Here is a 72,089-nt window from a genome sequence, read left to right as displayed (position 1 = left end):
ACCTCCTCCACCCAACCAACAAGACAACGGCAAAACAGCCATGAATAATGTGTGGCTGCCGTGGAAACCAAATGAGATTATGGCAATTTTGTTGAGAGTGCCTAATAAGAATCAGAATCCACAAGCTTTCATTGAACAACGATATCCGTATATCTCGTTGATACCTGATATTTATGGGTACTAGTTCAGCAAGTCTTAACAGCGATTGAGTATACCAGATTCTTAGTTAATTTAACCTATAACAACCACACAGCCCTAGAGGCGGCGCACCCAGGGGCAGGTAACAATGAGGATCGATTACAGCTTATGTTGCTAGCCGTGGGCCTCACTCTCCAGCAGCCAATTGATATATCAAAGGTTTTGGATATGAAACCAGAGGAAGGAGAGGCTGCAGAAGATTTTCTGGAAAGGTTTAAAACCATCTACGGCAACCACTCATTATCAGGAAGGAAATGACTCGCCACAGTTTTGTGCCATGGTTATGAACTGTTTGCCTTCCAGCGTCGCAATGGCTATTAAAACCAATAATATGGACGGGTCAGTCTTCACCGGCCCGCATGTCATGAGCTGTGAAAGCCTTTTGGAAAAAACTGTCCTATTGGAGACAGGGAAGCCCAGGTAAAGGTTAAAAAAAAAAAACGAATGTGTGAGAACTAACTGGCGCCTGCACCCTGGCCCAAGGACTAGCTGCAAATATTTACACAGACTCCCAATATGCTGTTATAGTGGTTCATGATATGGACAATTATGTAAGAATGGGGGATTTTCTAACCTCTTCAGGGACAGTGATATCTCACAAAAATTGGTTTCTAATTTGCTACAGGCCATTCAATTACCCGGTTAGCATGCTGTTGTCAAATTTAGAGCCCATACTATAGGTTAAAGCCCCAGAAACATAGGAAATCGCCTTGCCGACAAGGCAGCTAAGAAAGCTTTTTGGTGTCACCAAATTGTTGTTCCCCACATGATGAGGCAGACTAAAAATTATACTAGGAATAAGTCTCCCTCGGAAAAAAGGAATGCCAACCATCCAAGAAGTACTTCAAATACAGGAGGACGATCCTGTACAGGTAAAACAGCTGTGGCAAGACCAGGGTTGTATGTACGATCCTGTCACAAGCTTATGGGTTATGCCTACCGGACAGACTTGCATGTCTGACGAGCTTGCGTTGTGGGTTATTGAATGTGTACATTTTGCAACGCATTGTGGGGCCAAGGCCATAAGTGATATGCTTTTAGAGACATGGTGGCAACCGAAACTTCTGACTTGTCCCACCGTATCAGCCAGCAATGTCTGATAGTGCTTATCCAGGTACGGGCTTGCCCCGTGAACCAGCAAGACCCCTTTACCAGCAGGTCCCTTTGAGACCTTGCAAATGGACAACATTGAGTTGGAAAGATGTCAGTGTTATAAGTATGTTCTTGTAATTATTTATGGTTTTTTAGTAAATTAATAGTTAGCGTAAATGTCTCTCATGTGTATGGTAGCATTATGTTTTTGAATGAATGCTGAAGTTCATTTATGTGATAAGTCTTTTGTTTGTTTTAAACCACATGTTATAAGTGTAGGTGTGTGTGTCCCTTTAAGAAACTGTAAGCGGGGGGGGTGAAGTTTTTTACAGCTACCCTTGGCTGTAAGGTAACGCTTAATGCTTTCTTTCCTCTCAGTTTAAAAGGGGAAAGTTTGAAAATGTAGGTTGCTGGGTTTTTCTGATGTTTCTTTTATATTTCTTTTCAGTAAGTTAATTTAGAAAATTGTTACTAGTATGTATTTATATCAGGAATTGGAAATTGGGAATAGTAGGGAGAATGGATTGAAATAATTGGAAATAAGTTAATTGCTGAAACACGACCAACGATTATGGTTTGTTTAGATAAACATTCTGGTTGAAGACGGGTAATAAATCAATGGAGCCCGGGAATAAGGGATCTGACTGATAATGGGTTAGTCATGAGTTAAAGTTGCTAAACTACTGGATTATAACATCTTTGATCACTCAGGTTTGACATAAAAAGTGAAAGTTTGTAAGGTTTATTTTAATTTGTTGTATTTTGCCTGTTTTTAAGATGCAAACAGTATCATGTGACAATCCAGCTGAGATTTCGAAGTGGATTGATTTGATTGTTTGCTGAAATTTTCAGAAACTGACAGTGTGTAGGATAGTATGGAGAACTATAGAAGGGGGGCAGAATAAGAATATGGACCACTCCTTCTGGTACAGCACAAATAACACCTGCAGAAATCATAGTGTCGACCTTTACAAACGCTATGGAATGACCATGCTTCCATGGTGGTCCATTTCCACCAGAGGACTGAGGAAATGACATCCTATGTATTAACTTTAACCTGTGCTTTGCGAACCTCTCATTCACAGGTCAGGGCTGCATATGGTGAGACGCCAGCGCTCAAAGTTCCATCTAATATTGAGCCAGGTTGCTATGTGCTGGTCAGGAACTGGAAGTGTAAGCACCTCGACCCACATTGGGATGGTCCTTTCCAGGTTCTTTTCACCACTCTGACCGCTGCCAAAGTTGAGGGTCGCGCTGCATGGGTTCACCTGAAACACTGCAAATTGATTGGGGAGCCCAATCAAAAGGGGAGAGAAGAGTAATTTGTATTTTTAATTCAGAGTTTTTTTTCTTTTTACATTTCTGCTTTGCTTGGGGGTTGTATCCTTATAAATTTAATTTTGTATCCTTATAAGTTTAGTTTTGAATCTTAATAAGTTTAGTTTTTGAATCCTTATTTTGCTATATGGTTAAGAATATGCGACTGATTACTGGACTGACTGACTGGACGGTTAAATTGAGTGAATAGTTGTTTAAGCTAATTTTGTGAGCCTTTGCATATTCCAGATAAATTAAAATGAGGCGATTCATCCTGCTATGCATCCTGATGCTACAACAGATGGAGGGAAATGAAGGAAAGATTTGACGACCAATCAGAATCTTTCACCTCTGCAAAGGAGATGTGGTACAGTGCAATGGTCCGGATGCCTTTGGAATCTGGAACGTCTCCAAGATTGACTATGGGATCCTGTGTCAGCCCAATCGGCAGGTAGACTTAGATAACTGACACCTGTGGGAATTACCCTGTTGGTTTCGGGAGTGCAAGTTTGACTTTTTCTGCAGGTGGTATCCCTTGCAAGACAACTCGGCAAAGGGACATTTGTATGATGGACTATGCTATCGAGAAGCATTAAAGGTATAACCTTGGTTACAGAAGAAAGTACATGAACAAAAGAGATGGGAAATACAGGCATTGGAAGAAAGAGACTCTAACATGTTTGTACAAGCCCATAATTAATTATTTGGTAAAGGACAAATTGTGTGTTACCCTGCTATGAAATCAGTCAGTAGCCTATTTGAGGTGTCTTCAGAATGGGGGAGGACTGAACGGTTAGTAATATGTCAAGGTGAGAAGCCAGTTCCGGTCAAAACTGTCACCATGTTTTATGATGAGACCTTAGCCCCGCCGGCTAACTGTCTGCCACTACCTCGTGACAATGAGCATTCTTACCCGGGTTGTGAGGATAAGACTGACAAGGCTTATGTGGTGTACGGCCAAGGCAACCTCCTGCCATGCAATTTTACCATGAACACAGACAATAAACAATATGGGAGTTGCTTTACAAACCAAGGGGTAGGGTGTATAGTTATCAATATCCCATTCAACATCTCATGTTTAGTACAGATCCCACATCAGCCTAGCTGCAATAGTACCTCAGAAGGGATCAAATGTCCTTCTCCCAAGGAATGCATTCTCAATTATGCAGGATTACAGTTGGTTTGTGGATGGGCAAATGGGACACATCTTACGATAGGATCCCATCACATCCCTATTCCGAGTGACTGCCACTGGATCTCGAAAAGCTGGATGGGAAGGGCAAAGGGGGGTTTCGTAATAAACTCATATAGACACTGTAATGGGTCAATATACACGGAAAAGGGTTACTACTTTTTTAATCGCACGGCGACCAATGTCTTAAGACCTCCCTTTCCAAGGAACGTAGCCATTGGTGCCCTTGTCCCTACCACCGTTCCTTGCCCAGCAAGTTGGTTCGAAAGCAATAAAGATCAGAAATGCGTATGTTCTCGTTGCAGAATAGATCTGCCTTGGACTATCTGTTGGCCCGTGAGTGAGGGACGTGTACTATTGTGAAAGACAGATGTATGATGGGAATTCAGGACAGAACTAGTAACATCACCAAACATCACAATTACATTATAACCCTGCTTGATGGGATGAAAGAGGGTATTGAATGGGGAGACTGGGGTTTTGGAGGATTATATAATTGGATTATTAGTATGGCCATATATGCAGCAATAGTGGTTTTGTGTGTGTTTGTGGGAATTGCTCTTGTTAAATGTATTATTGCTAGACTAATGACACCCTTGGGTAATGTGGAAACTGGTGAGAAGATATTATTGCAATATCTAGAAGAAGAAGAAATTCCAATGTTGAAAGAATGGTAAATGCGCAGATTGAAAAATAATTGTTAAAAGATGAATGTATTAGAATGAATAAAATGGAGATAGACCAGTGGTATGAAGCCCAGAATATTTGAGCACCCCAAGGGCTCGGGTTTGAAGCACAGCAGACAAGTAGGGAGCAGCATTGGTGTCAACAAGCCAACCTGCTGACCTATGTGGACCGGGTTTTGGAGGCTATAAACCATCTTGAGGTTAGGAATAAACTTGGATGACTAATAAGCCAATGCTGATGAATTTCTGCTGTGTTATTATCCTATTAGTGGTCATGATGTGACCAGAAGAGAGAATGAGGAAATATTATACAATAAAATTGCTCAAATGATAACTTCTGTGTGAGGAACATGTTAAGTTGCGTGAGAAGGACTTGGAGCTGAGGTTTTCAGAAATACATAGCCCACAAAGAAATAAAGAACACACACACACATAGGAGAACAGATTACTTATTATAACATGGAGATGTTGATGTAAATGGGCATCTTTGTTTGCTTTGAAACAGCTATAACTCTGTCAGAAGTTGTATTTGGTTTAGTTTGGTGTTTAGAGTATAAGTTATTGATGGGGTTCTTCTCAAGACATGAGCATCATGCGTCCTTTCTTTATGGCACATCTTTGATTTGTGCCATCAAGGGGATTCATGGTTGTCTATACTGGGTTGTGGACACCAAGGCTAGATAATAGTCTGTGATCTGGTCTGTGCTGTTTAAATGTATTTGTATTGAGATAAGAGATAAGGCACAGGTGATGGTTGTGTGACCTATGTATGAGGGTGGTTTCCTATGTTTATAGAAAACTGAGAAAGTAACTCTGTTTTGATCATCTTCCATTTGCTGTGTGGAATGCTATTAGTGAGGAGACCTTGCATTCCTTTCATCCAGAGATAGAAGGGGGAGGTTGTAATTAAACTAGACCAGAGCTTGGGAAGATGCAATCAAGTCTGACAATTAGTGGCCTTTGTGTGGTTGGGGATTATAGAAATAACTTAAGTCCTTACCACTTTGTAAGAATGGGACAACACTCATATTTAATCCATAAATAACTGTATGTTAACTATGAAGGGTAAATATTTGTGAAGTACATTGTGTTTTAATTAGGATTGTAAGTGTTAGACTTTGTTTAAATCTGTTAATTATATGAAAATATATGTTTTGTGTGTATTTATTGTGTGATTGCTGTATGATGTGTATTTTATATTCTGAGAGGTGGTCTCTGAGAATTAGTTTTATATTTCTGTGGTTTTACTTTATTGAAATAAAATGATTTTGAGCAAAGAGGTTAAAGAAAACCACAGAGGGAAAAAGGTTGTAAAGGAGCCAGAAAAGGGAAAATCATGTGACTATACGTGTTGTCAATCACTGGAAATTATTTAGTTGATTGGTTAATGCAAATAAGCTAAATGTATGGTAAACCATAATGATTGGTTAATAGTTTGCCACTCTTTTTGTATCATAATTGTCCAATGCCTATATAATGTGTTACGTTTATATCAAAGCAGTAGTTCTTTCGATCTGCCCCAGAGTTTCTAGCTCTGTGGTGGACGTTTTAAAGAATTATCCAGTGCTGTCAGAATAAAGAATTGATTTTAGCAGCAATGGATTGAATCAAGGTTTCTTGAATTGGACTTACAAAAGAACTCAGTTTAAAACCGCTACTTCCACAAGGACCATCGTTCCAGAATGCGATAACTGCCCTGCTCATCCTGCTTGGTGTGGTCTCGGCCCAATCCATATTATTAGTCTTAATGCTCTGAGCAAGAGCCAGGGGCAAACAATTCATCAGCATAGCACAAAATTGTGGTGACGCGTTTCCACCTACATAATTTAGGTCTCCAGTCTGATTGCCATATACTTCTTTAAATTGGTCTAGAAATTCTTCAGCTGTCGCCCTTTTTGGGTTTCATGTCTAAGATTTTGGTTAAATCCACTGATTTTTGTAAAGTCGGGGTGGCAGCTGTTAACAGCTGTCTTTGATCGTCCTGATTGTGTGCAGCCTGCAATGCAGCATGGTCATCAAATGTCAAATGATCCGTGAACTTGGCATGCTCTAGGGGAGTCGTCTTGACTCTGTTCTATCAGGGACCATAAATCTTTAGAATTAGCTTGGAACACAGACATAGTTGTCCTGAGGGAATTGACAAAGGCAATCGGACTCTTATTTTTGTCGGGCACCCCTAATAAGATTTTAAAAAAAATGAAATGAAATGAAATGATTCAATTTATTGTCATTGTCAGTGTACAGTACAGAGACAACGAAATGCATCATCTCGTTAGGTTTCCATGGTGTGTACACTGGGATTAAAGCCGGCCGCGCCGGTTGTCCAGCAGCGACTGGTGCATTGCCATTGGGTTAGGAACCATACGGACTGGATTCTGCCATGGTAATCTTTCCCTAAACGGACTTTGGTCACTATCAGTATCCAGTGATCTTTCATGTTTTTTGGCAGGCCCATCCTCTAACCCCCATTCAACTAGAGCACCATCTTCCTCTGAAGTTTCATCAGATGAATAATCTCTTTTGGCTACTAACAATACTCCTCGTTGGTAATTTTTTTAATTTGCCGTTTTTCTTTCCTAGGGTTTTTGGGATCCCTCCGTCGGTTGGTGAGGGAGTTGGGACTGGGAAACTCTCGGGGTGACCTCCTGTCTGGGACCTAGTTCGTCCGGAGACGTGGTCGGTAAACAGCCTTTTTTCCATTTTTTTCTCTTCGCTCCGGGAGGGGATGCACTACTGGCTCCTGGTCTTGTTCCTTGTAATTTGGGGTAAAGGCCTAATATGCCTGCATGGGCAACAGGTTGGGGTGCTGGTGGAGCTTGAACCGGGGGTGCACTAGGGATCATATTCCTATCTTTTTCCCCATCCCTCATCGTCTCCCCCTGTTAACTGAACACCAACCATTGAACTGCACAGTTCTGTTTTACATTTCTTAGATTCTCCTGCCTGTTTGTTTTTGGTCTTATCTTTCTCCTTTTCTTTCTCTCTCTCTCTCTCTCTCTATCTCTCTCTCTCTCTCTCTCTCTCTCTCTCTGTTGCTTATTCTTTTCGTGTGCACACTCGCGTTTCAATACCTCAATGGTTTTTGGGATCACTCCGTCGGTTAGTGTAATATCAAATTTAACCGCATTATCTTGCCAACTGGCCAGAATAGTTTTATCATGTTCCTCCTCCTCACACCACTTTTACCATAATTCAATCAATTTCTTACTCTCATTTCTTTTCCATATTAATTCTTGGGCTTCTTTTACCAGATCTGGATTTCTAGGACCGCCCAGGGGCCATTGTTTGTTACCCAATTTCTGATTTAATGCCCCTGATAATTCTCGGAATTGCTGAGAACTTTTGGGATACTTGTTACATAAAATCTACAATGGGGTGCTATGACTCTTGGTGTTATCTGAGTGATTACCCATCTTAATTCACTCATCACAGTTAATATATTTATCACACTTATCACTACTATATTCACAACCAATTTATTCCATACGCATTCTTACTTATCCCGTACTAGATGACTGCTCGCAAACTTATCATTCTTACAACAGGATAATAATGACTTTAACATTTTACTATTTTTTATTGAGCCACCGTGACTTGTCACTGGATCCGACTTCAATTGTTTTTAACTACGTCCCGCCATTCCAAATGGTCGAGATTAATTTTGCACTGTCGGTGTTTAGCCAATCCTGTTTCCAAATATCTAATTATTACTGGCATTCCAAATGACCAGTATGTTTTAGTATTGCCGGTGTTTAATCGACAGGATCCAGTTCAATCATCAGTTACCATTGGTCATTCCCAATGACCAAGTCTCGCCATTCCAAATGGCCGAGTCTTTCTAAAAGTCTATCTTACCAATCAACAAGGTTCGTTAGGCAGACCTGATTCAGTCAGGATCCCGTTCAACACAAGAACGAAGGGTCGACTACGCGGAGATATACGGAGAAGAGGAAAACAGAGTGGTGTTTAACTACTCACTCTGCTTGGCCAATTCCTCTGGTCTGATCAGTGCGCAGTTTGACTCTTATTTTCGTTCCTCGCGTTGTCGGTGAACCGTATGAATCCTCATCCTCGTCGCCAAATGTTAAACTAAGTTCTTTTGTCAGTCCAATTCAAGAAAACTTGATTCAAACTCTTGTTGCTGTTGAAATCGATTCTTTATTCTGACAGCGCTGGATAATTCTTTAAACCTTCCAACACAGAGACTCCGGGACAGGTCCAAAGAGCTAATAACTTTGGTACAATTTAACACATTAGGTATTAGACAATTATAATAATAATAATAATAATAATAATAATACATTTATTTATATAGCACATTTATAGTCAATTTTCATTGACCCCAAAGTGCTTTACATAATTTAAAAATCAGTTCCATACAAAGCATAAAGATGGGTTAACAAAATAATAAAATGCATAAACAGGACACAACATGTAACATAAACATCCACCACAGCATTCATCACTGTGGTGGAAGGCACAAAAAATGTTGGCCGTCCTCCTCCATTCCCCCCCCCCCCCCCCGTGGACAAGACCAGCGTCCAGAGTCCAGTCCAGGATCGGTCTTTCCTCACCGGAGACCGCGGCTTCAAGATTGTGTAGGCCGCAGGCCGGCGGTTGAGATTTAAAGTCCCCGCCGCAGCCAGAAGCACCGTAGACTGCAGGGCCGGCGGTCGAAACTCCCCTCCAGGGGTGATGGTAAGTCCATGCCGGGCCCGCGGTAGAAATGATCCGCGGGCCGGCAATGGCGGCTTCTTCTTCCCACGAGGGATCCCGGGCTGTAGACGCCGCAGCAGCTGGAACTCTGCAGACTGCGGCTTCAGGCTGCGACTTCAGGCTGCCGGCTGCCCCGGGCCAGTGAAACGGAGCACTCCCCTCCGGCGAGCCCCAGCGAGGGCTCACCTGCTCCACGCCGAGTCCACGCTGCGCCTGCCGCTGAAGCCCCAGGCACGTCTCCGGGAAAGACCTCGCCGATCCTTGATGGTAGGCCACGGGGGAGGCAACCTGGAAAAAGTCGCCTCTCCATGGAGGAGGCGACCGAAGCGGTTTCCGCCTTACACCACCCACACCACCCCCCACACAAAACACAAAAAACCCCACTAAATACACACTTTAAAACATACTAAAAATAAAAAATAAAATTGAAAGGCTGTCGCGCTGTTGCCATGGCTGCCGCCAGAACAGTGCCCCCTTCAGACCTATGGTACAGAAGGTGTGGCAAACTATTAACCAATCATTATGGTTTACCATACATTAGCTTATTTGCATTAACAAATCAACTAAATCCTTCCAGTGATTGACATAGAAACATAGAAACATAGAAATTAGGTGCAGGAGTAGGCCATTCGGCCCTTCGAGCCTGCACCGCCATTCAATATGATCATGGCTGATCATCCAACTCAGTATCCCGTACCTGCCTTCTCTCCATACCCCCTGATCCCCTTAACCACAGGGGCCACAAAATTGACAACACGTGTAGTCACATGATTTTCCCTTTTCTGGCCTCTTTACAGCCCTTGCTCTCTCTGTGGTTTTCTTTACCCTCTTTGCTCAAAATCATTTTATTTCAATGAAGTAAAATCACTGAAATATTAAAACTAGTTCTCAGAGACCTCTCAGAATATAAAATACACATCCTACAGCAATCACACAAAACATATATTTTAACTTTTGGAAAAGAAAGTTATTTTTAAAACTTCAGATTTAAACAAATTCTAATACTTACAATCCTAATTAAAACACAACACACTTCACAAATAATTTCCCTACAACTACATAGTTAAAATACAGTTACTTATGGATTAGAAAGAATAAATATGAGTTTTGCCCCATTCTTACAAAGTGGTAAAGACTTAAGTTATTTCTAATCACAAAATTCCCAACTCCAAGCACACAAAGGCCATATACTTGTTACACTGGATAAATTATAATTGCTTCTTACCAAGCTCGGGTCTAGTTTCATTCTGAATTACAACCTCTCCCCTGTATCTCTGGATGAAAGGAATGCAAGGCCTCTTAACAACCCTCACTAATAGCATTCCACACAGCAAATGGAAGATTATCAAACAGTTACTTTCTCAGTTTTCTATAAACATAAGAAATCACCCTTATACAAAGGTCACACAACCATCACCTATGCCTTATCTCTTATCTCAACATTAGTACATTTAAACAGCACAAACCAAATTATCTATTATCTAGCATTGCTGTCTAAGACCCAACATAAACAACCATAAACCCTCTTTGTGACACACCAGAGCCCAAAGATGTGTCACAAAGAAAGAACAAATGGTGCCCATGTCCTGGGAAGAGACCCCATTAACAACCTATATTCTCAACACCAAACTGAACCAAATACAACTTCTGACAGCGTTATAGCTGCTTCAAAGCAAACAAACCTATGCCTATTCAGATCAACATTTCCATGCTATGAAAAGCCATCTGTTCTCTTGTGTGTGTGTTCTTTGTACTTTATTTCTATGTGGGGGCATGTATTTCTGAAAACGCCAAACCCTCTCTTACAACTCAGCATATGTTCATCACACGAAAGTTATTATTAGAACAATTCTATTATATAATACTTCCTCACATTTGGGTCGGCTTCGGCACTCCCTGGAGGCAATGAATCCTTCCCACGTGGGGGGGTCAAAAATCTCACTCTCCTTAGTCGACGTTTCCTGGAGCCAATGAAAGGACTCGACTTGTGGGTCTCCTTTTCCCTACCCTCAGTGACTACCTCCCTCACCTCTACCTTTTCACACTACCCCACTAAAGACAACTTTTAAATAGCATTTCTTCTCCTCCCATCCCCCACACCGTCAACTCTAATAGCTTGTGTATTGGCAGCAGTGATCACATTGTGATGTCATTTTTGGTTGTTGGAATGTTCACGGCAGCTTGTGTAAATGAGATCCCATTGTGATTGGAGGAGTGTGAGATGCCATTGTGACATCATCATGAAGCTGCTAGAAAAATCTCACTCTCACAGTCAGTTATTATTCTCGAAGTTGCCTTTTTTTAAACTTTAAATATCAATAACGTGAAATATAATATCAAATGTGAAGAAAGTCAATACGAAAGACCACGGGAAATAGCTGAGTAAGATTGTGCAAAAACATTTTGCGCTATTGAGTACTGTTTTGGCGTAGCTCCTGAAATCACAGACAGACAAACAATTTGAGACTTTTAATAGGGGGAGGGAAGAGGAGAGAGGGAGAGAGGGAGAGAGGGAGAGAGGGAGAGAGGGAGAGAGGGAGAGATTCACAGTTGCAATAACAAAGTTACTTCTCTGCAGGAGTTTCACAAATAGAGGGTTTTTTAAAATAGGTATATGTTTATTTATTGCAAGGTTAAAATACAAAAGGCTGTATGTTACATTGTTTGGAGTCATAGAGCTCATTTGGCTCATTGCCCTCCAAACCCTTCCCATCAATATGTCTGTCCAAATGTATTTCAAACGTGATTAAATAGAGTATCATTGCACAAGTGTCAATTGAAGCAATTGCTTGTAACTTTCCAATGACCACCCCTAGTTAAAGTGGCAGATGTGTTTTTAAGAGATGACAGTATCCAATTGCTGTATAGAGGTTACAATAAACTGATTTTTTATTTCATAGACTTCTTTTCAAGAAAGCTTTTTTCTTGTTTGTCAACTTCCAAAGTAATTTTTATTTGATTCCCTAGTTCCAAAAATCACATTATAACCAATTCAGGCATGTAATGCTAATATTTTATAGATGGTATTGTATCCACGTTATGGAAACATGGGTTATAACAGAAGAACAGAGAAAAGGAAATTGGCACGGAAGCAGGTCTATTGGGTGCCTGGTTAAAAATCATAACTATTCAAGGGCAAGACTGTTGAGTGATTCTAAAATTAAGATAAGATTTAAAATTGGATTCTTAAAGAAGAATGAATTATTAAAGAAGTAATAACATAGAAACATAGAAAATAGGTGCAGGAGTAGGCCATTCGGCCCTTCGAGCCTGCACCGCCATTCAATATGATCATGGCTGATCATCCAACTCAGTATCCTGTAGCTGCCTTCTCTCCATACCCCCTGATCCCTTTAGCCACAAGGGCCACATCTAACAAGGGTCACATCTAACAGTGCATTTTGGAAAGCAGTGACAGGATCAGACAAAGTCAGCATAGATTTATGAAGGGGGTATCATGCTTGACTAATCTTCTAGAAATTTTTGAGGATTTAACAAGTTAAAAGGATAAGGGAGAGCCAGTGGATGTGGTGTATGTGGACTTTCAAAAAGCCTTTGACAAGGTCCCACACAAGAGATTAATGTACAAAATTAGAGCACATGGTATTGGGGGTAAGGTATTGACATGGATAGACAACTGGTTGGCAGACAGGAAACAAAGAGTAGGAATGAACGCATCCTTTTCAGAATGGCAAGAAGTGACTAGTGGGGTGCCGCAAGGCTCAGTGCTGGGACCCCAGTTATTTACATTATATATATAACAATTTAGACGGAGGAATTAAATGTGACATCTCCGAATTTGCAGATGACACAAAGCTGGGTGGCAGTGTGAGCTGCGATGAGGATGCTATGAGGCTGCAGGGTGACTTGGATAGGTTGGGGAAGTGGGCAGATGAAGTATAATGTGGATACATGTGAGGTTATCCACTTTGGTGGTAAGAACAGATTATTATCTGAATGGTGTAGGAAAGAACTGCAGATGCTGGTTTAAATCAAAGGTAGACACAAAATGTTTGAGTAACTCAACGGGACAGGCAGCATCTCTGGAGAGAAGGAATAGTGACATTTCAGATCAAGACCCTTCTTCAGACTGATGGTATCTGAATGGTGTCAGATTAGTAAAAGGGAAGGTGCAACGAGATCTGGGTGTTCTTGTACATCAGCCACTGAAAGTCAGCATGCAGGTGCAGCAGGCAGTGAAGAAAGCTAATGTTGGCCTTCATGGTGAGAGGATTTGAGTTTAGGACCCAGGAGATCCTACTGCAGTTGTACAGGGCCCTGGTGAGACCGCACCTGGAGTATTGTGTGCAATTTTGGTCTCTTAATTTGAGGAAGGACATTATTGCTATTGAGGGAGTGCAGCGTAGGTTCACCAGGTTAATTTCCAGGATGGCAGGACTGACATATGATGAAAGAAGGGGTCGACTGGGCTCGTATTCACTGGAATTTAGAAGGATGAGATGGAATCTTATATGTAAATTTCTTATCAAATTCTTAAAGGATTGGACAGGCTTGAGGCAGGAATAATGTTCCCGATTTTGGGGGAGTCCATAACCAGGGGTCACAGTTTAAGAATAAGGACTGAGATGAGGAAAAACGTTTTCACCCAGATAGATGTGAATCTATGCAAGGATTTTGTTTGTTAATTTTAGCTCTGCATTCAACACCATTGTGCCAGAGCTACTACACTCCAAACTTTCCAAGATGACTGTGCTGAACCCCTCTGTCGGTGGATCACCAGCTTCCTGACGAGGGGTAAGATCATCTCTGACCCCTCTCACTCTGGTCACAAACTCTTTGAATCACTTCCCTCTGGAAGGCGACTCCAGACTGTCAAAGCTGCCACAGCCAGGCGTAAAAACAGCTTTTTTTCCATGAGTAGTAGCTCTACTCAACAACCAAAAATCTGTAGCCTCCTTTTGCTCTGGTATTTTATTTAATTCACATGTTTAATCAATAATGTTTTATTATTAATGTATAATGTTTTATGTGCATTCCTGCCACTGTATGTCATGCTGTCACTTGCGGGCGGAGCACCATCCCAAATTCCTTGTATGTGAATACTTGACCAATAAACTTATTCATTCATTCATCTGTGGAATTCTTTGCCACAGTGGAGGCCAATTCACTGGATGGTTTCAGGAGAAAGTTAGATTTAGCTCTTAGGGCTAAAGGAATCAGGGGATATGGGGGAAAAGCAGGAACGGGGTACTGATTTGAGATGATCAGCCATGATCATATTGAATGGCAGTGTTGGCTCGAATAGCCTATTCCCGCACCAAATTTTCTATGTTTTTAACCCCCAGACCAATGCTGTTCAGCAAGGAAATAGGTAAGAATACGACTGTGCTTTAGTAGGCATTCGGTGAGCAGAAGCATAATGGAAAATTCAAGTCAGTTGGTAACAAAGGCACGGACTAGTCTTTCAGCAGCATTGAAGCTGAGATACACTCAGCAAAACACAACGCGTGTCCTTTCTGTAATATAACCCTCGGTCACTGTGGTACCTCCCTGACAGGAACAGAGGTACTGTGTGCGGACTTTTCTAGCCTGAGGCATCCATCCCCTTTATCCTGAGCTGAGGCGGACCTGACCCCGCCCTGTCTGCCGGCTCCTCCCGCCGCCGTCTCTCCCCCCTTTCTCTCAGTGCGTGAAGATGGCGCCGATCGAGGCTAGCAAGTCCCGGAGACGAGCCGCTTACCTCCCAGCGTCGACTCCGCCGCAAAGCAAATGTGCAGGCGCCGGGCAGGGAGATCAGCAGCGGAGGCGGCGGGGGGCAGCTGGAGAGGGCGAGGAGGATGAGGAAGAAAACAACTTGTGGTAAGCAGCCGATGGCGGGGTTGGCCTGACCCGGCCCGCTCTCTGTACCCCCCACCCCCGCTCTGTCCTGTCCGGCCCGACCGACTGACTGACCGACCATCCCTTGTCTTTCAGGTCCTCCATCCTGAGCGAAGTGTCCACCCGCTCTCGCTCCAAGCTGCCGGCCGGGAAAGCCGTGCTGGTGACGGGTGAGTCATGAGCCCCGCTCCCCTCCGTTTCTTGCGGCCCTTTTGTCGGCGGTGACTTCCCCAGGGAGGGAGGGAGGGAGGGAGCGGCGACCCATCTCCAACATTGGGCCTGTCCGTCTGTTCCCTCCTTGCCGGCTCCCGGACACCGCCTCCACCGCTTCATGGTCACTGGAGCCCGCCGCTCCCGTTTTATCCCGGGCTGGGGCTCCTTGAACCGCCAACTAATGGGCGGCTGAAGCTGTTGTCCACCCGGCACCGGTTTCACCGTCTACCCCCCCGGGAAAATAAGACGCCTTTGGCCGGAGTCACGACCGGGAATGAACCCGGTGACTGCAGGCCCAGCGTTGCCCCGGTAACCAACCTGATGGGCAAAGAGCCGGGACATCCTTTGCTTATTTCGGCTTTTGTGGTTGTGTGTGTGTGTGACTAAAGAGATAAATAAATCACATTTTCGTTTTTCTGTACGACTTGGGCTTTGTTCGATTTGAAGTCAATTAACGGTAATGTTGTGACTGGTATCCCTGCACATGGATCAGAATATTTGTTGAAATAGGATACTGTATCCACAACTAAATGGTCAACAACCCGTGCCTGGTCTTTCAAGCTTCCGTGGGGAGTGTTGGGAATGAGCAGAAGGATCTAATAAAATAGGGAAACTGCAATCTTCAAGTTATTTTGAAAGAGTCGTTTCAAACATTTTTTAAATAACAAGTATGGATAATGGTAAATGGCATTTTCAACAGAGTATAGGGTGATTTCACAAAAGGTCACTGGAGCGTGGATCCGCACCCACGTGACCAAAATTCTCAGGTGGAGGGCATGCTATCCATCCGGTACATGTTAGTGGATGGGAAAAATCGCATTTTCCCACCCGTTAAAAACATAGAAAACGGCGAGGTTGAGAGCTGCAATTTACTGTGCCAGTCGGGGTGACTGTGAGGCACAGCTACCTAGATTTACAGGGGAAAAAAAAGATAGCAAGTAAGGTAAATTCAAGAGGGAACTGAAGGTGCCTATCCACCGGACGTCAGGAGCCGACAATTGCCGAGGATATTTAAAGGTCCAAAATATCGGGAAATATCGCGTTTTCCCGCTGAATTTCATCAAAAGTAAAGCATTATATACTTTTTTATCTTTATTCATTTGTTAGATGAGAATTTTTTAAAGTGAAAAATCACTCAGTAAAAGTTCAAAATCGGCCATGGTTCTCAGGTTGGTTTTGACATGCAAAATCAAAACGCCTCTGAAGTTGCATTTACCATTTAAATAATGATAAACTATCAATGCATTTTTAAATAAATTTCACTCAGATGCAAGCTAAGGAATGTGATAATTATCAGCTGTCAGTTGGACAAAATTAGGACATTTTATTATTTGCCAAAATATATTTCTCAATGTTTCTTGTTTAAAGCCTGCACAGGATTGTAGACATCATTCCATGCTGCAGGCTTGTCTGTTATTAGATGATAAAGAAATTAATACATAAGTTGTTTGGGAGAATGTGCAGGCTTTAAACAAGAAACATTGAGAAATATATTTTGGCAAATAATAAAATGTCCTAATTTTGTCCAACTGACAGCTGATAATTATCACATTCCTTAGCTTGCATCTGAGTGAAATTTATTTAAAAATGCATTGATAGTTTATCATTATTTAAATGGTAAATGCAGCTTCAGAGGCGTTTTCATTTTGCATGTCAAAACCAACCTGAGAACCATGGCCGATTTTGAACTTTTACTGAGTGATTTTTCACTTTAAAAAATTCTCATCTAACAAATGAATAAAGATAAAAAAGTATATAATGCTTTACTTTTGATGAAATTCAGCGGGAAAACGCGATATTTCCCGATATTTTGGACCTTTAAATATCCTCGGCAATTGTCGGCTCCTGACGTCCGGTGGATAGGCACCTTCAGTTCCCTCTTGAATTTACCTTACTTGCTATCTTTTTTTTCCCCTGTAAATCTAGGTAGCTGTGCCTCACAGTCACCCCGACTGGCACAGTAAATTGCAGCTCTCAACCTCGCCGTTTTCTATGTTTTTAACGGGTGGGAAAATGCGATTTTTCCCATCCACTAACATGTACCGGATGGATAGCATGCCCTCCACCTGAGAATTTTGGTCACGTGGGTGCGGATCCACGCTCCAGTGACCTTTTGTGAAATCACCCTATTTGTTGCCTCCAAATTTGATCTAGTTAATCCCACTATTTTCAATCTTACTATTACCTTTTTAAATTCATTTTAATATCTATTTCGCTTTTGAATAATTAATACTCTACTGGGCAGATTATTCCAAAGCGTAAACATAGGTTTACATAGAAGAAGAAACATGTTCCTTGTGATTATTTTGATGCTGATCCCAAAACCTGTGGCCTTTTGATTTATTGCTCTTTCAGCTATTGTACATTTCAGTTAATTCACTATCTAAACTATTCATAATTAAAAATAATATGTTTTCAGCCTATCCAGGATATCTAAACTGCCATCCCCATAATTTGGGGTTATGCTTTGTTATTTTATTGATACAGGTGAAGTTGTCATAATGGGACCTTGTTACAAAATGAGGCAAATGTTGTGAATGTATCAGGTTTTTTTATTATATTGATGAGAATACATCAAATACTTTAAAATGTTTTTATGCGGGCAATAATGCATGTCTTTTCCACATAATTCTGCTATTAAAGTGTACTTTTATTGGAATGTGTATTAAGAAGTTAGGCTTCTATCTTTATTTTTACCAACAAAGTCATGTTGATCACAAACTTGGGTGATTTTAAAATTGTGGACTATTTTATATATACTCATGGGAAAAGTTCCTATAAATCCTATAGTTGCCCACAAATACTTTATATTATAGTGGGGGGGATTCAGTTAAATGTTATTAACATTGGCAGAGGAGGGGTGGGGGAAGTGAAGAATTGGAGAACATAGCAACTGCAGAAAAACATTCTAGGGTGTTCACAGAAGGGATTCAATTTTGCATCAAGCCATGACGGATGTCGGAAAGTCTTGTCAGAGAGTGAGAGAGTGGCAGACCGGTGAAGCTGATGGAAGGACACACATAGCTGGGTAATATTGAACTAAGTGCACCATAGTCATAACGTGATACAGTGTGGAAACAGGCTCTTCGGCCCAACTTGCCCACATCGGCCAACCTGTCCTGGCTACACTCGTCCCACCTGCCCACGTTTGGTCCATATCCCTCCAAACCTGTCCTATCCATATACCCGTTTAACTGTTTCTTAAATGTTGGGATAGTCCCTGCCTCAACTACCTCCTTTGGCAGCTTGTTCCATGCGCCCGTCACCCTTTGTGTGGAAAATGTGACCCCTCAGATTCCTATCAAATCTTTTGAAACCCATATCGTCTGGTCCTCGATTCACCTCCTCTGGGCAAGAGACACTAGGTGTCTACCCGATCTATTCCTGTCATGGATTTTATACACCTCTATAAGATCACCCCCTCATCCTCCTGAGCTCCAAGGAATAGAGTCCCAGCCTCTCCCTCGAGGTCAACCCTCTAGTCCTGGCAGCATCCTCGTAACCAAGCAAAGGTTTGAAAGCTGTGTGAATTTTAAATAGACATTTAGCTTTAAGGTGAGGGGGGCAGGTTTAAAAGAGATGTGCAGGCCATGCTTATTTTTTTGGGAGAGAGTGGGATGTGCCTGGAGTGAGCTGCCTGAGGTGGTGGCATTTAAGAAGCATTTAGATAGGCACATGGATATGGAGGGATATGGATCATGTGCAGGCAAAGGAGATTAGTTTAACTTGGCATCATGTTCGGCGTCAGACGTTGTGTGGCAAAAGGCCTGTTCCTGTGCTGTACTGTCTTTGTTCTCTGTTTATGTATAATAACACAGGAGCAGCATTGACAACCATGCCTCCTGGCCTTTACTAAATCTGCAAAGGCCCTTGATGCTGCCAATGAAAGGGGATTGTGGAGAATAATTTGTAAATTTGGCTCCCTTCGGAAATTTGCATCCATTCCCTTTCATCTACTTGAACGTATGCACGCCTTGATGAACCAATATGTTCATCATATATCCAACTCTTGTGCAAACTGGGGTCAAGCAAATGTATATTATTTCCTCAACCTCTTCTCAATATTGTACCATGCCCACAAGTCTTTACTGGAGTTCAGCTAATTAATGGAAAAAAGAAAACTGTTTGATGTTGAACTAAGAACTACTCCAACCTCTCGTAAAATTGCAGTATGCAAGTGAAAGCTTTCTATGTGCACATTTGGTGATTGAGCACTGTCATCCCATTTATTAAATGGTACGACAGGATGTGCTTTGTATTATATGATCAAGAAACAATGGTATGCTACCATTGAAGTTGAGCTTTATGCTAGGTTTGAGTTTCTAATTGTCTAGTGAGCAGCAGTGATTTCTGAGAAAGAAAAACAAATTGCTAGAGAAACTCAGCAGGCCAGGCAGCATCTCTATAGGGAAATTGGCACAAGACCTTGTGTGCACTATGGACGCTACCAACATCATACATCTCAGAGCACTAGAGAGGTGCTTTCTCTATAAAATCCTTTACATCCTAACATCCTCTGGCAGGATAAGCGAGCCAACATCTGTGTCACGTCTCAGGCTAGCATGCCCAACCTAGGGCTTTCATTATACGGCCAACTGAGGAGTAAACCATCGTATTCCAAGACAGACACCAAAACTCTGAAACTGACATAATAAGCAATGTAATTGTAAGAAAGAAAACAATTCACGAATCTTCACTAATTGTCCCTGATAAAAATGTTACATTCTTAATGACGTAGGAATCTCTGCCATATGACTGACCAATGTAAGGAGTGAGCATTCAGGAAAACACTGAGAACCTTGTAATTTCAGGAGCATGCAGAAGCCCATTGAAAGGAGTGCACTACCTGCCCCCCCTAGGGCAGAGTCTGGGGTCCCCGAATGGTTTCATCAACCACCTCAGAAGCCACGGAACTGTAGTGAAAGCAGATCGTTCTTGGTCCTGAAGAACTGCCTAATAAATAAAACTCAAATGGCTTTGTATTAACATTAAAGATGATGTATAAATGGAGACTGACTAAACTAAGAGTAATGTGTCATGAGGTAACAGCTGATGTGAAGTAAATAAACAAATACCTAGGCAGGAAAGTTAGACTTGCGCTGTTGATTGGATGAGGATTGAGCAAGACTGAAAAAAAATTGTAATTCATAAGTTATCGAAGCAGAATTAGGCCAATTGGCCCATCGAGTCTTCTCCACCATTTAATTAAAGCTGATGTATCTTTCCCTCTCAACCCCATTCTCCTGCCTTCTCCCCGTAACCTTTGTCATCCTTACTAATCAAGAACCTCTGCTTTAAAAATATCAAAAGACGGCCACCACAGCTATCTGTGGCAATAAATTCCACAAATTCACCATCCACTGGCTATAGAAATTCCTCCTCTTTTATTTTGAGGATGTGCTCTCTGGTCCTAGACTCTTCCACTAGTGGAAACGACCCCCCACCTCACACATACACTCTATCTAGGCCTTTCACTATTCGGTAAGTTTAAATGAGGTGTTCCCCTCATCCTTCTAAACTCCAGCATGTACATGCCCAGAGCCTTTAAATGTTCGTCATATGTTAATCCAACCATCCTCATCATTCTCGTGAACCTTCTCTAGACCCTCTCCAAGGCCAGCATATTCCTCCTCAGATATGGGGTACAAAACTGCTCTCAAAGCTCCAAATGCAGTCTGACCGGGGCCTTATAAAGCGTCAGCATTACATCCTTGCATTTATATTCTAGAGTTCTCAAAATGAATGCCAACATTGCATTTGCCTTCCTTACTACTGATTCAACTTGCAAATTAACCTTTTGGGAATCCTGCATCAGCACCAAATCCCTTTGCACCTCCAGTTTCTGAATCCTCTCCCCATTTGGTAAAATGCCTTTATACCTACTACAGGTGCACAACCTTTTATCCGAAAGCCTTGGGACCAGACACTTGTCGGATTTCGGACATTTTCGGATTTCAGAATGGAAGATTTTTAGCGTAGATTAGGTAGGTAGCGCGGGCGGCTTGAAAAGTCTGGAGCAGCTGCCTCCTCCCCGGAGACCGGGAGAATCATTGCATAAATGTTAGTCAGTTAGTTTGGAGGGATTTTATGTGGTGGTGGTGGTGTAGGGGTGAAGGGGGAAACTTTAATTCTTAGTCCCCTACCTACCTGGTCGGTGACTCCCAACCTCGCGGAGCTGGGGGCTCCGTCCGGCCGCGGGCGGCGCCGGTTGGAGCTCCGACCCCGGCAACTCTACCCCTGGCTGCGAGGCGCTCCAAATCCAGCGCAGCCCGCGGCCGGACGTCCCAGCTCCGCAAATGTCGGGAGTCGGCGGCGTCGCGAGCAATGCCTTACCGGGTCGCCGTGCGGCAAGCTCCGGAGCGCTGTGGCCGCCTTCTTCCAACATTCGCGGAGCGTCGCTGGATTTGGAGCCGCGGAGCTGGGGGCTCCGTCCGGCCGCGGGCGGCGCCGGTTGGAGCTCCGACCCCGGCAACTCTACCCCTGGCTGCGCGGCTCCAAATCCAGCGACGCTCCGCGATGTTGTGTGTCGGCGGCCACAGCGCTCCGGAGCTTGCCGCACGGCGACCCGGTAAGGCATTGCCTGCACCCCGCTGGTATCCCAGCGCTGCGACGCCGCCGACTCCCGACATTCTCGGAGCTGGGACGTCCGGCCGCGGGCTGCGCTGGATTTGGAGCGCCTCGCAGCCAGGGGTAGAGTTGCCGGGGTCGGAGCTACAACCGGCGACGCCCGCGGCCGGACCGGCCACAGCGCTGCGGAGCTTACTGCACAGCGACCCGGTAAGGCATTGACCGCTCCCCGCCTCTCCGACCAGGTAGGGGACTAAGAATTAAAGTTTACCCCCTTCACCCCCTTCACATAAAAGCCCTCCAAACTAACTGACTAACATTTAAGCAATGATTTACAAATGTTTAAGCGTCTCCCGGTCTCCAGGGAGGAGGCAGCCGCTACAGTAGTACAGACCTGGGTTGACCGTGGGTCATTTTGGGTCAAGTTTGGCGCCAAACGCGAGCTTTGGTGCGCAGACGACATCTGGAAAAAATGGCCGGTTTTCGGAGCTTTTCGGTTTCTGGAACACCGGATAAAAGGTTGTGCACCTGTACCAAAATTCAGGTCCACACTATGCTACGATGTATTCCATCTGCCTCTTATTTGACCACTCTCACAAGCTGTCCAAGTCCCTCTGCGAGGTTCATGCTTCCTGTAGGCTATCTGCCCCGTCAGCTACCTTTGTATCATCTGCAAACTTGGCCACAAATCTATCAGTTTCATTATCCAAATCATTGCTGTGCAGCATGAAAATTAGCAGACCCAGTACCAACCCCTCAAGATCAACATTGGTCACTGGCAGCCAACCAGAAAAAGCCCCCTTTATTCCCACTCTTTGCCATTCAGCCAATCTCCTATCCATGCTAGTATCTTCCCTCTACTACCGTGGGCTCTCATTTTTCAGTCGTGCGTGCTGCACTTTATGAAAGGCCTTCTTAAAATCCATGTAAACATCATCCACTTACTCTCCTTTGTCTATTCTGGCTATTTACTTTCTCAAAGAATTCCAACACATTTGTTAGACAAGATCTCCCCTTCACGAGACTGCATTGACTTTGGCCCATATTATCATGTGCCTCTAAGGAAACTTCATTAATAATGAACTCTCAAATCTTAGCAACCACAGAAGTCAGGCTAAGCAGCCTATAGTTTCCCCTCTTTTGCTTTACTCTCTTTGAGTAATATTTGCAATTTTCCAGTGCTCTGGGACCACTCCTGATTCGTGTTTCTTGAAAGATCACCATTAATGCCTTCGTAATCTCTAAAGCTTCAATTTCAGCACCCTGTGTGTAGTCCATCTGGTCCAGGTGACATCCACCTTCAGACCTTTCAGCTTCTCAATCATCTTCTCTTAGTAAAAGTAACTCCACTAACGTCTGCCCCCTGACTCTCTTGAATTCCTGGCACATTGCTGATGTCGTCCACCATGAAGGCTGATGCAAAAATATATTAAATTCATCCAGCATTTCTTTATTCCCCATTACTACTTCTCTATCGTCATTTTTCTGTGGTCCAATGTCCATGCTTGCCTCTCTTTTTATATTTCTGAAGAAACTTTTGGTATCCTCGTTTTTTAATTTTGGCTGGCTTGTCGTCTTATTTTCGATCGAATTATGTCATCGAATTCTGATTTTTTTTTTTTTTCCTAGCAAATTAGTCTGATTTTTTTTATTATTATTATTATTATTATTCTCTGACGTGAGGCGAGTGAAGGCTTCTCATCTAGAGACTGCGGCGGGGAGCCAGGCAGCGCGGTGCTTGGGGCGAATGCAACGGGCGGGGCATTGGGGGCGCGGATTGGGACTACAGCTCCCAGCAGCGCTTGCAGCAGCGCCCGGCCAACGGCCGTGGCCAGTCCCATATACAAGAGTAGAGGAGAGGAGAAGACCCCGCTCTCTCCCGGTGCTGATGTGAGTGGCCATTACGTCCCGTTCTCCTTCTGCAACTGCCCTCTTCCCCCCCTCTCCCTCGCCCTCAAAAACAACAATACAAAACCAAGATGTAATGGGAAAGTTGGAGGAGATTGTGCACATCGCCAAGAAGATGGATAAGATGGTGTCGAAGAAGAACACGGTGGGTGATGGTGCCGGGCTAAGGATGGCTCCTGGCCGCAGTGATGTCTACAGCCAGATAGAAGCACTAACTGGACTTCCCGCTCTGGGGAAAGTTAACTGAACAGTGCATTGATATTGACTTTGAGAGGATGGTGCCACACTTGCAGTGTTTGCAGTGTAAATAGACCTTGGGTTGGAATGCCTCAGGGGTGAATTTTAATGCTTATGGATTTATTGGAATGCAATCTAAGGAACCCAGCCAAGAACTGGAATGCTGCTGGACTGAATTTTAAGCCTCAAGACTGCTGATTTGTCATCTGAACTGGAACAATTTTTTTTTTTTAACTTTCTGTAGGAGAAGCAACAGCGATATGCAGTAAATTATTGGTTATTCTAAGTAAGCTAGGTCATGGTACATAAACCAAAGTACTTATGATCAACCACAGTGATGCAATGGAGAGACAAAGAATTGCTGATTTTGGAATCTTGAGCAAAACACAAAGTGCTGGAGGAATTCGGCAGGTCAGTTCAGTGTGCTTTATTGTCAGTTCTGAACTGAACTGCTGAGTTCCTCCAATACTTTGTCTTTTTCTCAGAATTATAGCAACTGTAGTTTTTTGTGTCTCCGTTGTCTTTCAGGCAGCATCCATGGTGGGAATGAACAATTGGTCTGCTGAAGGATCATAATCTGAAATGCCATCTGTCCATTCCTTCCAGAGATGCTTCCTGACTCGCTGAGTTCCCGCAGCGCTTTGTGTTTTGCTTAATACAAAAAGAAATGTTAGGCAAAGAGGAAGTGAAACTAGAGTTTAGGTACTGTTACCTATGTCATGGGTTTATCAATCACTTTTTCTGTGCTGTTTGCACACAGTGCTAGGCAAAGAGACATTTCAGGTAACATTTTTTGTAAAGGTTTGTTTTAGCTGTATGAGTAATTTATTTCATGCAATATTTATCGTTTGGGGGTTATTTTACCGGTTATGTGTTAGAAAGCTTCTGTTTAAACTACCAGCAGAAAGCTTGGAAATCACTTTCAATTTATTGAAAATGCATTGCCCCCTGAACCCCTAACAGGCCTCCTGGATCCCCAGCCAATACTTCCTACTTTTTTGCTGGAGGTGAATATCATGCCTGAAAGTGACAGCCCAAACTTTAACCTGCCCTTGCCAAAGCCTCAATGCCCCAGTCTTACTCTGTCCACTCCCACAATGGCTGTTCTCACTGTGGCCACTTCACTTTGGCTTACTTTCCTTTTTATTAGCCAACCTGTGAGACTTGACTTTTTAACTTGCACCCATTCTTGCAGAGAAATCCCAACTGCTGACAAGTTCTATGCCATTACATCTGAGAGTATTTAATGCACATTTTACTTCATGTGAAAACAATTTGTTCCCAGAGAACGAGCACACAAGGTTTCAAAAGTTCAATTTGTAAAGTTTGTGAATATTGCTTATTGATTTATAGCTGATTATAAAATATGGATAATTTAACCTTTCAGTTATCAGTGATAAAAGAAGGGTCTTGACCCGAAATTCCTTCGCTCCATAGATGCTGCCTCACCGGCTGAGTTTCTCCAGCTTTTCGTCTACCTAGTGATAAAATAATGCTTGTTTACATTTGGATGACATCTTTACGTACGCAATACCTGGAGTATTGCGTACAGTTTTGGTCTCCAAATCTGAGGAAGGACATTATTGCCATAGAGGGAGTGCAGAGACGGTTCACCAGACTGATTCCTGGGATGTCAGGACTGTCTTATGAGGAAAGACTGGATAGACTTGGTTTATACTCTCTAGAATTTAGAAGATTGAGAAGGGATCTTATAGAAACTTACAAAATTCTTAAGGGGTTGGACAGGCTAGATGCAGGAAGATTGTTCCCGATGTTAGGGAAGTCCAGGACAAGGGGTCACAGCTTAAGGATAAGGGGGAAATCCTTTAAAACCGAGATGAGAAGAACTTTTTTCACGCAGAGAGTGGTGAATCTCTGGAACTCTCTGCCACAGAGGGTAGTTGAGGCCAGTTCATTGGCTATATTTAAGAGGGAGTTAGATGTGGCCCTTGTGGCTAAGGGGATCAGGGGGTATGGAGAGAAGGCAGGTACGGGATACTGAGTTGGATGATCAGCCATGATCATATTGAATGGCGGTGCAGGCTCGAAGGGCCGAATGGCCTACTCCTGCACCTAATTTCTATGTTTCTATGTTTATTCTAGAAAAGCACACCTGATAGACCTCCAACAGGTCTTTCTTCAACCTCCAATAGAGTAACATTATGAGAGACATGGATAGAGTAGACAGTCAAACCTTTTTCTCGGGATGGAGATGTCAAAGACAAGAAGGCATATTTTAAAGTGAGTGCAGCAAACCTTTTTTGTCACATGTTAATTGGTATAGCCCAATTTCCTGTGGTATGGAATTAGCAGCTATCCAGCATTGTACAGTATGTGTGGATCTCAATCTCTACAATAATTCCAATGCCACGTCAACAAAAAGTGAAATGCTGCAAGATTATTTCCAATATAGTATCTTGGATCATTTCATAGACAATTTGGTTTCTTTTTATTAGCATTTATATTAAAGAAAACAATTAATTATGTGGATCAAAACTAATGAATTAGCTCCAAAATAACTTAGTTTTGGGTTTATGTTGTCTGTATCATAGGCAACAAAATTCCATCATTACTACGAATGCACTGTGGTTAACAAAAAGAGTTTAAAATTTGGTCTTTGTGAGCATAATCAATGATATTGGATTGGGGGGGGGGGGGGGGGGGGGGGGGGGGGGAACAGTACAACTTAACGATTTTGAAAGTTTCATGAATTTTATACTATCCTGCCTTTGGAAAAACACAACTTTGTTTTGCAGTTTTTGATCTTTTCTATCCTGGAGCTAATCGTAACTCCAGAGGCACCAGTGGCCCTTTAGAATATTAAATGGAGCAAAACATTGTTGTGACAGGTTAAGTAGCATCAGCTTGGAGAAAAATAACGTGTATGTTTTGGGTCAAGGATAGCCCTTCATCAGAATTGGGAATATGAAAAAACCAAACGCATTAAGTTGAGGAAAGGAGGGGTGGAGAGAACACAGGAAATATTTGTGATAGGGTTTTGAGCAAAATTGTCATGGTAATGTCTACTTTAAACATAGAAATAGGAAGAAAAGAACAAAAAGTAGTTGTTCAGCCGCCACCGCATTATTGGAGCAATATAGGAGACCCACGACACAGAAGTCAGAATGGGAGTGCAGTGGAAAATTAAAGTAACTTGTGACTGGAAGGTCAAGTGGTGCTTGTGGACTGACCAGAGATGTTTTGTAAAATGGTCATTTGATTTCTTAAGTGTGGAGAAAACGACGTCATAAACACCAAACTCGGTTCATTGAGACAGTCAAAATCATTTTCCTCCTACAGTCCATTGGTTAATTTAGATAAAAGGAACACTGCTAATCTCAGATACCAAAAAATAAGTGGTTTTCACGGGTGATTTCATTGGCAAAAGACTTCAGAATATAAGTGGAGACTACTGCAGCTGAGTAGCTTGGCTTGGTCATATATGCCCAGGCAGAGGGCTTGCTTGTTTCTATTGATTATTGATCAATATTAGAGAGGTTACAGTGACACAACAGAGGAGACGTAGAAACTATAGAACACACACATTTTTATTGTATTTTAATTTCTAATGCACCCACCACCTAACGTGTTTTTTTAATTATTTCCACAAGATAAATATTTTTCAAATATTCTAAATTCTAAACTAAATTAACATTTTGTTATGGGAATAAAGTAATTTCAATATTCAATTTAAAATATACTATTAAGAAAATTAAAACTTGAATTGAGCAAGTAACACTATCTGATCTAGACAATAGATTGAATTGGTTATAGTTCAGATGTGATGTTTAGTTTAGAGATCCAGCGTGGAAACAGGTCCTTCGGTCCACTGAGTCCCTGCCGACCAGCGATCCCCTCATATTAACATTATCCTACACACACTAGTAACAATTTTTACATTTACTAAACCAGTTTAACTACATACCTGTACGTCTTTGGAGTGTGGGAGGAAACCGAAGATCTCAGAAAAAGTCCACGCGATCACTGGGAGAACGTACAAACTCCGTTCAGGCAGCACTCGTGGTTGGGATTGAATCAGGGTCTGCAGTGCTGCAAGCGCTGCAAGGCAGCAACTCTACCGCTGCACCACCGTGCCGCCCGACGTGTTCTGATAATATGCGTTACTATTTTTCCCAAACTTTTACTTTATTTCCAGGAGAAGATGGATCTGGTAAAACAACTTTAATAGCAAAACTGCAAGGAGTGGAGGATTACAAGAAAGGACGAGGAATGGAATTCTTGTACCTGGATGTTCATGATGAAGATATTGAAGGTGAGCACTCGCTATTCCATGGTTGAACATTTTCTTTCTCGTTATTCTTGCTGATTTTTCTTTACGTAAAAGATTTTAAACATTTGTGATCTGGAAATTAATAATCCCTTTGCAGCCTTCATTATCCAACTCATTGGGGCAATCCATACTTCAAGCAAACATCTTCAGCAATAGGAGATAGACACAAAATGCTGGAGTAACTCAGTCTGAAGAAGCAGCTTGACCCAAAACGTCACCCAATCCTTCTCTCGAGAGATGCTGCCTGTCCCGCTGAGTTACTCCAGCATTTTGTGTCTATCTTTGATTTAAACCAGCATCTGCAGTTCCTTCCTACACGTCTTCAGCAATAGCTTCTACTTCAAGCTTGATATTAGTATTAGTTTATTATTGTCACGTGTACAGAGATAAAGTGAAAAACTGTTTTGCATGCTATCCAGTTAAATCATACCATACATAGCATGGTACATACAATCAAGCCATACCATACAATCAAGCCAGACACTAGCACAAATAGTCCAAAGAGAAAAATTACCTGTAGAATGTAATATTACAGCTGCAGGAAAAAGTACAGGGGCCAACACCAATTTTTTGGGGGAGATTCAAAATTACACCCTTATAGAGACATACAACATGGAAACAAGCCCTTGGACCCAACTTGCCCACCCCAAACAAGTTATCCCATCTATACTAATCCCACCTTCTCATGTTTAGCCCTTCTAAAGGGTCCATATTCTTCCAATCCATGTACCTGTCCAAAAATGTTTTTTATATGCTGTGATAGTGCCTGCCTCAACTACCTCATCTGGCAGCTTGTTCCATATACCCCCCCCCTCCCTTTGTGTGAAAATGTTGCCTCTCGGGTTCCTATCAAATCTTCCCCCTCTCACCTCAAACCTATGTCTTCTGGTTTTGATTCCCCTACTCTGGGTAAAATACTCTGTGCATTTACCCTATTGATTCCCCTCATGATTTCATACACCTCTATAAGATCACCCCTCATCTTCCTGCGCTCCAGGCTGCTCAATGTCTCACTGTAACTCAGACCCCGAGTCCTCGCAACATCCTCGTAAATCTTCTCTCCTGAAGTCAATAACTTGCTTCTTTGTTTTGCTGTCATCGAAGGAGAGGTTGTTATCTTAACACTAAGATCGCTATTTATTTTCTATATATCTTCTCACCATTGTTCAAGATACGCTCTAACTATGTTGGTGTCATCTTCAAGCTTGTAATGAAGTTGGAGCACCGTCGTAAGTGAATAGGGACCATGTATGGGGCTGAAAAGGCATCCAAGTGAGGCACTCGTGTTGAGAATTATCGTGGAACATTGTTTGTCACATATCCTTACTGATTGTGATCTATGGGTCCTAGATCTAGGTGTTTGGAGATGAGTCTTGTTAACATTATGGTATTGACGATGGAGCTATAATCAATCAATATCAGTGTGGATGAGTCCTTGTTATCCAGTCGTTCCAGGGATCAATGTAGGGCCAGGGAGATGTTGCCTGCCATGAATCTGTTGTGGTGGTAGGCTAATTGCAGTGGATCAAGGTTATCTGGGAGGATAGAGTTGATGTGTGCCTTGAAGATCCTTTTGAAGCACCATGATGGTTCATATCAATGTCACAAGATGGTAATTATTAAGGCATTTTACGTTGCTTTCCTTTGGCGTCAGTAATGAATTATAGAAGTCCTCTTAAAGCATGTGGGCATCTTGGAATGTAGGAGGCAAAGGTTAAAGATGTCCATGAATACATCTGTCAACTGGTCTGTGCAGGGTCTGGAGACATGGCTGGGAACTCCATTCTGGCCAGTTGCTTTTCACTGGTTCACTCTCGAAGGTTGCCCTGACATGTGTGACATTGACCATTATCCGGTGCATCCTCTGTTCCCTCTGGTTTTTTTTTAGCATGCTACGTCTTGGCAATATTCCATTGTTCTGCATCAGTTCCTCTATCTGCTACTAACATTCTTGTCCACCAAAAATACTGTATCATACAGCTACTAAGAAGTGGAAGCCAGATTCCAGATGGGGATATTTATTTTTGTCGCTTTGTCATCTGTATGATGTCCTGTAATTTGGGCACCTTTATATAAGAGAGGATATAAGGGTAAAAATACCACAATGGGAGTTATCTACAGGTCCCTAAACAGTAGCCTGGATATAGGGTGAGAGTTGAATCAAGAGTTAAAATTGACATGTCGCAAAGGTAATGCTACGGTTGTTATAGGAGATTTCAACATGCAGGTCTTAGAGCAGCTTGTACTGGAGCCAACCAGGGAGAAGGCAATTCTGGATTTAGTGTTGTGTATTGAACCGGATTTGATAAGGGAACTCGAGGCAAAGGAGCCATTAGGAGGTAGTGACCATATTATGATGAGTTTTAATCTACAATTTCAGAGGAAGAAGGGAAAATCAGAAGTGTCAGTATTACTGTTGAACAAAGGGGACTATGGAGCCACGAGGGAGGAGCTGGCCAAAGTTGACTGGAAAGATATCCTAGCAGGGGTGACAGTGGAACAACAATGGCAGGTATTTCTAGGAATAATACAGAAGGTGCAGTATCAGTTCATTCCAAAGAGGAATAAAAGTTCAATGGGAATAAAGGTGCAACCGTGGCTGACAAAGGAAAGTCCAGGACAGTATAAAAATAAAAGAGAAGTATAACATAGCAAAGATGAGCAGGAAGCCAGAGGATTGGGTAACTTTTAAAGAGCAACAGAAGATAACTAAAAAGGCAATATGGGGAGAAAAGATGAGGTACGAAGGTAAGCTAGCCAAGAATATAAAGGAGGATAGTAAAAGCTTCTTTAGGTATGTGAAGAGGAAAAAATTAGTTAAGACCAAAGTTGGACTCTTGGGGACTGAAACAGGTGAATTTATATGGGGAATAAGGAAATGTCAGATGAGTTGAATAGGTACTTTGGATCCGTCTTCACTAAGAAAGACACAAACAATTTCCCTAATGTACTAGTGGCCAGAGGATCTAGGGTGACGGAGGAACTGAAGGAAATTCCCATTCGGCAGGAAATGGTGTTGGGTAGACTGATGGGACTGAAGGCTGATAAATCCCCAGGGCCTGATGGTCTGCATCCCAGGGTACTTAAAGAAGTGGCTCTAGAAATCGTGGACGCATTGGTGATAATTTTCCAATGTTCTTTAGATTCAGGATTGGATAGTAGCTAATGTTATCTCAATTTTTAAGAAAGGCGGGAGAGAGAAAACGGAATTATAGACCAGTTAGTCTGACATCGGTGGTGGGGAAGATGCTGCAGTCAATTATAAAAGATGAAATAGCGGCACATTTGGAAAGCAGTAACAGGATCTGTCCAAGGCAGCATGGATTTACGATGGGGAAATCATGCTTGACTAATCTGGAATTTTTTGAGGATGTAACGATGAAAATGGACAAGGGAGAGCCAGTGGATGTAGTGTACCTGGACTTTCAGAAAGCATTTGATAATGTCCCACGTAGGAGATTCGTGGGCAAAATTTGAGAACATGGTATTGGGGGTAGGATACTGACATGGATAGAAAATGGTTGGCTGACAGGAAACAAAGAGTAGGGATTAGCGGGTCCCTTTCAGAATGGCAGGCAGTGACTAGTGCAAGGCTTGGTGCTGGGACCGCAGCTATTTACCGTAAGGCTCGGTGCTGGGACCGCAGCTATTTACAATATACATCAATGATTTAGATGAAGGGATTCAAAATAACATCAGCAAATTTGCAGATGACACAAACCTGGGTGGCAGTGTGAACTGTGTGGAGGATGCAGGGTGACTTGGACAGGTTGGGTGAGTGAGATGATGCATGGCAGATGCAGTTTAATGTGGATAAATGTGAGGTTATCCACTTTGGTAGCAAATACAGGAAGGCAGATTATTATCTGAATGGTGTCAAGTTAGGAAAAGGGGAAGGACAAAGAGATCTGGGGGTTCCTTGTTCACTCACTGAAAGTAAGCATGCAGATACAGCAGGCAGTGAAAAAGGCTAGTGGCATGTTGGCCTTCACAACAAGAGGAGTTGAGTATAGGAGCAAAGAGGTCCTTCTGCAGTTGTACAGGGCCACACTTGGAGTATTGTGTGCAGTTTTGGTCACCAGATTTGAGGAAGGACATCCTTGCTATTGAGGGAGTGCAACGTAGGTTCACAAGGTTAATTCCCGGGATGGCGGGACTGTCATATGTTGATAGAATGGAGCGGCTGGGCTCGTATACTCTGGAATTTAGAAGGACGAGGGCATCTTATTGAAGCATATAAGATTATGATGGGATTGGACATGCTAGAGGCAGGAAACATTTTCCCGATGTTGGGGGAGTCCATAACCGGGGCAAATGTTTAAGAATAAGGGGTAGGCCATTTAGAATGGAGATGAGGAAAAACTTTTTTACCCAGAGTTGTGAATCTCCTCTGCCTCAGAAGGCAGTGGAGGCCAATTCTCTGGATGCTTTCAAGAGAGAGCTCTTAAAGAATTCAGAGTCGGGGGATATGGTGAGAAGGCAGGAATGGGATACTGAATGTGGATGATCAGCCATGATCACAGTGAATGGTGGTGCTGGTTCGAATGGGCCGAATGGCCTACTCCTGCACCTATTGTCTATTGTCCAATATTTTATTTTGTCAAATCATTGTGTATTTTGTTGAGCTATTATGTCTAATGTCTTTTATTTTCCCTGAGGTATTTGGAGCACATCTCCTTGGTTCCTATAATTTTGGGGCATTCTATTGTCCTTGCTTTTCTGAACATTTCAGATGAACTTGCTGAGGAGAAGGATGTGTTTATAAGAAGATAGGTACATTCTGTGCAATTAACACAGTTTGAATTGGGAGGAAATCCTGAAATAGCTGTTAAACTACAGGGTTAATTAATGTTTCTCTTCTGAGTACCTGAAATATTCTGTCAGATTTTCTGAACAGGACTGAATAGTGTGTCACTTTGTGATGAGAGAGTAAGGAAAAGTTACTACTTATTTTCCACCTTGTGGAATTTTGGTTTAACAGATCACACTCGCTGCAATGTTTGGATCTTGGATGGTGACACTTATCACAAGGGTCTCCTGAAGTTTGCAGTTACCACCGACAACATAAAAGACACTCTGCTCATGTTGGTGGTGGACATGTCTCGGCCTTGGATGGTCATGGATTCGTTACAGAAATGGACCAATGTTGTTCAAGAATACATTGACAAATTAAAAATACCACCAGAGGAAATGAAAGAAATGGAACAGAATTGTAAGTACTGTGCTGAATGAGCATCGATATAATGGAGGGGATATGATAATTGATTACTGACTGACACTTTTAAAATCCTCTAGCTATTGTGTAAAAATTTAAATCAAATTCACAAAGAGCTGTATATTCTATAATAGATAAGCATTTTAGAGTAATTACAACAAAGTGTGGCAGCAGGATGTGTTTTTCTCTGTATTTTTAAAACTGTATTCTCTTCTCCCATTGAATTAAAATTGGAAACCAGGAAACAAATGCTACTTTGTTTATCTTGAGGGGTTCAAAATAAACTAGCTGAGGGTGTATTTTGCCCCTAGACACAAAAAGCTGGAGTAACTCAGCGGGTCAGACAGCATCTCTGGAGAAAAGGAATGGGTGACGTTGCGGATCGAGACATTTCTTCCGACTCAGATTCTGAAGCAGGGTCGTGACCCGAAACGTCACATATTCCTTTTCTGCAGTGATGCAGCCTGACCCGCTGAGTTGCTCCAGATTTTTTGTGTCTATCTTCGGTTTAGACCAGCATCTTCAGTTCCTTCCTACACGTGGTGTATTTTGCCTGTTGTTTTCAGTATTTATATAATATATCAATGCTTGAGAACTAAAATGTTTAGATCAGCTGTAAGTTAAACAAGAAAATTACATGTGCTATTTTGATGGCATTACAAGATGCATTTTAATTTGGGTCAGAAAGATCGAGTCTTGAATTAGTGATAATGAAATATGATGTCTATGGTATTGACATTGCAGAATGAACATTACCTACATATATATCCAATATGCATTTTAACTTTTGAGGAAAAAAGGATTCAGTTGGCTTCTAAGTACCTCAAGTTCAAAGTTGTTTTACAATTCTTTGCAAATGATCATTAATACACACTTCAGATCATAGCAGATTTTGTCACACTGGCATTGATTTTAATTTTCCAATGTTCCCTTGTTTAGATGAAGATCCCATTGGATTGGGAAGTACCGAATTTATTCAAAAGTATGGCAAACCAAAAACAGGATGCTATGTCAGTTAGCTTGACATCTGTTAAACATTTTTTTAAAGATGCTGCAGCAGGGCAGTTGCAAACAGTCAAAGTACCGTATTTCCCGGCATCCAAGACGCTATTTTTTGCTCGAAAATAAGGCCCGAAAATTTACCTGCATCTTGGAGGCTGAAGGTTAGGCTGAGCAATGCCACTCTCGAGGCGACTGCTCCGTGGAACCTGCCACGCCTTCGAACATGGAACTGTCAACTGTGTGAAGTGGGAAGTGGCTGTAAAAGGACAACGCAGCTGGGGGCGGTGGAGAGTTCCTTTCCACAGTGTGTGGGGAGTCTGGCCCGGGTCAGCATGGCCTGGGCTGCACAAAGTTGCAAACTTGGCTGGGCAGCCAAGGGTAAAGTTGCGGGGAGGGCAGGAGCGTTGGGAAGGAGGGGGTCGGGGATCATGGCAGCAACTGACTCGCGCGGCGCTGCGGGCACAGAGCCACCGTATTGTGGCCGGGAAGTAGCTCGACTGGCTGCCACCTTCTTGCGGCCCGCCAGCCAGCCACGGTGTCCTTTGGCACAGGTGCAACCAGTGGAGGAGGTGGTTGGCATGTAGTTACTGGGCGGAAGGCTGGCTGCTCTTTCTCACTCTCTCTCTCTCTCTCTCTCTCCCCCCTCTCGCCCTTCCCCCCCCCCCCTGAAGGAGTTTCACATCTTCTTTTCTACTGACTAAACCAAACCCTTGATCCTGTCCCCCCCCCCAGCCTTTTGTCAAACTTTATCAACTCACAATACGGATGCGTTTTAATTGCCAGGAAACACGGTAATCGGGTAAGATTAATGAAGTTTTGCGAGAATGTATTTGGCTTCATTTGCCAACTTTTAGCTCACTTTCCAAACCTGCCAATATCTTTCTGTGAACTATTTGTATGCTGTGCATTACTTACATCATCTACAAATTTGGTTGCTGATATTTGCTTCCGTCTGCCAAGTTATTAACATATGTCGCAGCTCCTGTGTACAGCATTAGGTCCTAGGTTGCCAACCTGAAAATGATCCCACTATATTTACTCTGTTTGCTGTGACCATGGCAATGTGTTATCCAACATAACCTTTTATGAAGCAGCTTGCCAAATGACTTTTAATTGTCAAATATAATGCTTCTAGTGGTTCCCCTCAGTCTGCTCTGGTCAAGACTTCATCGTATGTTCCTCGTATGTTGCAAAACTTGGTTAATAAAGTATGATTATGATAGTAACCGTTCCCAAAGCCATAGAATATTAGGAAAGCAGCAAAATTTTCTTTTCTGCAAGGGGAATTGAATACAAAGGTAGCAAGCTTATGCTTCAGTGCAATAGGGTATTATTGCGTCCACGTCTGGATTACAAAATGCAATATTGCTCTTGTGATGTTAGATTGGAAGTTACTGCAGTTCAGAAAAAGTTTTCAAGACTAATATATGGAATGTGTGGATTATCCGACATAATTAATTAGGTTAGATTAGATTAGATTCCCTTATTTGTTATTCAGACCTTTTGGTCTGAACGAACTTTCGTTGCCTGCAGTCATAATAAACAACAAAACACACAATAAACACAAATTAACATCCACCACCAGGCACCTCCTCACTGTGATGGAGGCAAAAGTCTTAAAGTCACTGTCTCTTCCCCTCCTTATTCTCCCTCTGCGCTGAGGCGATCCAGGCCACCGATGTTGTTACCCCACCGGGCGATGGTAAGTCAGTCCCGCAGCTCAACTGAGCTCCGCGAACGGGCCGGTTCAAGCTCCGCGGCCCGGGGTGGTCGAAGATGCCGCCCTTCAGTCCAGGGGACGCAGCTGTTGCCGCGGGAGCTCCGTAAAAACAGGTCACCAACCTGTGGCCTGCTAGTTCCCGACGATGTCGTCCACTGGCTCGCGGCCGAGCCCCGGAATCGGGTCGCCGCCGCCGGAATGCCGTCTCAGCACCGAGTCGTGCCACCGCCACCGGAGCACCGTCTCAGCCCCGAGTCGTGCCGCCGCCACCGGAACGCCGCCTCAACCCCGAGTAGGGTCACTGCCACCGGAACGCCGCCTCAGCCCCGAGTCGTGCCACCGCCACCGGAGCATCGCCTCAGCCCCGAGTAGGGTCACTGCCACCGGAACACTACCTCAGCCCCGAGTCGTGCCGCCGCCACCGGAACGCCGCCTCAGCCCCGAGTCGTGCCACCGCCACCGGAGCATCACCTCAGCCCCGAGATGGGTCACTGCCACCGGAACGCCGCCTCAGCCCCGAGTCGGGTCGCTGCCACCGGAACACTACCTCAGCCCCGAGTCATGCCGCTGCCACCGGAACGCTGCCACAGATCCGAATTCGGCCAGCCTCGCGTTGTAAGTCCTGGGTGGCACTGCTTCTGGAGCCTCGAGGTCGGTTGCAGTTGGAGGCCGCCAGCTCCGCCATTAGGCCTCACCGCATACGGAGGCAGAGAAGGGGGGATACAACAGAAAGAGTCGCATTCCCCCGAAGGAAAAACAGAAAACCATGTTTTCACCCCCCCCCCCCCCCCCCCCCCCAACACACGTAACACAACCTAATAAACTAAAATTTAACTAAAACAAAAAAGTAAAAACAGACGGACTGCAGGCGAGCCACAGCCGTTCAACAGCGCCGCCACTGGAAGGCAATTGGAAGGCTAATCATACATCCACTGATGTTCAGAAAGCCGATTTTCCTTGAATTGTGCGAGATCCTGCGGCCTCGGGTCAGGGTGAATGTGGGGAGGATATTTTTTTTGAAAGAATCTAGAAATAGGATCTACAATTTAAATTAGCTGAAATTGATTTTCTTTTCATCGTGAGGATTGTAAGCTCTTGAAAGAAAGGAGCAAGTCAGCCACTCAGCCTTTGACCTTGCTCTGCTATTAAAAACAATTCTCTCTGATCCTATGTCTTAATACCATGTTCCTTGATTTTCATACTCCTTGATATCCTTTGAGTCTCAAATTGTATCTGCTATCTTAAATATATTCATATTCCACTTGTAAAAGAAAATCTCCCAGATGCACAGTGCACTGTGAAGCAAATTTTCATCTCAATCCTAAATGCCTTGCTGCGAATCCTGACACTGTGACCCTTGTTTTAGACACACAGCCAGATGAAATATCCTCCTAAAATCCAGTCTGTTGAGACCTGTATGAATTTTCAATTTGTATTTTAATAAAATCCCCTCTCGTTCGTTTAAACTGTAATGAATAGTCAACCCAATCTCTCCATACAACAGTACTGCTGTCCCAGGAATCAATTAAGTGAATTTTCATTCAACTTTCTTCATAGTAAATATGTTCTTTTTTTTAGTTTAGTTTGGAGAAACAGGGTCTGCGCCAACCAGCGACCCCCGCATATTAACACTATCCTACACAATTTTTACATTTACCAAGCCAATTTACCTACATACCTGTACGTCTTTGGAGTGTGGGAGGAAACCGAAGATCTTAGAGAAAACTCACGCAGGTCACGGGGAGAACGCACAGACTCCATACAGACAAGCATCCCTAGTCGGGATCGAACCCGGGTCTCCAGCACTGTAAGGCAGTGACTCTACCACTGCGCCACCATTGTAGGAAAATAAATCAAAACTGCACGCAGTACTTTGTGTGCGTCTTATCAATGCCCTGTAGAAGACATCCTTGTTCCTGCGTGCAAAACCTCTTACACTGAAGGCCACGTACCATTTGCAGTCTTAACTGCATCTGCATCCAGAACTGAGGTTATAATCAGATCGCCCATTGTTTTATTGAATAGCAGAAAAGGCTTGAGGGTTTCAGTGGCCTACTGCTTTTGTATATTCTTAAAATAAACCACAACATAATTTGGTTGCAAACTGATTACTTTGTTTTGGAAAGTACCCATATTGTAGAAGAATGAGATTAGAAATAACAGATGTAACATAAGTAAATCCAGCGTGGAAACAAGCCTTTCAGCCCACCGAGACCATGCCGACCATTAATCACCCATTCACACCTGTTCCAGGTTATTCTACTTTCCCATCCACTCTCTACACACCTGGGGTCATTTACAGAGGCCAATTAGCCCACATGTCATTGGAATGTGGGAAGAAACCAGAGCACCCGGAGGAAACCCATGTGGTCATAAGGAGAATGTGCAATCACAATACAGACTGCAGTTAAGGTCAGGATTGAACCTGGGACGCTGGCGCTGTGAGCTGTGCCACAATGTCTTCTATAGCAGCTCTATAAGCTGTGCCACAATGTCTTCTATAGCAGCTCTATAAGCTGTGCCATGATGCCTTCTATAGCAGCTCTATAAGCTGTGCCACAATGTCTTCTATAGCAGCTCTATAGGCTGTGCCGCAATGCCTTCTATAGCAGCTCCAGCTCTATAAGCTGTGCCACAATGTCTTCTATAGCAGCTCTATAAGCTGTGCCACGATGTCTTCTATAGCAGCTCTATCTGTGCCACAATGTCTTCTATAGCAGCTCTATAAGCTGTGCCACAATGTCTTCTATAGCAGCTCTATAAGCTGTGCCACAATGTCTTCTATAGCAGCTCCAGCTCTATAAGCTGTGCCACAATGCCACCCAAATTTTAAATTTGTTATGAACAAAAAATAGATTGCTGGAAGAGTCACATTTCCTTGCTTCTTGCCAAGTTCACCACATGATTTCATGAAGCAGTTTATCAAGCCAAGGAAAGTAATGTTTGCATGCACTGCTTATCATTACACATTAGAAGCTGTTTCAACCTTTCTGTTGGATCCCTCTGAAGTTTCCCGAACAATCATCCTCCTGACCCCCATTTCTACCAATAGCACCATCCCTCCATAATCCCCACTTCCCTCACCAAATCATTAATTGATCATTGTTTAATATTTCCACGTGGGAGAGTCTAAGAGGTCCTCAGAATTAAAGGACGTTCCTTTAAGAAGGAGATGAGGAGGAATTGCTTTAATTAGAGGATGGTGAACCTGTAGAATTATTTGCCATAGAAGGCTGTGAAGGCCGTCAATGGATATTTTTAAGGCAGAGATAGATAATTTCTTGATAAGTACGGGTGTCAGGGGTTATGGGGAAAAGAGAGGAGAATGGGGTTAGGAGGGAGAGATAGATCAGCCATGATTGAATGGTGGAGTAGACGATGGGCCGAATGGCCTGATTCTGCTCCTATCACATGAGCTTATGAAACTAAATGATCACAAGGTTAATATCTGCACTACCAATTAGGGGAATCACGATTGATCATTGTCATTGTCTTTCCTGGTAACCTGTGATTCTCTTGATATTTAAAAATATCTTTATACTCACTGAGACTGTCGATCAATAGACCTTCTTGTTTAGAGAATTCCAAAGATCTGCTATCCTCTGGGCGAAGAAATATATTCTCATCCATGTCCTGAATGGTCAAGACTTCTTTTGAGACATTGACCCTTGGTTCCAGACAGGGAAAACATCAATTTTATCAATTCCATGGGAAATTGTAATATTTCAATAAGATAACGTTACACCTAAACTCAAAGTAGAGGGCCAGTCTGTTTAATCTCTCCTCATAAGAGAACCCCACAATTCCGATCAACCTGACAAATCTTTATTGCACTCCCACTGTTGCAAAAATATCCTTTCTTTTAGGAAAATCCGAGTCAATCCATGTATTCAAATTGATATCACTGAAGACCCATATATTCGGGGTGGGCAGTGAAGGCCAATGTACTGTGTGCCTTCCTATTTGCTCCTTGTACTTGCACATTAATTTTCTAGGAAAAAATAGGTGCAGGAGTAGGCCATTCGGCCCTTCGAGCCAGCACCGCCAAGAGGAGCAATAGCTATAGTCGGTACTAAGGACAAGTGAATGGAAGATATGTCGATATCTCCCGTTTCCCTTTCCCTTGACTATCAGTCTGAAGAAGGGTCTCGACCCGAAATGTCTACCAACGCCACTCTATGAACGTTGCTTTCGTCCATCTTTCCACGCTTTCGCTCGCTCTTGGTGCCGGCGCTTCTCCCCTCATGGCAGCTATTGAAAAAGTCGACCCGAAATATCACTTATTTCCTCCTATTATCACGTATTCCTCATCAGAGATGCAGCCTGATCCGCTGATTTACTCCAGCCTTTTGTGTCTGTCTTTGGTTTAATCAGCATCTGCAGTATGTGCCGTTTAAAAAGTACAAGGCATGTGCCGTTTAAAAAGGAAGTGATAAAAAACATTTAAAACATTTAACAACACCTAAACTGTTCCCCCGCAACGCTGCGAGAGGCATAACTGAAGTCGGGTCGGGGTTACTGAAATGACGGAGGTTACGCTCCGGTGCGGACTACACGTCAGTTCATTGTATTTCGCAGGAGTGGACCAGCTTGCGCGCTATAAGATCTTTGCTCCAATTGATTTGATTACTCTAGCGCGGGGCTCCCTTAGGCGCGGGGCCCAATTGGGAGAAATAGGTCCTATCGGCTAAAGGCCGGCCCTGACCGGGTAACTGCCAGGATCGAGGCGCAAACTCGCGACCTTGCGGCCAAGAGCCGAGCACTCTACCACTGAGCCACATGTTAAAATCTACGCTAAAAACCTTCTGTTCAGAAAACCGAAAAATCCCGAAATCCGAGAAGTGTCTGGTCCCAAGGCTTTCGGATAAAAGGTTGTGCACCTGTATTAACAGCAGTGTAATGCTTCCAATGCTGTGTAATAATCTCATGAGTGTTACCATAGTGAAAGCTGCCTGAAAGTACACTATAATAAACTAATTTGGCCTTATCTGTTCGCCTTGTTACAGGCTCAAATTATTTTAACAGATTTATCAAACATGATTTCCTCCTTATACACACCCATGTTGACTTTGTCAAGACACGATGTTTTCTAAATGCCTACATTTCACTCTCATCACTTTTTTTGAAGTAGTGGTTGCATCTGCTACCTTCCAGTGTGTTGGAACTATTCTAAATCAGTGGAATTTTGGAAGATGACAAGCAGTGCATCCATTATCTCCATATCCACCTCTTTCAATACGTGCCATTCAGGTAATTGGGTTCTGAGGATTTGTTGCCTTTCCCTTCTCTAACAGACAGAACACTATTCATGTTATTCTTTGGTACAAGAATGGTGAAGTGTATATGATAACACTGATAGATTTTGAGAAAAGTTCAGAGGAAAATATAGTTAGAATTCATGAAATGCTATTATAGGAGGAACCTTTTTTGTTATAGCTACTTCTCATTTGGTCTATTAATGTTTTATTAATCTACTTGACACCAGTACTTTAACTTGATCAATGAAAAAACTGCATCAACAGCACTGAGGTAAGTCTCAATGTGAAACCTTTTATATGCAGCAAAATCAGAGTTGTGTTGAGGGGCATGTAAGCAGAAGATGGATTACAGGGAAGGGAGATTTAAATGCTTTGTGAGTCGGCATAGAGTTAATGGGCTGAATGGCCTACTGTATCATGTAAAATGAGAAATAAAAGATGGTACTAATTTGGTGCCTGATAATTTATTTACTTCCCATTTCTTGTTCCATTTACAGTAGTGAGACAGTTTCAAGAATACGAAGAGCCAGATAAAGAAACACCAGTATCTCCACAGAGAAGAAGTATGGTTTCACAAGAAACAAATGAAGAAAGTGTGGTCTTGCCTCTGGGCACGAATACACTTACGCATAATCTTGGCATTCCAGTACTAGTAGTTTGCACCAAGGTATGTCCATGAAAATATTCACCTGATAAATATTAACTTGAGTAACTTACAGAGCTGGTCCTTTTTCCAACTGAAACATTTTGACTTGAGGAAATACTTGCATGTAAAGAGTGCTTCAGATTGAAGGGGGTGAGGAACTGCAGATGCTGGTTTACAAAAAAAGACAAAATATTAGAGTTCAGTCTGAAGAAAGGTCTCAACCTGAAACATCACCTATCCACAATCTCCAGAGATGCTGCCTGACCTGCTGAGTTACTCCAGCACTTTGTCTTTTTTTGCACCTTCATCTGCAGTTCCTTGCATTTCCTCCAGCTACATTTTAATACAACCACGTTAAATACAACCTTGGGAAACCAAAATAAGATGTAACACAACCCGGTCTGCTTTCTATGGAAACCGATGATAACGTTATTAACATATATAAAAATAGATTAATCTGAACTTTTCAAGCCTGTTGCAAAACGCAATATTTTTATTCACACATTTATTTTCAAGCTTGCATGTATTTTCTAAAATATTAAATTCTGATGAAAACTATAATTTTCACTTTGGCCATAAATAAACATGAACAACAATGAACTACTTAGCCCTTTGGTCTGTCCAATTATTCAACATAATCATGGCTGTTCATCCACATCAGTCCCACAATCTTTCTCTCCATAGCCCTTGAATCCTCTAGCTTTAAAAAATATACCTACTCCTTCAGGAATATATTTAACAACGGCTTCTAAGAAGGTGAATTCCACAAGTTCACCGTTTTCTGAAGAAATCTCTCCTGATTTTGGTTCCAAATGACATTCCTTGTCTCAAAGTTGTGACTCTTCATAGAAGCATAAAAAATAAGTGCAGGAGTGGGCCATTAGGTATACTGCACTCCCTCAATAGCAATAATGTCCTTCCTCAAATTAGGAGACCAAAATTGCACACAATACTCCAGGTGCGGCCTCACAAAGGCCCTGTACAACTGCAGTAGGACCTCCCTGTTCCCAAAATCAAATCCTCTCGTAATGAAGACCAACATGCCATTAGCTTTCTTCACTGCCTGCTGTACCTGCATGTTTACTTTCAGTGACTGATGTACAAGCACACCCAGGACTCGTTGCATCTCACCTTCTCCTAATCTGACACCATTCAGATAATAATCTGCCTTCCTGTTCTTGTCAACAAAGAGGATAACCTCACATTTATCTGCATTATACTGCATCTGCCATGGTTCTGCCCATTCACCCAACCTGTTCAAGTCACCCTGCAGTCTCATAGCATCCTCCTCGCAGCTCACACTGCCACCCAGCTTTGCGTCATCCTCAAACTTAGAGATGTTACGTTTAATTCCCTTGTCTAAATCATTAATATATATTGTAAACAACTGGGGTCCCAGCACAGAGCCTTGTCGCTGCCTGTCATTCTGAAAAGGATCCGTAATTCCTACTCTTTGCTTCCTGCCTGCCAACCAGTTCTCTATCCTTGTCAATACCCTACCCCCAATACCATGCGCTCTAATTTTGCACATTAACTTCTTGTGTGGGACTTTGTCAAAGGCTTTCTTAAAGTCCAGATACACCACATCCACTGGCTCTCCCTAATCCATTCTACATGTTACATCCTCAAACAATTCCAAAAGATTAGTCAAGCACGATTTCCCCTTCATGAATCCATGCTGACTGACCGATCCCATCACTGCTTTCCAAATGCACTGCTATAACATCTTTAATAATCGACTCCAGTGTCTTCACCACTACCGATGTAAAGCTAACTGGTCTATAATTTCCCGTTTTTCTCTCTCCCTCCTTTGTTAAAAAGTGGAGTTACATTGGCTACACTCCAATCCACTGGAATTGATCCAGAGTCAAGAGAACATTGGAAAATGATCACCAATGCATCCATTATTACTTGGGCCAACTCCTTGAGTACTCTGGGATGCAGACCATCTGGCCCTGGGGATTTATCTGCCTTCAGTCCCAACAGTTTACCTATCACCATTTTCTGACTAATGTGGATTCCTTTCAGGTCCTCCCTCCCACTAGATCCTTGGTCCCCTAGTATTTCCGGGAGATTGTTTGTGTCTTCCTTAGTGAAGACAGAACCAAAGTACTCGTTTAACTGTTATGCCATTTCCTTATTTCCAATTATAAATTCACCTGTCTCTGACTGTAAGGGACCTACATTCGTCTTCACTAATCTTTTCCTTTTTATAAACCTATTGAAACTTTTAGTCATTCTGGACTTTCTAGCCATACATATACTGTATCTATTCTGGCAAATTCTGTTAGAAATGTTATAGGTTTTTATACAATTACCTCTAATTCTGAACTGCATTGAGTGTAAGCCTAACCAACCCAATTCTTCCTTTATGTCGATCGTGTCATAGCAGGAATCAATCTAGTAAGCCTCTATTGTATTCCTTCCATGTCAAATAAGGAAATAAAAGCTGCTAGCGCAACTCCATATGGAATCTCATCAAGTCTCAGTTCATGTGCAGCAAGATATTCTGACTCATGTCCTCAAAGCACGGTAGAGTGGCTGTCTTGCAATGATGGCTACCAAACGGTTTGCTGATCTGAATGTATGCTTTCAGCTACTGATGTACAAGATCATCCAGATCTAGTTGAGCCTTCCCTTTTCCTAATTTATCACAATTCAGATGACCAGTTTGAGATTGGTAGCCATTCCACCAATTTTCAATTCATGTCAATTCTGCAAACTTTAATTTGGCACACTAATCTCTTTTGTGGGACTTTATGAAAGTCCAATGTATCAAGTAAGTCGCCTCTCCCTTATCTATTTTACTCGTTAACTGCCGATTTGCTCTCCGCATACTTGCCCAAGTTCCCATATTGAATGCTTTCAAACTAATTTATGTATACATGTACACATTGAGGAACCACTCAATGTATGTACAGATGTATCTTATTTTAAATACCACTGCTTAGAAGCATTTGAAAGTTTAATGCTTATAATACATGTTAATGCTTTAGAGTATGATTGGGCATAGGCATGAAATCTGTGCCCATATCCTTCATGAATAACGGAGATCCTAAAAAGAACCATTAGGTTTGTTAAGCCTGATTTCCCTTTCCTAAACCATGCTGACTTTACCCAGGTCCAATAAGGTTTAACAAATGTTCTCCTACTGAACTTTTTTTATAGTAGATTTGAGAATTTCTCCTATCCTGATATTGGTGTTGCTGGTCTGTAGTTTGTGATTTGTGATCTATTATAAACCCATTGACTCCCACAGTTATCTTGACTGCACCTCTTGCAAGGATACCCCCCCTTCCCCCTTCTCTCAATTTCTCTGTCTCTGCTGCATCTGCTTCCAAGATGAAGCTTTCTAGCCCAAGACATCCAAGATGTCTTCTTTCTTAAGTGAATGTGGTTTCCCCCTGCTTTTGGAGATGGATCCCTCACCCATGCCTCCTGTGTCCTGCAGTTCTCCAATGCACACCCCTCTACAGAACAAGGATAGAATTCCTTACCTTGCACCCTATCAGCCTCTGCATCCAACATGTTATTCACTGACAGTTCAGCTACCTGTAATATGATCCCACCACTAATGCCATCTTCCCATCTACAACCCTTTCCGCTTTCAGTAGGTAGCACTTCTTCCACAACTCCTTGGTTCACTCATTCCTTCCCACCCAAACTATCCCCTCCCGAGATACTTTCCCCTGCAACAGCAGGGGAAGTAGCAGGGCAGTGAACACGTTAAAGGACCGAAGGTTGGACCATAGAGAAAACAATTTTGTTTAAAACATTATTCTGGTCTTAAATCGACCTATTAATTTAAGCTCTCTTGGATAGTTCCTTTAGTTTGGAACCTTGACATTAAACATTATGCTCTAGAACCCAGAAAAATAGTAAGTCAAGCTTTAATTTTGCAGTTGATATTTGCTTATGACATCAAAACTTGTTCAATATTTGCAAATATACTTTCATCCGAGCTTTCAGTCTCCTTTTGATGCAAATAATTCAATTAAGTGAAATGCACTCTTCAGGGCATTGGAATACTTCAGCATTAACATATCACTCTTGTGTTATTATTGCCTGGATAGCCTTCCAAGAACGTGTACGGCCATTTTTTTTGTTGGAATCCTGTCTCTTTCAAGGTAGAGAAATAATTTGTTAAGCTGTTAACAAATTCAAGGAATGGCTAGATGAATGGCACTCGATTTTAACTCCTTTCAAAATAGTTACCAGTTCATACTCGACAGAGCTAGTTTAACAGTTGGGTGTATTTTATCTTGTATCTGCAGTGTGATGCAATTAGTCTACTGGAAAAGGAACATGATTACAGAGATGAACACTTCGATTTCATTCAGTCACACATTCGAAGATTTTGCCTACAGTGTATCCTTTTCAATCTTCATGCCTGAGTGCACTCAAATAGTATTTGTCGATCTAAGTAAAACAATTTTTTAAATAACATTTTGAACTGGCTTTCAATTAAGTAGCGAGCAAAAAACAGCTATCTAGTCCAACAATGTTATTTAATGGTTTAAAATGTCTTCTGGGGTCAAAACATGTACATTTTATAATGAAGACGATACTTGGATTGGGAGGGGAGGGGATTAAATAAAAATGTCATAATGTATAAACCTAAAATGGATTCGATTATGTATTCCAAACCTCTGTTTGGAAAAATTCCAGACACCATTTGGTAGTTTTAAAACATGGACATTGGTTAAGAAACCATAATTTAATAATTTTAAATGAAGAAAGCATACTAAAGGCCTATCTTGGGAAATTACATCAGCATTAGCTAGAGGCTGCAATAATTAAATTTTAAGAATGGCTGCTATCATCCTCTTAATCACATTCTCAAGTATATAGACAAAATCCTGGTGTAACTCAGCAGGACAGGCAGCATCTCTGGAGAGAAGGAATGGGTGACGCTTCGGGTCGAGACCCTTCTTCAGACTCTAAAGAATGATCTCGACCTGAAACGTCACCTATTCCTTCTATCCAGAGATGCTGCCTGTCCTGCTGAGTTACTCCAGCATTTTGTATCTTCAGTGTAAACCAGCATCTGCAGTTCCTTCCTCCACAAGTATATAATTTTACTAGTAATTTATTAGATATCAACTTTGTTAGCTAGGTCAGTATTTAAGGGCCATCTGCCTTTGCTCTTGTAGTATCCTTCAAGTAAAGTGCTGTTGGGGCCGGATGGATCGGGATAGGCGGCAGCAACATCCTTGTAGTAAGCTCTATGTGGAAGTTGGAAGTGGCGGTCTTGTCCGATTCCTGCTTCTCTCCACCCCTCCCCTCCCCACGTGGAACAGCAGAGAAGTCCCATCCCTGCTACCTATCAAGGAAATTCACCTCCCTCATCATGACTGCAGTCTACATCCTGCCCCAGCCAGGCATTCTGCTAGCACTGGAGGGACAACAAACCATGATCAACAAACACCAGGTGACGTACCCTGATGGCTTCATCATACCCCAGGACTTCAATAGAGGATCAGACAACTGCTGCTACTCTTATCAGAGACATTGATTACTCCCTTGCTGTAAGCAGGCATGGACAATTTATCTTTGTTTGAAGAATTATAAATAGTATTGAATCATCAATGAACATCCCTACGCTAAACCTTGTAACAGAAAGAACGTCAATTATGAAGCAGTTGATCATGGAGGGGCTTTGAGACACTGCCCTGAGAAATTCTTTCAATAATGTCCTGATGGTCGACCTAACCAATCACAGCCTGTGCAATGTCATGCTGCACTAAGTTCTGAGCTACTATTTGTGTGAGTAGCTTTGCAATTTGAAGCTGCCTACCAACATTCCAGACACTTAATTGCCATATTTTGAGTGTGTCTATGTCATGGGATGCTATTATGTTAACTTCCTTAATGTGGATGTTTTAGATGGTGCTGCACTTATTTATACTTCAATAAAGGAAAATAAAAATATTGATTTAATGTATAAGTATCTTGTCCATAAGTTATATGGATTTCCGTTCCATTCACCGGTGCTGGTTGTAGAAAAGGATGCAGTATTTATGTAAGTTTGATTTTGAATTATAGCATATTTTTACTCACAAATGCATTGTGAATGTAAAACAGCATTCCATTTGTTTATTACCAATTGATTTTTTAAATTTCAATTCTAGCTTCAGTTTTTTAAATATATTTTCTCCTCTTTAACTCGAGTAGTATTTTAAATGAGCCATCATATTTAATTGTATGCTAAACATCTTAATATTACATGCTCTATCACAGGCTCACTCATTTTTTTTTATTGTTTGTATGGTGGAGTAATAATGGTTGATCCTATAAAAATAAGCATTAGAAACATAGAAATTAGGTGCAGGAGTAGGCCATTCGGCCCTTCGAGCCTCCACCGCCATTCAATATGATCATGGCTGATCATCCAACTCAGTATCCCGTACCTGCCTTCTCTCCATACCCTCTGATCCACTTGGCCACAAGGGCCACATCTAACTCCCTCTTAAATATAGCCAATGAACTGGCCTCAACTACCCTCTGTGGCAGAGAGTTCCAGAGATTCACCACTGTCTGTGTGAAAAAAGTTCTTCTCATCTCGGTTTTAAAGGATTTCCCCCTTATCCTTAAGCTGTGACCCTTGTCCTGGACTTCCTCAACATCGGGAACAATCTTCCTGCATCTAGCCTGTCCAACCCCTTAAGAATTTTGTAAGTTTCTATAAGATCCCCTCTCAATCTCCTAAATTCTAGAGAGTATAAACCAAGTCTATCCAGTCTTTCTTCATAAGACAGTCCTGACATCCCAGGAATCAGTCTGTTGAACCTTCTCTGCACTCCCTCTATGGCAATAATGTCCTTCCTCAGATTTGGAGACCAAAACTGCACGCAATACCAGGTGTGGTCTCACCAAGACCCTGTACAACTGCAGTAGAACCTCCCTGCTCTTATACTCAAATCCTCTTGCTATGAAAGCCAACATACCATTCGCTTTCTTTACTGCCTGCTGCACCTGCATGCCTACCTTCAATGGCTGGTGTACCATGACACCCAGGTCTCGCTGCATCTCCCCCTTTCCCAATTGGCCACCATTTAGATACCATTGATCCATACTTGGTGTATTCATATCAATTGTTTAACATTTCAAATCAAGGAGTTCAATTTTGAGGTTGTCTTCCCTGTATATACCTGACAACTAAGATGTATTCCTCATTGAAACACAAACACTGGGATGAACAGAGAAAATACTGGAAGTATTAGCTTGCCTTGAAATGCAAACTGGTATTTTATCAATAGTTGGATATTGGAAATTCTAGCTTTGTTATCATTTTAGTGTTGTTTTACTTCATGTTGAATTTACACACTAATAGTTTAATCCATCGAACATAATTTTGTAAAATGAATTAAAATGACAAAAGTAGATGTTTGTATAAAATAAGCAAACCATCCATTATTGAACAAATGAATTACAAATTTTCTCATATAAACTTTGCAGACATATTGAATGACTAACTGATATACTTTCCAATGCCACTTCAAACCTTTTCAAGAAGATATGTTGATGATCAGGCAGTATAGTTATGTTAATTTTCCTGATATTTTAATTTTCTGTTCAAGTGATTACAGTGCATTTTCTATTTTCATCCCAGAGTTCATGGTGTTCTAATTGCTTCATGAATATTATTAGTTCTCATTTTCTCCCAATTTCTTTACGGTCTGGGAGGAATTTAAATATGTTACCACAACAAATATACCTCACATAATTGACTTAGCATTGTATCTTTATACAAAATAAGAATGTTTAAAGGACTGTTAGTTTCATTTTCGGACATCCGGTGGCGCTGTAAGCTGGCTGCCTCCGCCTTCAGTCTGGTATCTTTTTTTTTTTTTGTTATGTTTAAAGTATGTTTTTTGGTTTTTTTTGTGTTGTTTTATGTGGGGGGGGGGGGAAGAGGGTATGGTAAGGGGGAAACCATCCTTCAGTCGCTCCCTGGAGAGGATGCAACTATTATTCGAGTCGCCCCCCCCCCCCGGCGCGGCCTTTCCTGCCCGGACCGACCAGAGCTCCAGCAGCGGCGGAGCAGTGCTGGATACATCGCGGAGCGGCCGATACCTCACCTGGGATCGCCGTTTCGAGCTCCGGAGTGTTGGGCCCTCTGCATCAACATTGGTTCGCGGTGCTGACCAACATCGCGGAGTCCTGCGACCCTTTGTCGGGGTTCGCCAGCATGAATCTCCGCCCAGCTCGGCCTGTGGACTTTGGGAGTCGCGGACTCCGGGGGGAAGTGACCGATTTAGAGGTCCGGGCTGCTGAGGATGTTCTCCCATTCGACGTCGAGGTTCCATCATTCCCGGTGAGAGGGCCTGAACATCGGGCCACCCGTGGCGGTGACTACGGGGTGCTCGGGAGCCCCCGACCACGGGTGAACATCTGGGAAGATCAGCGAGGAGGTGGACTGGACTTTGGTTCCTTCCCTCACAGTGGGGAACTTTGGTGCCGCTGTGGGGATGTTTGTTTGTGTCGTGGACTTCTGTATTTTATGCTTTTTTTAAAAAAAAATTATATGACTGTAAGGAAAATTGCATTTCGTTGTGTCTTATGAGATAATGACAATAAATTGAATCCAATCCAATTTTGTGCCATTCATGGTCTTTGTATATGTAAACATTTTCATTTGGGATCATTCTTGTTATTGCTTTGGTGATTGTTTCAAATCAGTTATATTTTCTATAGTCCTGCAGGATGGGACAATGAAAAGAAAATAGGAATTTTGCATGAAAACTTCCAGTCATTAAAAGCTGATGACAAATTTGAAGATGCAATTATGAAGCCTCCAGTAAGAAAGGTATGTTTTCCACATTTTATCAGATACTAAATCACTCTAGTGTGGTGGCATACAAGGAACTAGATTAAAGGATTTGTTATGCTACATTCTTAAAATATTGTGCTCTCATCTCATTTATATTGTCTTAATTTGCAAGTCTGCCTGATTTTCATTCATAATGGTAGTGCATTACCAACAATGCACCAGATGTTTAATATTTTAAGATTCTAATGCACTGTTGCAGTTCTCTAACAAACTGCTTTATCTAGATAAGTAGTAATTATTTGCAGTGTGCTGCTGGCCTTCCATTTCTAATTTGGTTGTGATAAGGGGTAAAATCTTTCCATCTGCCTACCATTGGAAGATGGGGTCTTGCTAAGGCCAGCTCATAATATTTGTGTTGTTCCCATCAATGGATTGATCTCTGACTTTGTAGGATGGGCAAATAAAATGTTCCATTTCCCAAACGAACATGTCCTTTTAGAGTTACCGTATTTCCCGGCAATGAAGATGCACCTGCGTCAAAGATGCGCCCCCATTTTGAGTTGCTAAATTTTGAATAAAGGCTGGCTAGACATAGAATTTCTCACGCGCCAAAATAAATAAATAAATAAATAAATAAAAATAGAGAGAGAGACAGTTCAATTTTCTAAGGCTTCCAGATCTCCTCCATTCTGAATGACTGAATGGGTGGGGGGGTGGAGGGTGACGGCAGGTGGGGAGATGGTAGGAAAAACGGGAGCGCTCAGGAACTAGGAAATTCAAACATAAGGATCAGTAGTGCCAAAACAGGAGCGGCCGCCGGGACCAGACAGCATCCCCGGACCGGCAGAAGGCGCTGATGTGGCGGCAGGTTCCGCTGTCCGGTCCTGGCGGCCACTTGCAGCCACCCGAGCTACTTCCCTCCCCGGCGGCAGTCCGAATTTAAGGTTTTGCGCGAAGCAGCTGAAGTGATCGAGGCCGACAAGCGGCAGGAGAGACGTGTTCAGACGGAGAGCACTGCCAGAAGTGAGCGGGCTGGCAGAAGGCGCTGATGTGGTGGCCGGTTCCGCTGTCCGGTCCCGGCAGCCGGTCGCAGTCACCCGAGCTATTTCCCTTCCCGGCCACAATGTGTTGACTCAGCGCTCGGAGCATCGCGGCAGCGATCAGTGAGTTGCTGGCATGATCCCCGACCCCCTCCTTCTCAACACTCCTGCCCGTGCTGACACGGGCCAGATTCCCCACACGCTGTGACAGGAACTTCCCCACCCCCCCAGTGGCGCTGTTCTTTTACAACCGCTTCCCACTTTACAGCCACATCCCATCAGCTGCCAGCAATGAGGGATGGACTTGGCTATCAAGAACGACGTTGCTGTAGTGAGGGGATAGCCAAGTCTATCTTTCTTGGCTAACAACCTAACCTTCGGCCTCCAAGACGCGGGTAAATTTTCGTGCCTTATTTTGGTGTAAAAAATATCGTCATCAATGCCGGGCAATACGGTATATACAAAATCTAAATTTGATGTAATAGAAAATGATACGATTTAATTGAAGTAAAAGTATTTTACAGTTATTGTATTCCAACATGCTCTATAAATCTAAAAAATATCTACCAAGGTGCATTACTGCATGCCAGCCAATATAACTGTCTGTTTTTCTTGCAGTTTGTACATGAAAAAGAAATCTTATCAGAAGATGATCAAGTTTTTCTTATGAAACAACAGGTAAAATATTTAATATTCAAGCAGCACTAACTATAGTACTAGAAATCTAAAATAAGAATGGAATATCCTGGAAAACTCAAAAAATCTGCCACAGCTGTGAAGATAGAGTAACAATGCGGTGAATCTCCTCTACCCCTTCCTACATATTGGCGTTCTCCATTTAACTGGCTGACCAAAACTGTGCACAGTATTCTAAGTGTGGTCACTAACAACTTATACAGCTGCACCTTGATGTAACAACTTATGTCCTCAATACGCTGACAGATTAAAGGCAGGCGTGACAAATGCCTTCTTCACCACCCTGTACACCCGACTCGCCACTCTTAGCAAACCCTGCACCACTACTCCCACATCTCTGTTTGGCAACAATGTCCAGGGCTCCACCATTTACTGTGCAGGTCGCCATGGTCTGACAAACCAAAATACAAAACCACGCTTGTCAGAGTAAAAGCCCATTTACCATTCCTTCGCCCATCTTCTCAACTGATCAAGATCCTGGTGCAAACTTGCATCTTCTTCCCCATTATCAACTGATGTCATACAATTTTGGTGTTATCTGCAAATTTACGACATTGTTAACTACATTGTCATCCAAATCATTCATGTAGTTAACAAAAAAAAATGGGCCCAACATTGACACCTGCTGTTCCCCTGATTTTCCAAGCTGAGAAAACAATTGTCTCATGTAGGACATCCTGTAGTGTAAAATATTGGACCTAGATATGTATGTTTTCAGTTGGATATGTACAGCCTGAGCTGTACTTTCACATGGACCAAGAATTGTTTTTTAGTCAATTAAAATGGGTTGAGATATTAATTCGAGCAACATACATTAGTCTAAAAAATCTGATTTTGGCACCACCAAAATCACATGGGTGCTGATGGGTAACATCCTCTCCAAAGCCTTCACATCATTCCAGTAATGTGGCGATCACAACTGCAACTCCATTTGTAGCCTAACCAAAGTTTAATACACCTGCAACATGACTTCCCAAATTTTATACTCAATATATTCTCACCGAAGAAGGCATGCCTCCTATCATACCACTATCTACAGTATTTGTTTACCAGTTTCAGGAAGCTATGGACTTGCACCCCAAGAACCCCTTCTGCAAATCAATACTCTGAACGCTCCACCCAGTTTCTATATATTTTCATTGTACATTTGACCTCCTAAAGTGTAACACCTCACACTTGCCCAGATTAATGTCCTTCTGACGTTTGGCCGTCCATATGTCCAACTGCTTCATATCCTGCTGAATCCTTTGATAACTCTCACTATCCACAACCTGCTTGTTTTTGTGTTGTCCGTGAACGTGCTAATAAGCCCAGCTAAGGAAATGCAAACCTTTTGGATTCCAGATACAATTATAATATGTATTGTTTTCATTTTCAGTCTTTCTTAGCAAAACAACCACCTCTTTCAACTGGAAGACCATTGGTAAGTACATATCTTGGGATTTTACACATATGTGTTTAGTCTTTGATAATCAGTGCATCTTTTTCAGTACCCTAGTTCTCCAGATACAGGAAGATTACAATTTATTTGCGTCCAAAGAGACCCTTCACTGTTATCGTACCTGACTGCATTATAGATTCCTACCACTCTTTTTAAAAACTTGCCCCTCACATCCCTTCAAACATTCACCCTCTGATCTTAAAACTATCTCCTCTAGTCTTTAACTTTTCCACTGAAGGAAGGTGGTTCTAACTGTCTACTCTATCTATGCCTCTCATAATTTTATATATTTCTATCCTATCTCCCCTTCACTTCTGATGCTCCAGAGAAAACAATCCAATTTTGTCCAATCTCCCTATAGCTAAACCCATCTAATCCAGGCAGCATTTTGGTAAAACTCTTCTGCACCTTATTCAAAACCTTATCCAATTTTTTTTTTTTTAACTTAGTGTTTGGAACAGTTTTTTTCCAGAGACAATCAAGGCAAGAAGAGAAAACTGAACCTATGTTTGTATGCACAGAAAACTGGCATTTGCAACAAACATGGCATAACTTGATTTAGATATCCACAACCAAGCTGGCATCTAACAGGCTTTGTGGCAGTAATATTTTAGTCCCCAAATTATAAATGAACAGTACCAAAATGTCAATTGCCACCATTTCCAATTTTGCACGTTTGTCTTCTACAAATCCCACTCTGCTCCCAAATATATTGATTCCTTCCTATATTGGGAGAATCAGAACTGCACACAATACCCGGAATGCAGTCTACCCTTCCTTTGCTCTCAATTTGCAAATTTGAGCTGTATAACTTTTGATTAAGCAAGATGTAGAAAATTGATTTGCTCGAGTTAAATTTAATTAAAGTTTAGTTGCTTGGCAGAAAATTAAATAACATGAACACTGTAAAGTGTTAGGAGCAATTCTCATCATATTAAATTGCCATTTAAATTGAAACAATTTGCTAGAAATCCATAGGGCTAATATTCTGCTGATAGTATAGTGAATAAATCCGCAGACCAAGTAGTGTAGGGCGCCATAGTCATATTGCTCACACATTAAGGAAGGAAAATTGGACACAATTTACAATCCTTCTGATCACTATCCAGTGATTCACTGAATATGCATGGCTATAATGTTCAACGGTTCGTTATTAGTCACATACACCAATTGGTGTAGTGAAATGTTTATTGCCATTGCAGCACATAAAAAAAAAGAATACAGACATAACAATAATAAAGAAATGTAAACATAAAAAACATCCCCCCACAATGGTTCGCATTATGAGGGAAGGCACAATGTCCAGTCCCCATCCCCATGTCCACCCATAGTCGGGCCTATTTTGGCCTCCGCAGTCGCCTTTACGGAGGCCCGATGTTCCAGGCCATTCTCGCCGGATGATGGTGCTCCGACGTCGGGAGAATCCTCACAGCAGCTTGAGAAACGCTTCCTTACCGGAGACCGCGGCTTCAGAAACCGACAGGCCGCGGGATGGAGCTCCACCACTGGCGATCTCGGTGAGAGATCCCAGGCTCCTGATGCGCCGCGGCTGACCGCTCCACAGACCCGCAGCTCCGCGATGTTTTTATCGGCGGTCTCAGCTCACCGGAGTTCCAGCGCAGCGACCCGGGCAAGGCATCGCCCGCTCTGCGATAACGCTCCAGCGCTGTGCCGCCGCCAAAGCCGAAGTTCTGGCCGGTCCCGACAGGAAACGCCTCTCCAGTCCCGCTGGTAGGCCGCGAGGACGGGTCGAAGGTGCTGCCCGGAGAAAAGACGCCTATCCGACCAGGTAGGGACCCTGAAAAGCAGTTCCCCCTCCCCCCCCCCCCCCCCCCCCCCCCCCCCCCCCCCCCCCCCCCCCCCCCCCCATAAAAATGACTAGAGCTCCAGAAATAAAACACTTTAACTAAAATAGGATACATTTTGACTAAGACATTTTCTTCAGCCTCATTGCCAATAATTAACCTAGTGACTTGGGAATAAGTCACTGAATATGCAACGCAATGCTGTAAAGGTATCAATATATTTGGGAGAAGACAATGATTTGTAGAAGACATAGGTGCAAAATTGAAATTGTGGCAATTGATATTTTGGTACTGTTCATTTGTTTTGGGGACAAAACATTTTCTGCCACAGAGCCTGCCAGATGCCAGCTTGGTTGTGGATATATAAATCAAGTTATGCCATGTTTGATGCATATGCTAGTCATCCGTGCATGCAAACATGGGCTTCGTTTTCTCTTCTTTCATAGAAACATAGAAAATAGGTGCAGGAGTAGGCCATTCGGCCCTTCGAGCCTGCACCGCCATTCAATATGATCATGTCTGATCATCCAACTCAGTATCCTGTACCTGCCTTCTCTCCATACCCCCTGATCCCTTTAGCCCCAAGGGCCACATCTAACTCCCTCTTAAATATAGCCAATGAACTGGCCTCAACTACCTTCTGCGGGAGAGAATTCCAGAGATTCACCACTCTCTGTGTGAAAAAAGTTTTCCTCATCTCGGTCCTAAAAGATTTCCCCTGTATTCTTAAACTGTGACCCCTTGTTCTGGACTTCCCCAACATCGGGAACAATCTTCCTGCATCTAGCCTGCCCAACCCCTTAAGAATTTTGTAAGTTTCTATAAGATCCCCCCCTCAATCTGCTAAATTCTAGCGAGTACAAACCGAGTCTATCCAGTCTTTCTTCATATGAAAGTCCTGACATCCCAGGAATCAGTCTGGTGAACCTTCTCTGTACTCCCTCTATGGCAAGAATGTCTTTCCTCAGATTAGGAGACCAAAACTGTACGCAATACTCCAGGTGTGGTCTCACCAAGACCCTGTACAACTGCAGTAGAAACCTCCCTGCTCCTATACTCACATCCTTTTGCTATGAATGCTAACATACCATTCGCCTTCTTCACTGCCTGCTGCACCGGCATGCCTTTAATGACTGGTGTACCATGACACCCAGGTCTCGTTGCATCTCCCCCTTTCCTAATCGGCCACCATTCAGATAATAATCTACTTTCCTGTTTTTGCCACCAAAGTGGATAACCTCACATGTATCCACATTATACTGCATCTGCCATGCATTTGCCCACTCACCCAGCCTTGCGGTTCTGGCACCCCAGCTATTTACGATATATATTAATGATTTGGACGAGGGAATTGAATACAACATCTCCAAGTTTGCGGATGACACGAAGCTGGGGGGCAGTGTTAGCTGTGAGGTGGATGCTAGGAGGTTGCAAGGTGACTTGGATAGGTTGGGTGAGTGGGCAAATGCATGGCAGATGCAGTAAGATTCCCTGATTGTCTCCGGAAAAAACTGTTCCAAACACTAAGTTTTTAAATAAAAAAAGATTATTTGCATGATTACCATGCCTCCAGGCACTGAGATCTTAACCTTGGCAATCAGCACCAGGTATCTAGCATTATCCCTGCCGCTTTTGCTACTCCCAATAAGCACAGTCCAAAATTCTATTACTCCCAAAGTTTGCGATATTCTTACCCAAATCTTCACCAATGCTCCCAAAGCTAACATTGTTTTGGTATTCTGCTTCCACTTTCCCCAACAAATTGATCATGGACCTGGAGAGTCAAAGTCAGATAGCATGGAAACATGTCCTTCAGCTCAACTTGCCCTTGCTGACCAAGATGCCCATCTACATTAGCCCTGCCTGCACTTAGCCCATAACCCTCTGAAGCTTTCCTATCCATCTACCTGTCCAAATGTCATTTGAGGTCGATTAGTTCCCACCCTGGCAATCTACACTACTTTCTGGCAATCAGAGATTTAACCTTTGCACAATGCTATGTTAAAATGATGCCTAAAATCGAGGGCTTCACATAGCTTTACGTTTGAGTTTGGGCTGTCTATACTACATGGAAAGCATCCAAAAATAGAAATTTCATAATTTTTAGGCTCATGTAGCAAAATTGAAAATTATTCCACAGAAGCTGTTGTTTGTTTCTGCTGTTTGTTATATATTCTGAAATTTTGTTTTGTTAAAGGACTCGTCAACAAGAGTTGCAGGAGGTTCACCAAGAACACCAAGCCGATCTGGAAGTGCCAATGTTGTGAATGTAACTCCTATTCCGTCAGGAAACAAAAAAATTGATCCTAATATAAAAGGTACTGTGTACTTAAATTGTTGGGCACAACAAAGTCATGTGTCCGGACAGCACAGAAAAGGGCTGTTCGGCCCATCACCTCCATGCTGGCTTTCTTTTGGCTATCTACACTAATCACATTTGCCTGCACTGGAACTGTCCCTCTATGCTTTGCATATTTAAGTGTCAGTCAAAATTCCTCTTCAACATAGTAATTATATCTGATTCCACCAACTCTTCTGGTACCGTGTTCCAGATATCAACCTCTCTCAATAAAATAACTTGCTCCGCCGATTCTCATCAGAACTCTCACCTTAATTGTATGCTCTCTTGATACCCCTAACGTGCGAAAAATGATTTGGTCTACCTTAATTCTGCCCCTCATAATCTTGATACTTTGATTAGTATCCTGTCATCCTCATTTGCTCCAGGGAAAATAAGTCCAACCTGTCCTATCTCTGCCCATAACTAAAGTGCTTAAATCCAGGCAACATCCTGGTGAAGCATCTCTGCACTCTCTCCAGCATACCTTTCCCATAGTGTGGCCACCAGGACTGTTACAATTGTCTAACTGAACCAAACCAAAGTTTTATAATCTTGCATCATAATGGCCCAACTATATCTCGACCTATGAAGGCAAATATTCCATATGCTAATATGCCTGTGTTTTGCACTTCAGGGAACGTTGGACTTGGGGCCCCTCTGTCTCCTTCAACATTTCTATGGAATTCTGAAAGGGTTTAAAGGGATATGGGCCAAATATAGGCAAAATGGTCTTAACTTTGCTATGGCCTTTTTCTGTGCTTTGACTGACTTCACAGAGTATATTATGTTTCTCTTTCCACTGATGACCTGCTGAGTATTTGTAACAGTTTGTGCTGAATTGTTTAAAATTCCACAAAATTCTTAAAATCTAGCAATTTACCATTTCTAATTTAGAATAACCTATTTTTTTGTATTTTGCACTTCCAGGAGCTGCAAGTGAAGGTGTTCTGGCAAATTTCTTCAACAGTCTTCTGAGCAAAAAGACCGTCTCTCCTGGAGGAGGTCCAAGTAATTTACAGGGTTCTGGAAAGAAAGGTGGTAAGTAATTGATATTCCATTTAAGACATCTTAACTTTTTAATAGGATTCATATGTTGTGATTGTTTTATTGGATTGGACATTTTGTACAAATTAACATATTGTAAAAGATTTGTACAAATTCACTAGAAATAAACATTCAAAAGGTGTATGCGGCATAAGCTCGCAAATATGTTAATACTATTGGGATTTTTACATTAATGAAATAGAGCATCTTCAGGTGATTCCTGTTTTAAAATATCCCTGCATTTGAATCCTGCGCACTGTTCCGTATGTACTGGTACGATGTGCCGGCACCTCTTTTTAAAAATATATATAATTTCCTTTTCTGGCCACATGACACACATGTTTACTAATCATGCAAACCAGCACAAGAAAATTACTGATGCTACTAACTTGGAGAAGTGAAAGGAGAGTGCTTTCAATGTCAAAAAATGAGCCTGTGCTGAAAGGTTACTAATCTCACTCCCAGTTCTCTTTCTGCTTTTCCACTTGTACATTTTGCCTTGAAGGGACACTTTAAATGATAATTAACCTATTCCTGAAATGTGTTGAATATTTTAAATGAAGATAAGAAAAATATGCTGACAGGGTTGAGGAATATAAACAGACAGCGAGAGGGAGGATCTGCTAGATACAGCAGACAAGCACCTTTTCAGCACCATTTGTACACCAGGAGGATTGATTGCATCATGTTGCCCTGGCGCATCTTGCTAACCTTTGCCCACCTCAACCTCATTCCATGCTAGCCGCTCTATTTGTTTTGACTTTCCAATTTCATCCTATATTGTCACCCCTCCTCCTCCATCCATATCCTTTATTCCTAGTAACCTTCACTAACTCTATCCCTAATGTTGTTACACAACCCGTTCTGTTTCAGCCTTCAGGGAAAAAAAGAAAATTGTACTCCCTCTTATCTTGTTTCGGCCTGTATTACTTCTACAGTTGTACGTAATAGACTGTCTTTGATTGTGTCCATGTAAACCTTCTCTGGGTCCTATTGATGCTGTCCTGCTGGTATGGTTCCTGTTTTCCTTTCAATTTTGAACATGTTAAACTTTGACAACTCTGGCGTTGACAAGCTACATTATTTGCAACTCATGGGTTTGAATCCCATTTAGAGATGACATAATGTTCTTGTCATACGGATGGTTTCAGGGGTTTGGTCATTCACACTCTCAAATTCTCATGGTTGGAATGAGTTGGTTGTGTAAGTTGCTGTTGAAAGAGTAAATGTAGAGTATTGAAAAATTCTTAATTCATTCAGAGTGACTTGCTGCTGCTCTAAAGCAGAAAAACATTGCATTTGCAGTAAAGATACTTTACTCCGTGAAGTAAACAAATTATATATTAGTGTATTTCCTACAGGACTAGACTGAGAGGCAAAGAATAATTAATGTTAATCTTTTAATCTTTTTTCAATTTTGATGAATGTACTTAGGAATATGTATTGAACTGTAAAAACATTGCATGTTTCATTTTAGAAAGGGCTAAACTTCTGAATTAGTACACTAAACTATTCAGCATAAATGACAGTGATTTTCATTACATTTATTTATTTTAACAAAATGGCAATTTCATCAATGAGCGAATCACAAATAGAAAAATAGAAACATAGAAAATAGGTGCAGGAGTAGGCCATTCGGCCCTTCGAGCCTGCACCGCCATTCAATATGATCATGGCTGATCATCCAACTCGGTATCCTGTACCTGTCTTCTCTCCATACTAACCCTTTAACCACAAGGGCCACATCTAACTGCCTCTTAAATATAGCCAATGAACTGGCCTCAACTACTTTCTGTGGCAGAGAATTCCACAGATTCACCACTATCTGTGTGAAAAATGTTTCCCTCATCTCAGTCCTAAAAGATTTCCCCCTTATCCTTAAACTGTGACCCCTTGTTCTGGACTTCCCCAACATCGGAAACAATCTTCCTGCATCTAGCCTGTCCAACCCCTTAAGAATTTTGTAAGTTTCTATAAGATCCCCCCTCAATCTTCTAAATTCTAGCGAGTACAAACCGAGTCTATCCAGTCTTTCTTCATATGAAAGTCCTGACAACCCAGGAATCAGTCTGGTGAACCTTCTCTGTACTCCCTTTATGGCAAGAATGTCTTTCCTCAGATTAGGAGACCAAAACTGTATGCATACTCCAGGTGTAGTCTCACCAAGACCCTGTACAACTGCAGTAGAACCTCCCTGCTCCCATACTGAAATAATTTGAATAATCGGAATACAAGATCAATTTATTTTTCCTATGGTTGCAACAGGTGTGAGCATCAGACTAAACCAGGGTTATTTAACTTGCAGATTAAAGATTGAAAGATAATTAAACAAAACAAAGCAAATTAGGCTTCAAACTTTGATCAAATTGGAAAAGTGACCAACATAAATTCTCTTCCTCTATATTAATGAGATTCAGTAAGTTTCAGCTTTCAGTTCTTCAAATCTGATTCATGGTTTACAATACATAGCAAATTAACTCCAAATTATAAAATTCCCTTGTGGATATACCCACCAGATTTGGGATTAAGAATGCAGCATACTTTGTTGCTATTTAATACTCAAAGTTTGCTCCAATATACAATTTGCAGGCAGTGAGGTTTCAGCCGCACGTACAGTGCCCTCCATAATGTTTGGGACAAAGACACATTTATTTATTTGCCTCTGCACACCACAATTTGAGATTTATAATAGAAAAAATAATATGTGGTTAAAGTGCACATTGTCAAATTTTAATAAAGGCCATTTTTATACATTTTGGTTTCACCATGAAGAAAATTACAGCTGTGTTTACACAGCCCTCCCCCCCCCCCCCCCCCCCCCCCCCCCCCCCCCCCCCCCCCCCCCCCCCCCCCCCCCCCCCCCCCCCCCCCCCCCCCCCCCCCCTTTCAGGACACCATAATGTTTGGGACACATGGCTTCACAGGCGTTTGTAATTGCTTAGGTGTGTTTAATTATCTCCTTAATGCTCATAAGAGAGCTCTCACCTAGTCTTTCCTCCAGTCTTTCCATCACCAATCCGTTGTACTGTAAATGTGCAATGACAAGAAAGTTGAATTTAATCTAATCTAATTGGTTGGTGGTTCATTCTACAACAAGACAACAATCCCAAACATACTACTAAAGCTAAAAAAATGTGATTTATTGTGGTCAAGTCAATCATCACCCGATCTGAACCCAATTGGGCATGCTTTTTATATGCTGAAGAGAAAACTGAAGGGGACTAGCCCCCAAAACAAGCATAAGCTAAAGGTGGCAGAGTATCATCAGAGAAGACACCCAGCAATTGGTGATGTCCATGAATCACAGACTCCAAGCAGTCATTGCATGCAAAGGATATGCAACAAAATACTAAACATGACTACTTTTATTTACATGACATTGCTGTGCCCCAAACATTATTGGCTCTGAAATGGGGGGGGACTATATATATATATAAACACAGCTGTAATTTATATATGGTGAAACCAATAAAAATGGCCTTTATTGAAATCTGACAATGTGCACTTTAACCACGTGAATTTTTGTATGACAAATCTCAAATTGTGGAGTACAGAGGCAAATAAATAAATGATGGGTCTTTGTCCCAAACATTATGGAGGGCACTGTGGCCCTACATGGTACATGAGCCAACCAGTATGTATCTTTGTGTTGACGATGTGATGCTGCCACTGTATTTATAATGCACCTTTATTTATGCAATTACCTCGGATGTAAAAATACAAAGGCTCATAAGCAATATAAAACAGATCAATATTTCTGGATGCATCTGTTCTGAGCTACTCAGAATTTATTATTTCTCGTGATTGCATTAAATTCCATAGCTGTAACCCACCATCAAATCTGCGTTTTCGATGGCCATCCAACTTTTTGTCATGGATTATCAGTATATTTATGCGCTCTGATTGTCACCTACTTCCACAGCCAGCTTTCCTCCAAAACCAAGATTTAAAAACCCTTTTGGTTGAACCATCACCAAATATTTTTTTAAATGCCTTCACCAAATGTATCCTGCTCGAGATTAAAGAACATTTAACACAAATGAACCATTTTTTTTTTGCTTGTGTGTAAATGAATCTATGGTTTAATTGTCCACTGACCTAATTCCTCCATGGTTCTTCATATCATCAACAAATTGACGGATTGTGTCTCCAGAGAATATATCGAAGATATTGTTAATAATCCCAGGGGAATTATACTAGTGATCCAATTTAATTTGCAACTTTTTGAATGTGACATTTACTATCTAAAGCCCAATACATTCATGTTCTAATTTTTTTCTTGTTCTATGCGTGGTAACAGTTGCTGGAAGTTGTTGGCCTCGTTAAGGTCAGTGTTTTGCTAAAGCTTTTGGAATCCTGAAGATCACGCAAGTTAACTTTCTTCCAGTGGCTGAGCATGCCCCTTTTCATTTTGCTACAGCTTTAATGTCATTCCTGCTTGAAATTATTCAAAAAAGAAAGCCATATTAGTCGACTCATAGAAAATGAATGATCCTTCTAAATATGATTAGCTCAGATGATATATATTTTTTTACTTAATTTGTAATGTTCCGCTTCCAATTGCATGTGAAGGTTTGATCTGAAGTGAAGAAGAAAGTTGTCCCAGAGGTTTTGTAACGTGTACATAAGCCGTTAAAAAGGAAATAGTATATTTCTTTACAGCAGCAAAATGTGTTAACTATCATCACAGGAAATCAGAGCACTTATAATGGTACATGTTGCTGACAATTAATTGAGTTTTGTATACACTAGAACCATTTGCCAGAAGCTAATGTTTAATTGAATGCTCCTGGATTAGATGTGTACAGGACAATGTGATTAGATAAAATTCCTTGACGTCCAAAACATCGCATTTCAGAATCTAGCCGTACTAGTATTGGTTTTCTATGGTAACATTTTGATTAAAAGTAATTACATAAGTGGATATGATCATGAATGCCATTAATTTTCTAAAGCACAAACCAATCAAACTGGAAAGCAGAATAGACTGTCTGAAATTTCAGGAACCAAGGCATATATGAGTGGCCATAAGTTTAGAAAGCTCAGTCCATGCATTGTGTTTTGAAATCAGTGATACACAGAGAAAATGTGCTTGAAGGCAATGTTTGCTCTTTTCTGTGGGAATTAATGCAGTTGTTAAGAAGGATGGATATTTGGCAAAAAAACAAATCGGGAACCAACAGAATAGATGTGGAAATGCAGAGTTGTTTTCCCCAGAGTAAGGGAATCAAGAACCCGAGGACAAAGGCTTAAGGTGATGGGGAAAGATTTAATAGGAACCTGAGGGGCAATCTTTATACACAAATTATGGTAGGTATATGGAACAAGCTGCCAGAGGATGTAGGTGAGACAGGTACATCACAATGTTCAGAAAACATTTGGACAAGTATATGCAAGGGATGGTTTTAGAAGGATATGGGCCAAACGTAGATGTGGCATGTTGATCAGCGTGAGTAAGTTGAACCGAAGGGCCTATTGTAACGCTGTATGAATCAATGACACAGATTGCTATTTATCTGTGTCATCTGTGCCATTATCTGAAATGAGCGAGACTTTTAAACACAGTCGGACCTAATAAAGCATTTATTCCTTCCAAACACAGTCGGACCTAATAAATCATTTATTCATTCCAAACTCAGTCGGGCCTCATAAAGCATTGCAGTTTCAAGCACAGGCAGGGCAGCAGGCCAAACAACATGGCATTGTCATTTCATTTCATTTCCAATTAAGCATTGCACTTTCAAGCACAGGCAGGGCAGCAGGCTAAACAACTCATGGCGTTGTCATTAAGGGCTAACAAATCATTTATTGAAACTACATTGCAGACTCACAGTTCAGTTGATTCACAGCTTAGAATTGAAGTCGTGGCCTCTCCCTCGCGATCTTGCAGAGTGAATAACGTCCAGGCATCCGGGGGTTTTATAGTCCTTGCCCCCCCCCCCCCCCCCCCCCCCCCCCCCCCCTGGAAAGGGGCATTACCTTTATCGCGGTGATTGACAGGCGAGAGGACCAAACAGCTGATCTCAAGGTATTTTAAACACTCATAACTTTTTTACTTTTCATCGATGGGATAAATCCTCGGGGCTGGCTCAGCAGAGGAGGACTGAGTAAGGTGGCCAAAAATCACAGCAATACAGGGTAGCGTTTTTTTGTAAATCAATATACAGCGCAGACAGGAAGTGGTCAAGTGAAACTTTTAATAATATAGATGTAATATAGGTATAGTATAAATGGCTAGTTAAAAGGTTGGAACAGACTTGGTTGGCCAACTGGCCTCTTTCAATGCTGTACCATTCTCTCGTAGATGTTTTGCTAATATTTTATTGAAGAGGACCTTGAAATTTATCAAAATGTTATTATAATTTTAAGTTAAGATCACAAGAATTTTTTTACAATCTTTAAGAGCAATAATTAGATCCAAGCTTGCAGGTTACTGAGTTGATACTTGAGTCATTCCACTTCATAACTAAACAGTGGGTGTTATTTTAGGACATGGTGGACACTGGCAAGGCCTTAAAATTATGAGTTTTTCCTCCTTGGGGTTAGACCGCAGCTTTGTACTCTGTTTTGACCTTAATCCTGTGGCCATGATAAAGAACCTTAAATCGGAGAGGCTTTTCATGAAAATTTAGTGACAGCCCCCCTAGCAACAGGTTAGAGAGCTTCATTATAATCAGAAATTGAGATGCTATCTTTCTGAGTAGCTAGGAAACCAAATGCTATAAGTCAACAGGGACACAGAATCTGTCTCGAATCGGAACTAATGAGAAAGTTATCTTATTTCAACCACATAAATTACTTTTTCAATTTTCTGGTCCAAGCAAATTAACTGACCAGCTTGAACATGTGGCAATTTTTGTTTACAAAATCAAGGCTGTTAGTCCAAAATAATTTGGGTTTTTTCTGTAAATAAATCAGCTTATTCATTTGTATTTGTCTTTGCCTTTATGAAAGTTTTAATTGATCTGTCAGAAAATTGGAAAGCACACATCCCATATAACATCGTGGTGTCTTAACTTGGCCTTCAAGCAATATTACTTGCATGTTATCTTCCTGGATCATAAGAGGTGCAGTTTCGTTGTTGAGAATTCATAGGCTTAACAAATTTAAAAGAAAGCATTATCTAGTGCAGACCAACTTCGTTGTTCTAATGATGTATCAAAATGTATCACAGCAAGATTCATGCCTCACACATTTTATTCTAAGTTCTGTCACTTTCCAGGAATTGTTTTTTGTCATGAACTAATGCCTTTGACTTCTGGAGCATGATGCATGCAGAATGGTGTAAACTTTTTTTGGGGGGTGGTGGAGAGAGTAGATGAAAAAAATGAATTTCATGAATGCTTGCTAGAAATTTGTCTTGGAAAATATGTGGTTATGATGGACTACTTAGAATACCATTCAAGTTTCTCCGAAGGTTTTGCAGAGGTTGCATAATCTCCTAGTGATTTCCTTCTTGCACCCATTGAAAAACACACAAGTTCCCATTCAGGCGGCGCTCAGCTTTGCAGAATATGCCTTGGCGCTATTTAAAGAATCATGAAATGCTAATGATATCGCAAAAAATAGGATGCAGATTTAATTTGTTCTTCAATATTGTAGGACTAATAAACATTTTGCAGACCTGCACAAAATAACTGCAGCTGCAGAAAAAAAAAGTTCATCTTGGAGCAAAAAGCAAGCCAGAAAGTACTTGCTGCTACCAGTACACACTAAAATGAATTCAGTTCATGTTTGGCTTCCTCATTCATATTACATCTGCCAGTTTGACTTTGTTTTGGTTTAGGTACATTTTGTGTGCTGCCATTTTAGCATTTTTGAGATTTCACTAATTCTTGATCAATAATTTGTATAGATCAGTTTTAAGAATTAAAGTTTTAATTCATTATGTGTAATGAGTAATCTTCCTCGATATTATAAAAAATAATAGTGTGTACATATGAGTTTGAGTCCAGGCCATTTGTAATACTTCAGTCAACACTATGCAAATTTCTGCAGTAGCATAACTTGCTGTCTACTTCCATTAATTCACTGCACCAAATTTTGTTTTGTCAAAATTGATTTAATTGATTTAATAATCAAATGTGAAAAATTCAGTCGTAGAAGTAGATGACATGGTGGTGCAGCCATTAGTGCTAATGTCTCTGGGCTCTGTGACCAGATTGGTTACCTCAGAGTACTTCAGTTTCCTTCCAAGTCCTAAAGATGTGTGGGTAGATAGTTTAAGTGTTTACAGTAAATGTCCCTAAGATGTAGATGAGTGTACAATCTGAGGTTGGGGAATTGTTTTTATGTTTTAAAAGTGGAGGGAAATAAAATGGGACTAGTGTCGCAAGAGACAACTGATGCTGGAATCTTGAGCATAAAACATGTTGGAGGAACTTCGACAGCATCTGTGGAGAGAATGGACGGATGATGTTGGCATCCTTCAGGCAAAAATGGATTAATATAAATGGGTGCTTGAATTATGTCGTAGGTTTCCTTCCTGTCAGTATCTATCATTATGATTTAAGATAAATATATATAGCAAACTGGATTACCTACTTTAAAATGTCCCCGCTTTTCAGAATACCAGGACTTTTCAGACCAACATAGAGTAGTCGTATAGTCAAACTAGGGAATCATGCCCTTAAGCCTAACTCATCCATGCCAACCATTATGTCCCATCTAAGCAAGTACCATTTGCTGGCATTTTGCACATGTCTCTCTAAAGCTTCCGTATCCATGTACCTGTGACACTGTCTGAAGAAGAGTCTCGATCTGAAACGTCACCTATTCCTTTTCTCTAGAGAAGCTGCCTGACCTGCTTAGTTACTCCAGTTTTTGTGTCTGCCTAAACCAGCATCTGCAGTTCCTTACTACACATGTATCTGTGCAACGGTCTTTTAAATTTTATTGTACCTGCCTCAACTCCCTCCTCTGGCAGCTCATTCTATGTAAAAATGTTATCGTTACCGCGTAGTGTTTTTGCAAAGATGTAAAGGCAACCACATATATATACACACACACACACACACACACACACACATATATATATATATACACATATACATGATCAGAGTTTTAATAAGTATATGATTATACAGCGGGGTCGGAATGACCTGTTTAAAAATGTTTTTTGAAACATTTCCGCCATAATTTATACACAGCAACGCAATTACAAAACATCTTGTTGTGTTTATTAAGAATCTTGTTACTGGAATACTGTAGGAAAACATCATTTGATGTAATACTAATAATCCATCTGGAACCACCTGACTCTAATACCACAGCATCCCCACCCAGTTCTTTGATTATAAATTTCCCCTTTATATGATTGGTTATATAGTAAACAATGGCTGTGGCCAGTCACATTAAATCTATCCCAAAGTTAATTAATGGAGGAGAAGTTATTTGTACATTATCAGTAGCACTTCGATGTTTCTTATTCCAAATGGAAGTCATTTCAGATTATTCTCAAAATTAAATCATAATTATATTTTATTAGCAATTCATTAGCCTCATTAGTATTCAGGGGAATATTTTTTTCCTAACCATCGTGATAATATTTGTTTCTTGACTGTTAGAGGACAATATAGGACAATCCTTGTTTCATAGTGTATCTTGACATGTGGATCTCATTAAATCCCTTTGGGATATAAAATATGAAATTAGATTAAATTCTACAAGACATCCCCCAATCTCAATTTTCCCTTAAGCTATTACTTTGGCACTTCCTTGAGAGTAAAGCCACTTGTATAGAGTAATACAAAAAAGTGCTCAACTCTGAAAGGTTGCTTAATGATTTTCTTCCATGATTATTTGCTTGATCAGTTCAGGATTTATAAATTGGTCCAAACGTAATTTTTTAAATGTTCATGAGACCAGAGATGATTTATTTTTAAACGTGCTTAGAATTAAACTGTTGCAAATAAAAACTTTCACTACATCATGATACTTAAACTGTTGTGAAGTAAATTTGATGACATGGGTTTAATAGAGACTGTTTTGCTTCTGACGTTCTTAATTTTTTGTAATTACAAAGTGCCACAACCCAAAATATCATCAATATCTATCTCTCTATATATTAAATTTCACAAGATGCCAAACCATTGATTAAACGTGTTCAGCTTCTCAAAGAAAAAAGTGATGACTAACATAGCCAGTGCTTGGACCCACTGCTTATCTAATATCTCAGTCATTGCACTTATTTCAATTTGCATTACTAAGATATTTGGTTACTTCCTCTCGTAATTTTTTTTGTATAAAATTCCAACCTAGCCCATGTCATCTCAAATGTTCTTTGAAACACTAATTCAACTTGAAAATGTCAATATTATTTTCTGATCTTAAGTTGCTGAGGTTTCCAGTTTGCAATTTTTTAGATCATATGGATCAGCTGAAAATTGTGGTTTTGGCAAACAGTTGCACAAATCTCAGTTCCACAATGGTCTCGACCCGAAACGTCACCCTTTCCTTCTCTCCAGAGATGTTGCCTATCCCACTGAGTTACTCCTGCTTTTTGTGTCTATCCACAAATTTATTCTTAATCGTGCAAATGTAGAAACAAGGAACTGTCGCCTACTCCTTCGCTCCATAGATGCTGCCTCATCCGCTGAATTTCTCCACCATTTTTGTCTACCTTTGATTTTTCCAGCATCTGCAGTTCTTTCTTAAACTGTGTAGATACATACATCTGTTTTGCTTTGTTCTTCTTTGTGTTGTTAACGTGTGCCCGTGGAAAAAAACCCAACAAATAGCACGAAGGAAGCATTTTTTTTTAATTTCAGGAAATACCATCAAATTCCAGGCAATTTGGGATTTCAGGGAGAAAAAAAATTAGGTGGAATGCACTTAACTAAGCTAACCCTGTTGGAATTTGAGGTACTTTTTTTCCCCCAGTTTGCTTATGGCCTCGCTCTGGCAAAGGATTGGCAAGAGACCAAGTTGTATTTTGAGGAATAATCGCATAACTCTTCCTATTAAATTCAGTGTGTGCATAAGTAGAGTGAGAACCTGACCAAAAATCCATCCAAAGTTTCATGAATATGGTTTATAAAAGACCAAATGCTCAAGGAAATTCTTAGTGATCACTGATAATGTTTCTTTCTTAAAATAACTAAACTTGCAACAATGATTACAGTCAGGTATTTAATCTATTTTTCCTGGTGCTAATAGAGATTATAACTATATCTCCCTCCTTTCCTATTTATAGGTCATAAACCCGTGTTAACAGATGTACAGGCAGAACTGGACAGAATTGCACGCAAGCCAGAAGCTGTATCTCCAACCCATACATCCATAGCAGAAGACAAAGCATCCTGAAGAAAAGCTACCCGTGTGACTTTTATACCGTATTGTTGGCTTTGCCTTTCCTTTTTCCTTCAGAACATGTGCTGAGGATCACGGGCTGTTTTTGAAGTATACTGGACTACCACGTTCGATGAGTTGTTCGTTGTATGTGCAGAAACTGTATTGAGAGGGAGTTTGCTGCAAAAATGATTCTATTGATGTGTTTTCTGAGAGGAAAATAATGAGATGAACTTGATTATTGGACTTTGCATCTCTTTGTTCAAATAATGCTAATTTGCAGCCAGTTTGGGCAAGTTATTTATATTTCCCAGGTGTTCAATAGGGAAATGTCAGATTCAAATCGTAACTATGGTGCCTAGAACACACTATCTAATTGTTTTGCTGGCTGCGGAGGCATAGCAGGAATCCAGGCTATTAAAATCAACTTTTCACAAACTTGCATCCCAACAGTACTGCCTCAAATATGAATTGCTGGTGGCCAAACTTAAAATGTGTGCTGAACAGAAGTACTCTTTAAAAAGCCTGAACAATATGGTGAGATGCCAGATTTTTGTATAGTAGCCGGTTACTTGTAAACTGCAGTATTGAAATTGAAGAAAGGGGGCAGTGGTCAGTCACCCAAGAAATGTACAATACATCAACTTGAACTCTGTCCTTTGTTCTGGTTGTTATATGGTACTACCCTCACTAATTTCTGTCTGGTTTCTGTATTGTGCTGTTTCTAATTACAGAAAGATGTAAGGATTGTAATCCTTCAATAAAGTTGTATTTATTCTCTTCAGCAGATCTAAATTATGTCAGTCTTTTATTTAGAAAAAGTAAATCAATGTAATTCACAAATGGTTATTGTCTGCACACAAATTTTGGCTCTCCTTTAGGAGTGCATCTTTCATTTGATGTTCTCGGCCTCCAGGAAAGAACACGTGGATGTGCTCCAAACAATAATTAAAAAATATATATAAACATTGAAAATAGGTGCAGGGGGAGGCCATTCGGCCCTTCGAGCCACCACCGCCATTCATTGCGATCATGGCTGATCGTCCCCTATCAATAACCCGTGCCTGCCCTCTCCCCATATCCCTTGACTCCACTAGCCCCTAGAGCTCTATCTAACTCTCTCTTAAATCCATCCAGTGACTTGGCCTCCACTGCCCTCTGTGGCAGGGAATTCCATAAATTCACAACTCTCTGGGTGAAAACGTTTTTTTCTCGCCTCAGTCTTAATTAACCTCCCCTTTATTCTAAGACTGTGGCCCCTGGTTCTGGGCTCGCCCAACATTAGGAAAATCTCTTCCGCATCCAGCGTGTCCAGTCCTTTATAATTTTATATGTTTCTATAAGATTCCCCCCCCCCCCCATCCTTCTAAACACCAGTGAATACAAGCCTAGTCTTTTCAATCTTTCCTCATATGACAGTCTTGCCATCCCAGGGATCAATCTCGTGAACCTACGCTGCACTGCCTCCATCACAAGGATGTCCTTCCTCAAATTAGGAGACCAAAACTGTACACAATACGCCAGATGTGGTCTCACCAGAGCCCTATACAACTGCAAATGAACC

General features: G+C 41.7%; 1 protein-coding gene across 1 annotated transcript; it reads left to right on the top strand.

The window, feature by feature from the left end:
- Positions 1 to 14,818: 14,818 nt before the first annotated feature.
- On the top strand, positions 14,819 to 71,314 carry LOC129709709 (cytoplasmic dynein 1 light intermediate chain 1-like). Its single transcript, XM_055656235.1, has 13 exons — positions 14,819 to 15,021; positions 15,136 to 15,209; positions 28,121 to 28,237; positions 33,237 to 33,467; positions 41,948 to 42,117; positions 46,371 to 46,464; positions 47,983 to 48,118; positions 50,794 to 50,905; positions 52,528 to 52,587; positions 53,984 to 54,028; positions 58,049 to 58,169; positions 59,120 to 59,230; positions 70,431 to 71,314. The coding sequence occupies exons 1-13, from the start codon at positions 14,858 to 14,860 to the stop codon at positions 70,538 to 70,540; spliced, it is 1,545 nt and encodes a 514-aa protein (XP_055512210.1). The 5' UTR covers positions 14,819 to 14,857; the 3' UTR covers positions 70,541 to 71,314.
- Positions 71,315 to 72,089: the final 775 nt, after the last annotated feature.

The sequence above is a fragment of the Leucoraja erinacea genome, chromosome 2 (assembly GCF_028641065.1).
Source record: "Leucoraja erinacea ecotype New England chromosome 2, Leri_hhj_1, whole genome shotgun sequence".
Lineage (NCBI taxonomy): Eukaryota > Metazoa > Chordata > Chondrichthyes > Rajiformes > Rajidae > Leucoraja > Leucoraja erinaceus.
This window is presented reverse-complemented; position numbering and strand designations above follow the sequence as displayed.

What these genes read in the sequence shown, in the direction of transcription:
- LOC129709709 (XM_055656235.1), top strand. Translation starts at nt 14,858, where the DNA reads ATGGCGCCGATCGAGGCTAGCAAGTCCCGGAGACGAGCCGCTTACCTC. An exon ending in TACTAGTAGTTTGCACCAAG is followed by an intron (nt 42,118 to 46,370) that starts GTATGTCCATGA and finishes TTGTATCTGCAG; the next exon opens with TGTGATGCAATTAGTCTACT. An exon ending in TTTCAACTGGAAGACCATTG is followed by an intron (nt 54,029 to 58,048) that starts GTAAGTACATAT and finishes GTTTTGTTAAAG; the next exon opens with GACTCGTCAACAAGAGTTGC.